At 35.7% G+C, this 60,948-nt stretch overlaps 5 protein-coding genes across 6 annotated transcripts; 2 read left to right on the top strand and 3 right to left on the bottom strand.

The window, feature by feature from the left end:
• Window positions 1–1,684: 1,684 nt before the first annotated feature.
• LOC115443729 (centromere protein I) lies at window positions 1,685–15,201 on the bottom strand. 2 transcript variants are annotated; one of them, XM_030169258.2, is made up of 13 exons: window positions 14,902–15,201; window positions 8,780–8,932; window positions 8,447–8,532; window positions 7,846–7,953; window positions 7,494–7,640; window positions 7,258–7,320; window positions 6,836–6,951; window positions 5,599–5,759; window positions 4,849–5,006; window positions 4,279–4,425; window positions 3,784–3,916; window positions 3,081–3,249; window positions 1,685–2,705 (listed from the first exon to the last, which is right to left on the bottom strand). In XM_030169258.2, exons 1-13 carry the CDS (start codon window positions 15,068–15,070, stop codon window positions 2,345–2,347), a joined length of 1,971 nt encoding a protein of 656 aa, XP_030025118.2. In that variant the 5' UTR covers window positions 15,071–15,201; the 3' UTR covers window positions 1,685–2,344. The 2 variants fall into 2 exon arrangements, with proteins under 2 accessions (XP_030025118.2, XP_037297852.1); XM_037441955.1 differs by lacking the exon at window positions 14,902–15,201 and adding an exon at window positions 9,041–9,104.
• A 1,765-nt stretch (window positions 15,202–16,966) lies between these two features.
• On the top strand, window positions 16,967–25,242 carry LOC115443690 (BRCA2-interacting transcriptional repressor EMSY). Its single transcript, XM_030169201.2, is given in 7 exon segments — window positions 16,967–17,156; window positions 17,295–17,359; window positions 17,361–17,470; window positions 18,253–18,553; window positions 18,766–18,952; window positions 19,021–20,922; window positions 21,002–25,242. Coding segments are annotated over 7 exon segments (3,099 nt in total). The 5' UTR covers window positions 16,967–17,095; the 3' UTR covers window positions 21,475–25,242.
• LOC115443693 (aspartate aminotransferase, mitochondrial) lies at window positions 24,964–37,904 on the bottom strand. The gene is made up of 9 exons (XM_030169204.2): window positions 37,715–37,904; window positions 36,865–37,021; window positions 35,682–35,825; window positions 35,022–35,228; window positions 33,521–33,616; window positions 31,234–31,384; window positions 27,297–27,471; window positions 25,916–26,066; window positions 24,964–25,530 (listed from the first exon to the last, which is right to left on the bottom strand). Exons 1-9 carry the CDS (start codon window positions 37,804–37,806, stop codon window positions 25,408–25,410), a joined length of 1,296 nt encoding a protein of 431 aa, XP_030025064.1. The 5' UTR covers window positions 37,807–37,904; the 3' UTR covers window positions 24,964–25,407.
• Window positions 37,905–40,134: 2,230 nt separating this feature from the next.
• LOC115443694 (WD repeat and FYVE domain-containing protein 2) lies at window positions 40,135–51,322 on the top strand. Its single transcript, XM_030169205.2, has 9 exons — window positions 40,135–40,375; window positions 41,284–41,464; window positions 43,735–43,901; window positions 44,887–45,000; window positions 45,537–45,662; window positions 46,159–46,355; window positions 47,200–47,341; window positions 47,743–47,851; window positions 48,304–51,322. Exons 1-9 carry the CDS (start codon window positions 40,215–40,217, stop codon window positions 48,361–48,363), a joined length of 1,257 nt encoding a protein of 418 aa, XP_030025065.1. The 5' UTR covers window positions 40,135–40,214; the 3' UTR covers window positions 48,364–51,322.
• Window positions 51,323–52,787: 1,465 nt separating this feature from the next.
• On the bottom strand, window positions 52,788–55,673 carry LOC115443691. Its single transcript, XM_030169203.2, has 3 exons — window positions 55,408–55,673; window positions 53,897–55,205; window positions 52,788–53,780 (listed from the first exon to the last, which is right to left on the bottom strand). Exons 1-3 carry the CDS (start codon window positions 55,583–55,585, stop codon window positions 53,480–53,482), a joined length of 1,788 nt encoding a protein of 595 aa, XP_030025063.2. The 5' UTR covers window positions 55,586–55,673; the 3' UTR covers window positions 52,788–53,479.
• Window positions 55,674–60,948: the final 5,275 nt, after the last annotated feature.

The following is a 60,948-nucleotide window of genomic DNA, read 5'->3' as shown; positions in this document are numbered from 1 at the left end:
AAATACGATATTACCAGAGATGTAGAATTCGTTGGTTCTATTGTACTCATTTTAAAATTGAATTCGTAGTACTGTGGGGCGACCAAGTAAATAATATCTCTGATGGATAAAACCAAAACGCAATGTACTGGTGGTAGGCCTCGCATATGTGAGAGTCCGCCTGGGTAGGTGCCACGGCGATGTCTATTTCTGCCGCCAAGCAACAGTGTGTAGTCATTGTTGTGTAATGTGGGTTGAAGGACATTATAGCCAGTGTAACTACTGGACATAATGAGACTTAACATCTCACGTCTCAGCGCAGTGGAATACCAAACAATATTTTGTATTTCCAGGTGTTGGATGGTGTTTCTTCTGTTTATGGGCGGTCGTATCGCTTACGATCAGGCGAACGGCAAGCTCGTCTCGTCATTCACAGCAAAAAAAAGATTACCAGCAATTTTATACAACCACTAGATAGTACTGTTCCTACCGTACTAGACAGGACTGACTTAGTGGCGTATTTGTATTACAAGCGCGGTTTCAAATACAAGCCAAAACAGAGATAGGTATACATTTTTTCTGCTCAACATAAACACGAATCTGGAATTTGTGCCTATTATGGCGGTAAGCTCGCCCCCATTACATCATGGCGGAAAGTAGTTACCTATCCTAGCCTCCACCTTTCGGCGATAAAGGCGTGATATGTTTTGTCGGCCTGATGTGTAGCAAACGTAAGACTGTCCATCCGTGACCACTGGACTGACGAGTTGAAGCATGAAAATGTACGTAAGGCACTGCCGGATTTATATGTTTTATGAATGTAAGTCACTTTATTTCCGCCGCCCCATGTAGGTAAAATACTTAATAATTTTTCATTTATTTGTATTATGGAAGGCACTTAAGTTAAATAAACGAATGATTAAGTAAATCGAGTGAGCGTCCTCTGAAATCTGCCGCCCCTAAGGGCCTATTTACAAATCCAGGACTGACGTAAGGAAATGTGAAGGAAAGTGCAAACTTATAAAGGTATTAAAGGTCTGCATGCTATGTTTTTCGGGCCAAGACTGGCTTATGAACTGATGACTACTAATGATTGAGGGAAAATGCAGATACCCCAGTCAAACTGTTAGCTCTAAACATTAGAAATAACACATATTTTAATATAATCTAAATATCAATTTTAACAAATGAGTCATTAAATTGCATGTTACCCTAGTTAGGAATAAATGTCGGTAGGTTCAAAACCCAAGGCACGCCTAACTTTTCCAACTTACTTGTGTATTATTAATCATATTTCGCGTTTATTAACCAGTGAAAGAAAACATCGTGGAAATCCCACATACTGAGAATTCTCCATAAAAAATGTCATAATTATTTCTATCGACCGCACGGTATAGTGCCTTCACTGTACCTGATGGTAAGTAAAGATAAGCGCAAAAATATGTCGACCAGAAAGATATTATCAACTTCAAACGGCCAGCACAGTTAACCGACCTGCGTTATTCTTATGAATGTAGGTCTGACCTATATTAGGCCAGGATGGTGGACTAGGGCTTGAACGCTCCATAGTACTATATGCTCTTTGGCCTAAACCCTATCAGTACTAGAGGAGACTCGTACACATCAGCGGGTAGAATATAATACAGGACCCATAGTTGCATATATTTTTTAACGAAACGTGATTAGGGAAAAATTAAACACCGTATTGTAAACAACTAATGTTTATTACAAAAGTTATTAAATTGTCAGCACATTTATTTACAGCGAAATTATATATTATTCAAAAATAAAACTGAAAATGATTCTTAATATAATTGTCATAATGTTTAAATTTGTACTCTGGTTTTTTTTCTGGCATAACCATTCTTCACAATTTCCAATTTGAGGTTAGAGAAAAGATAAGTACTAGATTTAAAGTTCTAAATTTATTTAAAAATGACGTGAATTATTCAGATATTTAATTAATCAAATTAGCTCTTTTAGTGTAATGAAAGAAATTAAAACACTGTTTTTAAACGCACAAGATAAAAATAAAAGCTTAGTATTACTTTAGGTGTGATTTTGGAGTCATTCTGATCACTTAAATTATACTTATTAAAGCATTAAAAATAAATGAAACGTTAAAATACAGGCGTAAACATTTCACAATCATTACATATATTTTACACAGACTGTTGCAAATGTCACACAGACTGTTGCAAATGTCACACAGACTGTTGTAAACTATAGTTTGTATATACGATAAGTATAGCACGTTATAAAGTATTTTACTTCTTTCGTCTATCCAAAAATATTGTGTCTAGCAACATGCAGCAGTTTGCTGGACACATTCCTGTTCTTATACTGAACCTTACAACGTAAACACTCAGCGCAACTCAGGAATAGCCATCTTCAAAAACCTGTCCAGATCTGGAAACTGTTGAACTACAGTGTCGTACCACACTTTGTCGTTAACGTCTCTGTCGTCTACATAGCTCACGTGTGCGTATGTGTACGGAGCGAACGCCAGATGATTCTTTATACTCAACATGTCGTCAACATTTGGTACATATTGTCGTAAATTTTTGGTTCGTTCCTCGTCTATTTCCATGGTGGAGACGACTTGGGATCTGTAAAGCCAGCTCAGCATATCCTCCGTGTATGATTGTAGAGTCTCTATATGACGACAGTAGGTCTCGTCTCTTTGCGTTAGTAACGACTTCATTCGGGTGAAGATTTTCTTGTACCTAAAAATGGATTAATTTTAGCAATTAATTAAATTAATATTGAGAAACTTAGCTTGTGTTTCTTTGAAATTAATATTAATTAATTTTATTGGCTGTAGGTATTTTTATAAAATCTTTGCCACTAGGATGTTGAAAATAAAGATTTTTTTAGATTTTATCACGGTTTTATAAACTAACTTTTTTTCCGACATGTCGTAGACTATGGCCTTCATGGTCTCGGGAAGGTCAACGTCCGGAGAAAATTATAATATGAAAACCGAGATAAAATTCGTACAGTAGTTTTATTTCAATTTGTAACTTCGAGTAAACATAAGAAATCATTGTACTAGGATGTTACTTGGAATATATACAAATGTTAGTATATAGTATAGTTACAGTATCATGAGCGCGGCCATGTAGTCGAGCAGCGCGGCGGAGGGCGCGAGCAGCGGCAGGTAGAGCGCGAGGCGCGGCGGCAGCGCGTCCGGCGCGGCCCCGCGCGCGCGCCACGCCGCCGCCTGCCGCCGCGCGCACCGCGCCGCGCTCCACACCGCGCGCATGTCCTCTACACAACATAGTAATGCCACGTTTACACCAGCTTTCGACAAATATCTATTGTTTATAGACACTGTGTACTGTGTAGGCTACACTATTAATATATTGACTACTAAAGGATGCAGAATGTTGCGTTGAACTGAACGCAAATGTCAGTGCCGTTTGACATCAAAATCACACGGTATAGTGCCACAAACTTATCTGGCCCGGTGGCCGAAAGAGGAACTAACGACATCGTTTTGAAAAGACAATCTGCCTGCCATTCGCTGACATAACAGCGACTTTCTCACCGGGCCAGATAAGTTTGTGGGACTATAGTCTCTCGTGTTATATTTCTTGTCATATGCTAACAGGGCTGGCTAAGTTATTTAACAACTATGAATATGGTCATGCAAGCGGGAATCCCACTTGGTGGGTATCGCGGCGGTGATAGGATTAATATTTCATTTTGATTATCATTGCAACATTGAAAACAAAATCCGCACGAATTTCGTTACTAGCAATATTCATAAATGTATACTTCTAGATACAAAAAGTTTATTACCTGGGTTTGTCTGTAGTTCTTTCCCGCACATGTCGCTTATTTCGGCCGCGAGTTTCGGCAGCACCAACGCATAGTTGCCGTTCGGTGAGCCGGCGCCCATGAAGTGCTGTCGTTGCCGCGTACTGCCAAATACCTACAACATATTATTTTAATTGTATATCTATGTCGTTTTTCTGCGTTAATTATATTGAATATTGATTAAGTTTTTTTTTATACACGGCAAAGTGAACCCATTGCACCTGATGGTAATTGGAGTGGAATTTCGATTGATAAGACATGATAAACCCTCGGCAGTTGATACAATTATGCCGGCCTTTTAGAGCCGGATATACACACAGGCAACACACTTACATGGGCCACTATGTTGGGTTTTAGCACCTTGTGTACGTTGGTCGCTATGCGGGCGGATATAAAATATATCTTACCACCAGCAAACCTGATGAATGTATACTACTAAAAAAAAACAACTTGATCCACTAATATTGCTTTACTTACAAGATTGGTGTACATGTTTGTGAGGCTTCTGAGTATCGCGCATTGTTCGATGGGCTGGGCTCTGTGGTACGTCTTTGTGAGAGGTCCCACAATGTACCCAATTTGGTCAGGACAGTCGATGCTAATCCACTCCACTAATTCTAATATCTGGAAATAATATTGTCTGTTACTCACTTGAACTTAAGGTGCTCCTTCCAGAAAAACTACTCGAATTTTATAATACACTGGCTTTTGCTCGCGGCTTTGCCCGCGTTAAAGAGTTTTTTGGAATAATTTTACTTTATGGAATAAAAAATGATTATTGATAAGGACACAAAAGTTTAAGAGATTTAAAATTTTGAATTTGTTCTGCTTCTTTGTGACTGACTTTTTTTTTGCTTTGCATTTCGAGACGAGCTTGACGTTCGCCTGATGGTAAGCAATACGACTATTCATAAACAGTACAAACTCCATCCAACACTTTGAATTACAAAGTATTGTTTGGTATTCCACTGCACTCGCCATCCTGAAACATGAGATGTTAAGTCTTATTATGTCCAGTAGTTACACTGACTGTAAGTTATTTCATACCTCTGAAAAATAATCCTTTTCGTTCCACAGAGGTAAGTACTGCGCCAAAAATCTCGTGATAACAGGTATCCCTTGCATCAGAGTGCGTTGTAGGAGTGCCAGGCGGTGCAACAAGTATTTCTTCTCAACATAACTGTGTGGTGAAACGTCGAGGAAACCTGTGGCATTGAAAAATTGTGTTAGCGTTTGTCAATTAATTTGATTTTAGTAAATGATATATTTATTGATTTATGTTTACGCGAATTTTAGATATTGAAATAAAACTATTTTTCATAAAATTATAATATAAAAAATAAAGATAAAATCCCAAACATTGCTTTGTTTAAATATTAGATATATTAAAAATTTTAGTGTGGTATAGATAGATAATATTGTAATTGGTATAAAGTTGCTCGTAATAAAGCATTTGTGGTATTTGGACATTTTTAATTAAAATCAACTTTATACCAATTACAATATTATCTAGTCTTCCCGCAACATGCATGGCGATATTTATTTCTAACTACTTATTAAAACCTCACGAAGCAACTTCTGGGCAATCATATTTCAACACCGATAATTTCTATGTATTAACTTAAAAAAATAAAAATATTATCACTCCAGAATCCCATAATAGTGAAAAAAATCTTAATAGAGAAATAATCGTATTTTTTTTAAATCCGTGCAAAGTCTAAATGCCGCGTGCAAAATTAAATTTTCCATAAGCATAGTACAAATACGTGACTATAAAGATTGAACTGGTATACTGACTCATGTTGAGCAGATGGTGCAGGTCGTGCGAGAGGAAGGCGTGTTCGTGCGGCGCGGCCACCGCCAGCAGCGTGAACCCCGCCGACGAGCCGAGCAGCGCCCGCAGCCGCGCCGGACGGCTCGTGCTCTGCGCCAGGCTATACTGCAGCAGCGACACTGGCCTGTACACATCACGTAGCTGTACTTATCGATATCAACTTACTATAATCAATCTAATAAAGTTGAAACACTTCACGCCTTTTTGCCTGAAAAGACAATCCTACAATCAGTGCACCCACTTCTCAGACCGGCATATACAACCAGTGCACCCACTTTTCAGACAGGCATGTACAACCAGTGCACCCACTTTTCAGACCGGCATATATACAACCAGTGCACCCACTTTTCAGACCAGCATATACAACCAGTGCACCCACTTTTCAGACAGGCATGTACAACCAGTGCACCCACTTTTCAGACAGGCATATACAACCAGTACACCCACTTTTCGCAATATGTATTCCTTCTCATGTCGTAATAGCTGATACTGAGCAGAAAAACCCAATTTCACATTGCCCGACCTGAGATTCGAACCAAACCCTTTTGAGCACGCAATAAGACTGCGCCACTGAGGCAGTCAAGTCTAACAAGGATAAGATATAAATTTTCAAAAGATATTCACAATTCTATGGCTCCACTTCTATGAACGGAGAATGCAAGCAAAGCTATCTCCTCACCCTAAATTTATTATTCCTATGTAGTGTTTTATTTATTTATGTAGAATTATTGAATCCACCTCTAAAAAATTTAAAGTTAAAAGAAACAAGAGTTTGAAATGATCACTATAATTTTTTATGACATTTTCAATAAATAAAATTATAAGGTATTAAAAATATTGTTATAATGAGTGCTTAAAAAAAAAAGCAAAAATAGGCTAGTTGATTGTGGTATGGACTCTCGAGACAAATGTCCACAGATTCAAAACCCAAGGGTACACACTTCTGACTTTTCAAAACTGTGTGTATTTTTTGTGAATAACAAGCAGTAATTTAACAGGGTTTAACTGTGACGAAAAACATTGTAAGGAAACCATCATACCTGAGGAGTTCTCTATAAGAATTATGAGAGTTTGTGAAGTCGAATTTGCACTGGGCCGGTGTGGTAGACTAAGGCCTAATCCCTCTCAGTAGTAGTGGAGGCCTGTGCCCACCAGTGGGACAGTATTTATTGCAAGGGTGATATTATATTGGCTACTTACTCAGAAAAATCTAAATAATTCTTGGGTGGTTCTTTATTTGCGTATTGTTTTGCGCCAATATTGAAAAACTCGACATTTGGTATTAAAGGATCTGCTTTCTTATTTCCTCCACATTTCTGTAATTGAAAGAATGAAATTCGTCAAAAAGGTGACAATTAAAGAATGTGTTATGCACTATTTTGCCTTTACACTTATATCACTATTATATTAGTACATAAAATAAAAGAAATAAATAAAATTCGCCTAATGAAAAAATCCTAAAACCCTTGAAGAAAAACTAGTATAAACAGGTAAGGAAATGCTTCATATACTATGTAGTAGTTCAACTGCAGGCTATTTTTCTTTTAATTAATATCAGTGAATAACAAGCTGGATATTAACATGCCCTTTATCTTATTTATTAAAAACTCAATTAAACTTACAGCATTAATTGGATTCATCCACATCAAATGTTCTTTCTCTCTGCATGTGTTATTCCTTCGCTCCTGAAAAGGTTTAACAATAACTCTTATCTTTTTAAACTAATTATAATTATTTATTAACTTATTAAAATATATCTTAAGTTTTTGCAATAGGCAATGACTCTTAGCATGCAACAACAATAAACATATCCTTACTTAGTGGACTAGATTATAACGGGAGAATATTAGTTTCTTACCTGACACTGTTTAAATTTATTTACGAGATTAGCATTTATATTCTTGAATGCAGTGTGAATTGAGAGTGCAGGCACATCTTCTGGCACACACTCTGGTTTGTAAGACTTAAAAAGGCCCAAAAGAACTTGCAGCTGTCTATACATATTCTGAAAAAACAAACACTCAATTAAATTACAAAAATAATTGCTCCTAAATGTTTGATGTTGATCCTTTACAAATGTTTAAAACTTTGTAAAGGTATGCTATGTTCAATAAACATAAATTGCTGAATAAATTTGGATGAAATTCTATGTGTGGACAAATCCCGTCATGTGTAACATATATTTTAAAGTAAAACAAAAAGCACATTACCTTTTTACCCTCTCTCATTTTTGCATATTCTAACAATTCTGTCACCCTCTTTCTTGTCACATCTGATGGCTTCGTCAAAGTATACACCAATTTCATTACATGTGGGGTCTGTAAAAAATATTCTGCATTGCATATCCATAACAAAATGATATTAAATACCGATAGAATATAGGCGGTAGGATATATTTTATATTTGCCCGGATAGTGATCACCATACACAAGGTGTTAAAACCCATACATAATGGCCCACATTAGTGTCATGTTCCGAAATGTATATCCAGTTCTAACAGGCTAGAATAAATGTAGACTGTCATGGAGTAATCATCTCTCATCAGTCGACATTCTATTGGACCCCACTTCACTTACATCAGGTGCAGTTGGGACACTTAGGACTATATAACAAAAAAATATGACTACACAAACCTCGAGTTGAAAACTTCCTTTTTGTGTATGCATTAAAAAAACAGTCATTAATGGTAATGTATCTATTTAAATGGTTGCTAAAATAACCAGATCTCATCATTATGAAAAAAGGAATTTCAATCTTAAATATTATATTATTAAGATGTATAGTCCTTAATAATTGATTTATAATATTTACCAGCGCCTCATATGTCAACATAGAGTAGAACAACTCATATCCCAGGTCTAAAGTGGTCATGTCAATGCACCCATACTCCATTGCAGCTGAAAATAAGATTTTTTAACATAAATACTCTTAAAGATTTAATATTCATAGCATAGTAAAAAAAAAATGGTTTTTATAAATTAACAGAATACAAAAATGTGCTAAACACATCAAGTTCATATTAAGTTGAAATAGTAAATGCCCATTTAAATATCAAACTTTTACTGAATAATAACCAAATTAATATAATAATTATATTATCCATAGTCATATTCATGAACAATAAAATATGGGGGTATTGCTTACCAGTAATCCAATCAAGTACAAAATTTATTTTGGAGAAATTGTTCTCATTCCCATAGTTAGCCAGAATCCATTGGAATACATAATCTATAGTACGCTCTTCTATCATGTCTTCAGGTACCAAACAAGTACCAAGACATGTCCATTTTGCAAATGCTGAAAATAAAAACAAATGTGTTATTTTCAATGTAAACTTTTCACGGTTAAAACTGTATTGTTTAAGTAAGTAATCCTTTAAAATTAAATACAAAAATAGATAAATACTCAGTCTAAGCAGACATAAAATTTCTTATCTAACATTTTTTTTTTTTTTTTTTTTTTCTATTTTAATGGCTACAAGCACTGGGTTGCTGTGCTACGCCAATGACAACAAAGTTAAGGAAACGATTTTTTATACATATACAAACGTTACAAAGAGTATAAAGAATTTAGAATACAAGTCAGTTAAGCTGAAAAAATAAAATAAATTATTGTAAAGACTCTTTGATTGTAAAGTATATAATAAATGTGAAAGTAACTACTTGATACTTGAAATGAAATTATAGTTTTATGTCATTTTCTACAATGAAAGAAGATATAGCTTTGTAAATATCAATATTAAATACGAGTAAATTAGAAATACAAGTGGGAAGAGGAATATTATGGGATATGAGACGATTTATGAATGAAGAACGATCATAACGTGGACAAGAGAAGAAAATGTGATTAAGGTCTCCGACCTCCTCACCACATTCACAAGCACTACTGCCAATAATATGAAGCCTGGCAAGGTGAGCTGGCGAGCATACATGTCCCAAGCGCATTCTTATAATACAACTAGTAGATCGCTTACCAAGCTTCAATTTGCAAAACCACGGCTTATTAGGTATGCTTAGTTGAACATTTGCATAAAATTTTCCTTTCAACTGTCTGGTTTCTTCCCAATACTTGTCCCAAGATTCTCTCAGAGAAGTTGAGGGAAGCGTAGCCAGATCGCTACAGTAATTTATGTATGGATATACATCCCCATCCATAGTCGCTTCGTTAGCTAAACGGTCAGCTTTTATATTCCCACTTATACCTGAGTGACCAGGTATCCAAGCTAAAACTACAATTAAACCTTTAGAAAGGCATTCATATAGCATTTCTCTTATAGAAATAATTATACTAGATGAAGGCTTAGTTTTGAATGGGAATTTTTCAATGGCCTGAAGGGCGCTGTACGCATCCGAAAAAATTACTGTTTTCCTAAGTTTCAGGAGAAGAATGTATTCTAATGCCTTATAAATTCCATAGCATTCTCCAGTAAATACAGAGCTTTCTGGTGGAAGTTTTATTTTCTGAATAACATTGTAACGAGGATGGTAAACCCCTACACCACAAAAATCTGAGGAAGAATGTTTGGATGCATCGGTGAATATTAGATGGAAATTAGGCCATTTTGTATCTACTATTTCGTTAAATTGAGCATTTGGATTAGGATAGTCTTTTTCAATACCCAATGAGTAACAGATTTCGGGTTTAAGTAAAAGGGATTGAAAGCCATACATATAAAGAGGAAGAGATATAGAACGATATGTTGGAGCTTGAAGGTTAGAGAATTTACGAAAACTAACAACCAAAGGAGGAGTTGACTTATTACGCCAAAAAGGAGAAGTTATAATATATTCAGAAAGAGTTTGGAGTTTTTGAAAGAGAGCATGACCAGAAAATTGAAAAGCTCTAAACAAAAATTTGTCACTTAAAAACTGTCGTCTCAACTTAAGAGGAGGCTCTACACACTCGACTTGAAGGGCATTTATTGGACTCGATTTCATTGAACCCGAAATTATTCTTAGAGCCTTATTTTGAATCGAGTCAAGTCTTTTGAAAGCTGATAAATTACCCGGCTCTAAGATAAATGTCCCATAATCCAACTGGCTTCTAATCAGTGCATTATAAATAAGTTTTAATGAATATGGGTGAGCACCCCACCATACACCCGAAAGACATCTAAGGATATTAAGATTTCGTTCACATTTAATAACTACATAATCACAATGCGAAGAACCTGTGAGTTTGGAATCCAATATGAGACCAAGAAATTTCACTTCTTTTTTTAGAGGAATGGAACAGTTATTGTATTTTATATCAACGTTAGATGTTATATTTTTCCGACTAAATAACACTGTAGAGCTTTTAGAAGGTGAAAGCTCCAGTCCATTTGAAGTCATCCAAGACTCTAAGGAGGTCATTGCCAATGACATGGTAGAGCACAAGTCAGTATGGAATTTACCAGATGTATAAAGGAGAAGATCATCAGCATATTGTAGAATTTTAACTGATCCATTTAATGATGATTCCAGATCATATGTATAAATATTGTATAATAAGGGACTTAAAACAGATCCCTGGGGTAGGCCTTTTGATACTGTTCTTAAAAATTTGGTAGCATCATCAGAATCAACAGAAATATATCTTATTGTTATTAAATTAGAAATAAAGTTAGACAGCATGTCAGGAATTTTAAGATCACACATTTTTTTCGTTAGAACCGATGGAACCACGTTATCATATGCTGACTTAATATCTAAAAATACTGCAATTAATGAGTCATTTTGAGAAAATGCCAAACGGATATCAGACACAAAAATACTGATACTGTCTAAAGTACTTTTCCCTTTACGGAATCCGTATTGGCTATCAGATAGCAAACGGTTGCTTTCGATATACCACTCCAATCGGTTTTTACAAGATGTTCAGCAAGCTTCAACAATACTGTTGATAGAGCTATAGGGCGATATGATGAGCTTTGGGAGGAATCATGCCCTGGCTTTAAAATAGGTAACACAATTTGGGATCTCCAAGAGTCAGGTATGTTACCAGTAATCATTACAGAATTAACTATATTTAAATAATAAAGAAGGACATTATCATTAAGGTTGCAAAAAAATGAATAGGGAATTCCGTCTTCACCTGGAGACGAATCTTTTACGCTGCTTAGGATTCCTTTAAGCTCTGATAGCGAAAACATGGAGTTTAAGTTATGTTTGTCATGTATTCTTGGGGTACTGTAAAGTGGAAAATTTTCTGGAACAGAAGGGGGAGCCAGTTTATCCAAAAGATTTCCGTTAAAGAAGAAGAAAGGGTAGAAAATGATCTTTCCTTAAAAGCTGATCTAAACTTTCTAATATTACTCCAAACAATTGATGGACAGGTATCAGGGGAAATAGATGTACAAAATAATTTCCAGCTTTCGATTTTCTTCTTTTGAAATAAATTTTTGTCTGTTTAGAAACTAGGACATAGTTATCAAAATTTTCAGTTGTCATATTTTTACAATAAGCCCTTTCACTTTCTTTTCTATTTTTGGCAGCTTTTGAACACTCTCGGTCCCACCATGGAGGAGAGGGGATTTTTGGAAGACCTGTTTTTTTTAATGGGAAAAACTATATCCGCAACTTCAATCATAGCTTTAGCAAGAGCCTCAGAACATATGGCTTCGTCATTACACTCAATATCCGGAAGCTGAGAAATTTTGTCATCTAATAATCGTTTATATACCACCCAGTCTGCATCCTTCAGCATGTATTTTAAGCGAGGCGATCGAGTTATATTAGGTTTATTATTTTGAGGAAACCGAATAACAATAGGAAAGTGGTCACTACCATACGAATGAGAAAGGATTTCCCAAGTAAGTGAAGTTGCTAAATTTGGTGTACTAATTGATAAATCAATGGCGCTAAGACCTTCGTTAGGATTAGTTCGACGAGTAGGAGCGCCTGAGTTTAAAACACATAAGTTATAACAATCTATAATATCCATTAGGCCTCTTCCACAATTTTTTGTAGTTGAACAGCCCCAAAACTGATGATGTGAATTAAAATCCCCCAAAATTAAAAAAGGTTTTGGTAATATAGAAATAATATTATCTACTTCTCGAAATATAGAAGGGCATGGGCGAGGAATGTAAATCGAAACGAAGCAAATATTATTAACAGAAGCAGCAACAATAGAAAAATCATTATGGTGAGAAGGTAAATTTAAGGGAGAAAAATGTTGGGAGTTTTTTATGAGTATAGCAACTCCACCATACCCATCTGATCTATCTTCTCGAATGCATGAATAACCAGGAATTCGAAAACAAAATCCCGGTCTAAGCCATGTCTCACTTAAAACTACTAAACTAGGGCTATATTTGTTTAATAAATAAATTAAATCTGATTTATTTTGAATTGCACTTCGGCAATTCCATTGTAGGATGTTGTTCAAGTGAGCCATTGTTACTGATTAATTGTGTTATCTTTTTAAATAATGGGGCAACGTAGGACGGTAAAGTGGTTTGTGACAATGATTCAATTAGAAAAATAACTAAATCAATCAAAGGCTGAGACTCTAACGAAGAAGAGTTGAGATCGTCTGCTTTGGAAGGAGAGCACATCCATTGGAATAAGAATGCGAGTTGTAGTCACTCACTAGAGCTTGATGAGCTGCGCGGTCATACCCTTTTCCTGGCTTCAGAGGAGGACGGGGCTTCTGGAAAACAGTTTTCTTATAAGATTTGTTATGTGGTGATTGAGTAAATGGATATTTAAAATCTTCAGTTCCCGCATTAAGAGAAGGTGGTTCAGACAATTTTAAAGTGTCAGCATATGATTTTACTACTGGTGGATGAATTTTAGACGCTTCAGAATATGACACACAATTTTGCGCCATGTATATTTTTATATTAGATTGTCTAGTTGCTTCAGGACAAGACTTGCTAATAGCAAAGTGCTGGCCACCACAAAGACAACAATAACTGTCATCCACCTCACAGCTACAAGATGAGCCATTATGCTCATGACCACATTTATAACACCTAGGCTTTGATCTACAACTAGTTTTAGTATGTCCATATCGACAACAATTAAAACATTGAATAGTTGGGTATATATATAAATCTACTTTAAGTGCATTATAACACATAAATATGCGCGTGGGAAGAACCTGGCCGTCAAAAGTTAACACCACTGTTTGTGAGGGTTTCCATGTCACAGTCCCATCAACAGTACTCTTATAATTAAGGCGTCGAACTTTAATAATTTCTCCACAACCTAAGGGAACTCTTATATTTTCTTTTACCTCACTTAGGGACATATCACATGGGATACCTCTTACAAGTCCCATTCTTGTGATATGAAATGTTGGGATATATGCCTCATAGCCCTTTTCGGTTAATGCAGTATGACTTAAAAATGTGTTAGCCGATGTACAATTGGAAAATGCCATGGATATTTTATTGCGTCCAATACGCTTTACACTGCCTAGGACAATATTGTCTATTTGATATTTGTGTAAAAGCGACCAAAGCATATTGGATGAAAACTAACATCTTTATTTGTGTCTTCAGAAGATTTTACAATATGAACTACAAAGGGTGCTGCATCTGAATTGGAATATTGCTTTCTTTTAACCTCACCTAAAGAGTCAGAAACGATTGGAAGCGAAGAAGGAACAACTGGGGTTGACTGCACTTGTGAATATGGAGATGGATCACCAGAGTTCTTCTCATCACTGTCCACACAACAACAACCATGTTTGCCAGATTCAATTGCCATTGGGTTATTTCGTTTTTTTGTTACAGATTTTACAAATTCTATGCAGACGTGCCCGTTTTCTTTTATTTACATTGGATGTTGAACAATCAGTATCCATACTAGAGGCAGTATCTACAGTTATGAACTGTGAAGGTTCAGGAACAACACCCCAGGGTCTGGGGGCTCCTTCATCCTGCTCATAATATATTAAATTTTATTAAAAAAAACTTACCAATAGTAGTGTTTCTATTTATACACAGTAAAAATGAAAAGAAATAAGTAAATATATATATACAATATACAACTTAACTGACTAATTTTATATACAAATATTTTTTTTTCCTTTAAGCCAAAATAAAACACCCGCCAAGTTCGAACGTTTCCCGCGCTTTTTCTCTAACATTTTGTATGAACTATGTTATAGGTGCAAGTCATTGTAAAACACAAAAAAGTCTTTATGCTAACTTAAGTTAAGCATTTGAACTGACTACTTAGTTAAGAACGAATTTTCATAGGAAATTGTTTGCATCTTGAACGAGACTAGAAAATTATGAGTGAAAAAATAAACACCAACTAAAAATTACTTACGTATAGTCAAATTCAACCATATTTTCACGAAAGTATGAAACTCTCTGTGCTCCAATCCCACGGTATCAGCGATGTGTGCTAATTCATTTATTTTACTTTGAAACAAGTCCTTGTCGAAACCTTTTTTTAACGTTTTTATGTATCCTATAATATCACTGGCATCAGCCATCGTCAGAATATTTTTATAAAACTGTTTTTAATACCTGTTTTTTTAATAACAAACCACCATGAGAATGTACACAAAACAAAAATTCAAATCGACTAAATACGTTACAAGCCAGATGAAGCTGCCATTTTGACATAAATATTACGTTAGGGATTGCAAATATAGCATAAAAAAATATTTAATCATTCGATTGAACAAATGATGAATTAATATTAATTATTTTTTTAAAAATAACATATTGAAATGAATTACGTAAAGGGATTTGGATGGATTACATCAAAATTACCTCACTAAATCAAATTTCTTATTTATTACTTGGTGCATCTCTCATAATCCCTTAAAATGAATGTAGTTATTGTATGAAGTTATTGATGATTGATTGATTGATTGATTAAGAGCAATCGAAATACCCAACTACAAGTATAATAATGTCAAATCAAATTATTTATTAATATAAAGTGGTTTTATACAACATTGTTATTATAACAACCTGATTATTTCGAACTATGTAAATATTAAATTGAATGCTCATTAATATATTTTTGAAATATATTTAAATTCATACTCTATTCACCAATTTGGAACAAAAAATTTAATAACTAATTAAATACCGAATATTTCAAATTACTAATTAAATAAATCATTCGTTAGTCGTATCTCTAAAACGTTGAACATTTCAGAAAAATATCGACGCTTAGCGTTTTATTTGCAGTAAAACCCTAAGTGGTATGCGATAGTATTTAACATAAAATCACTTATACTTGACCTAGTAAATATTAAAATTTATTTGACGCAACATAGTAACATTATTATTAAATAAAATTTCATGAAATTTGGTGCAAACAGAATTTATAAATAAAAGGAGACAAGAAAAAAATTTATAATAAAACGCATTAGGATTTTTTGAAGTTTTTAGAAAGTTATAAGTAATAAAAGATGTGATTTATTATTTCGGTATAACAGTAAAGATTTTTCTATAATTTATTTAGAATAATAAAATAAAGCAACTATCAAACCCTACTCATAATATAAAACCCATTTATCGGAATAATAATTATTCCTCTATACACGCTATCGTGTCTATGAATCAAATAAATGTATTGCCAAGAAATAGAAAATCCCTTATTGTTGTGTAAAACAACTTGCATAAAAGTAAATTCCTCATTAATAAATCATAAAAAAAATGGTTTTTACCACTAAATATCAATTAATACTTCTAAATAAATAAACCTTTAAAATATGTTATAACTGTTGTTATATAAAAATGATGACACTTTATTTATTTCATAGGTATTGAGTTACGTACTTATAACCTAACACTAATACGAGCAAAGATTAAGAGCAAAGCTTTTTAATATTATTAAATAACAATATTATACCGCTCACTCAGAATTCGTTTCGCAATTGTTTGCATAACAATTTGCAGTAGCATTTTGCCCAGAACTTTAAATATATTAATTTTATTATAAATACAAAAATGACACTAGTAACAACACTCTTGAAACTTAAACATAATAGTTCTTGCTTACGGCTGCTTCGCAGTAGAAATAGGAAATTCGGAGGTAAATACCTACATAAACTCTTCCCTACAAGTAATCTTCCATAAGAGATAATACAGTGTGCTGTATACATGAGTATTGATTAATGAAAATGTTTACTAACGTTTCCATCAGTGAGTCCAGTTTGAAAATATAGTTAATATTTGATTACTACTTCAATTTATTTGTAACAGTTTCAAATTATTTACAAATCAAAATACCACATTAACTGTATACCTTTTTTAAAATATAGCGTAGCTTTATACATCATAGAAATATATAAAGTTAAATGATGAATATGACTCTGATATCCCTAAAAACCATAGGCAAAAATTTTTATATTTTTAATTCATCTATTTGAAGTGTCAAAATGAACGAATTGTCGTTTGAAGTAAACAGTATGGATATTTGCCAATTGAGTATTTTATAAAATATGGTTTAAATCGTATAATCAGAGTTAAGTTTTGGTGTTCAATATAAACTAGTAAAAATGTGGCCCATGCTGCTTAATATGACACGCGACGAATGTCGCCTTACGCTCCGTAGACTTGGTATATATTTAGTCTTATAAATGGCTTTCATTTTCCCTCCTATGGTTTTCTTAAATTATATCTCAGACGCCGAAGCTAATTTAGCAGTTAAAGCAGTATTAACGTGAATTGTTTCATAGTAAATTCATTTGTTTGTAGAATTGGAAGCCTACTCGAATATGATAAGTGTGTTTAGAGCACAAGGGGCACTGGAAGACAACAGGAAAAAAGCTATTGGAGGAACTGCGCGCCGTTTTGCATATAAGCAACGATCGGCACAGCGCCGAGGCACGCCGCGTGTCTAATGACGAGTTATTAGCCACAATTGCTGAGAGGTAAGTTGGCTTTTAATATTTTTTTATGTAGTATACTTGATTTATTTTTAAACACTGTTGCACAAAGTCAAAGATGGCTGTGAGTGACTGAAAGTTGGAGGTGCTTGTTTATTTCGTTAATCCATTTTAGTTCCTATTGAATATTTATGTGTATTTCAATGTGATTGAAGTAATTGTTGATATTTTTGAAAAATTGGGAACCTTTTTTTTTGTTATGTAGTGTGTCTTGGTATTGTAGATGTTGGCTTTATGTGATTATGGGATCACAGTTTGATGATTTGCAAATTGTTTTGTGAACTTTTAACATGTTTTATATTGGAATGAAACTTTGTTTCAATATATCATTTTTGACAGATAACCTATTTGAGTTGAAATGTCAAATATAATAATTATTTTCTGGTGCCTAAAAAGTTTCTTCCTGACATTTTGGTGGTAATGGAAAATTTTGTAAAAAGTATTGCAGAGGTTGAGAAAGATTATTTTAGATTGTTTGTTAGCTCTTATTGTTAGACATGTAGTGTGAATCAATATGTACTATATATTATATTCATAATGTTATTAAATAATTGTCCTTTTCTCTTTGGTCACCACAAATTCAATTATATCATATTGTTTATTAATCAAAAACATTTGCAATGTATAATATAATTTCTTATTATTTATATTTTTTATATTTTTGTAATCATATAAATTGCAAACTTCAATATTCATAAAAATGAATAATCTCTTCAATAAATATTACCGTGAAATTAAAAAATATTTTTGGACAATTCAATCATCAGGTTGTCAGGTCCCAATACGGGGTTAGGATGGATCCGGGAAGGCAGGAGACGTGTGCCACTGCTCCCTCGAGGAGTTGCACAAAGCATGTACACAGAGATTGCGGATAAAGCTGCAGAACAGGCCGCAGCAGAGAACAGAGAAATACAAAAGAGGTTGGAGGCTGAGAAACTCATTGCACCCAAATCAAGTGAAGAAGAGATCACAGATGCAGAAGGGCAGACGGCCGAAGCTCTCACCTCAAATGAGAGTATGGATGAGACCATGTATCCTCCCATAGCAATGGAAGATCAAACAACTAAAGTTAGTCCTTATGGTTTTAGTTAGGAAACTATATGTTTATATAATCTTTGAAATGCAAATTGATGTTATAGTGCATTGATGTTTTGTTTGTTTAGACTTATCCCCCGCTTTTATTTATTTGCTTTATATTGTATTTAGAAAAAAATAATTAATTACATTATATTTACCCTGTCTGTGTTCTCAAATCATATACAGTATTATTTTACTTTTAGCTTTGGGAGACAGAAATTATAAATGAAAGAAAAAGGAAAATTCCAGAAGGTGGTTCAATACCAGATGACAGTACAATACCAGTTAAGAACATGAGAAACATAACAATGAACACAAATCAAAAGCATCTCAACCTATCACAAATATACTCTAAGTTATCACAACCCGCACCCACAGAGCATATTAGAGGTAATAATATTAAAAATTGACCATGATTGAGTTATAGTATACAAAACTAATTGTTTTTTCTTACCCAGGTAAACCACCAGGACAGTCAAAACATTCTTACAACCAGGTCAGCAAAGTGTCAACTAGTAAATCAAGTCAATCGCATGCCCCAAGATCAACTCCACACAAGCCAAGAGCTCACAAAGGTGCCAAGGCACAGTCTGCTACCAAGTCACAAAAGAAAACACAGGAAGTGCCTATATCACCTAACAAACAGTACAATCCCGTATCTCTTCAGCTAGAGTTCTCTGGCCCGCCTAACACTTTCCAAGCTAGTTACGCTCAGTCAATACTAGGGAATAAAAGCAAAGCTGATTACTTAGATGAGATGAAGCCCAAAGTGATGTCATCACCAAGCATGATGACAGACTCCCCCACAATGCAGCTACTGACTCAGCCGGCGACAGTGCCCCACGAGCTCGAAGTGTCAGACAACTCTCACCCTGACGACCCATCCTCACTGCAGGCGCAAAGCACGCCGGTCAAACACACTGTCTCAGGAAAACCTTGTCAACTCATAATCAAAAATCGCGGTGAGATATCAAGCGATAAGAAAGTACAAATTGGTGAACTCAAACTACTTCAAAAGCCCGCAGATAATATTAAGCTATTGTCAAATAGACAAGTATTGGTAGCTCCTAGTTCGGCGCAAAAAGCGTTGAACACCCCAGGCAAACTTGTCACTACTAAAGTCATAGGTTCTATACCAAAAGCGCGCACCAGTAATGCTCCCGTAACGAGCGATAAAATGATCGTCGTTTCAAAATCACTTGTAGATAATAAAAAACCGCCTTCTAAAGTAATATTAACGTCTAACAATACACCACACAAAGAATTCGCCCAAGTAACTGTAAATAGTGCATCTAATAAAACTGCCGAGGCCCTCACACCTAAAGGAATTCCTGCTACGGACTTAAAAGTGTCGGCCAAGGCTGTCGTATTAAACCCGAAGTCGGGACAAAAAATGGTTGTGTTACCCGCTAAGGCGCGTACGAAAACTAACGAGCAAATACCACTTTTACACTTTAAAGGAATCCCCACCGCTATGAAACTGGTGCCCGTAAGTTCTCAATCAGTACCTCAGAGCAGTAAAGCACCAACAATGACCGTAATATCTAAACCTCCAACTACCAGTTCTATACCTTCTAGTAGTAAACTAGTTGGTTTGGAGCCAATTAAGACTGCTAATTTAGCAGACATAGTTCCCGTTAAGGGCCTAGCTCCCATCACTACTCCAAAAATCACAAATCCTATCGTTCGTCCATCGAGTACAAAAGGCAGCGTAATTGTAGTCCAAAAAGGGACACCACTTGGAAAAGCACTAACCTTCGCCAAGAATGGTAACGATATGTCAAAAATTATAATGGGTAAGAATGTGAACCAATTGCTACAAGCATCAAAAACAGAAACAGAAGCTGCCAAGTGTTCTGGTAATGTTATAGTTTTAGAACTAAACAACGATCAGTCAGGACGAACTACGACAATGTCGGAGATATTGGACAGTAGAAGCAACACAGGTCGAGCAGTAGAGGAACCTAAAAAGATGACTCAGATCACACCAGACACTCCTGTTTTGTTTGATAATCAAATGACTGAAGAGACTTGTAATGCGAGTAGTTTAGATTCGACGGGAGAAAGTATAGGTGGCATAGTGCCGATGGAAGAAACAGTGCTACCTATGATTGAAAAAGAAGAGCGCAAAGCAAGCTATAGTAAAGATGAAACTGCAAAAGATTCGTCAAGCGTCACAGACTGGGAAATGGAACTCGACACCGTGTCGAGGAAAAACAAAGACGACGACGACAAACTAAACTCTCTGCATTTAGATCTGGGCATGTCGAGCGATAGCGACACAGAGTACATGGCAAGCAGTCATAAAACAAAGAGCAAGCACTCGTCCCAAGAGAGCATTCAGCGGACGACGCCCGGCGGTAAGACACCCACCTGACGCTCGTTGCTATGCTATTTTGTATATTCCCCGTTAATTTTTGTTTATTTATTTTTGTTCAGGGGAAAACAGCGAAATGTACAGCAGTACGAGTGCCATGTCGCTGGCGAATCGGACGTTACTGAGTCAACTGCAAGACGACGGCTCGTCGAGCAACGACTCTTCGTTCACGCTCAAAGCTAAGATCGATAAAGTGAAAGAAAGCGATTCCAAATTGGACAGATCCGAGACGGACGCTCTCACTAAAGCGAAAGAGAAGCTCTCGGAGAAAGTGGCCGAAGCTAAGTCTCAACAGAAAAGGATAGATATATACAGCACGGCGATCACGACGGCGGACATTAACTTGGACTCGTTCTCGTATCTGGACGAGGGCATGATGGCGGGTGACGACGTGTTCGCAGGCGAGGACAAGCCGCGCACGGCCCGGCTGCACGAACTCAGCCGCCTGCTGGCCGACGACTCCGCCAACGAGTCCGCCACTGAGACTGACGATCACACTGTAAGTCAAAACTTGCCTTTAAATAAATCCACTTAGGTTTTACCGATTTGGGTTATTTTTTGTAAATTTTAATAAAAAAATAAAACATGGACATTTAATGTGAAGTGAATGGTTGGCGCTATTCAGTAAGGCATGGACATTTGTATCGTTTGATCCGCTCGATATGTATGTTTTGAAAACATTCGTGTAATCTACATATCGCTGTTCTCCGATAGTAAAGAGGCTACATAAAATTCGGTGGGTTCGTAAATTCAAGATTTTGTTCTAATAAGTGCACTTCCACATTATGGAGTTTTTCTACCAATTCCTTCAGCAAATTTGTTGTAAAGTGTAACATATGTAACATGTTTCATCATATTAATCATACACAATTTTACCCCTGGCAGGTCTGCTATTAACGGATTAAATAGGTATTTCCTAGACAGTAATTTTAATTTAATATGTTAAGTATGAACTCATTATGTTTATTCATGTGTAAAGGATTGTGTTTGCATTGATTAGGGAATATTCAGAGTATGTGTGTACAATTGTATTGTAAAGAAAAGCAACTAGTTATAATTTTAAATTCATTCATGTTTAGTTTCTAAATAATATATTCACTGAATCAATGTTACTGGGTTGTTTTTTTTTATAGTGATTCAATAAATTATTATATTTACATGATTGTAGTATTGACCAGTGAATGACCAATATCACATACATAAATATCTATATAAAGTATACATACAATATTAAATGAAATAATATTAATACATCATCTGATTTGTATCACTATTCTCTCCCACATACATACTATTATGCTATCTGATTATAATTAACCAAAACTAAATGATTGTTAATTGAAATGAAATAAAAGTTAAGAATCTTGACATAGCATTGTGTTGGTGTTGTGCATATTGTTATTTAAAAACTTGCGTTAACGTAATTACCTATATTCCGTGTTATCTCGAACTACTCTGTAATTTATTTGAATATATCTGATATAAGTTAATTATAGTTTGTTAATAAAAATTGTTTGCATACGCACAAATATTTTGTAAAAGTTTCATATTTGTTTAGCTTACAATGTTACAATAATTATAATTTTATTATAGTGTACCGATATAAAAGCGCCATCTGTTGCTGTATTCAGAAATATTGTTTCATGGAGACTTCTTACACAAAGGATGTTTCTTTTTAAGTGATTATGTGAAACTGGATTTTCACATGACACCGTAAATTGTAAGTAAACTTACAGCCTTACTGACGCTTATCTAAGCTGGATAATAATCCAAAGCAATAATTAAGTATAATATATTACAATTGTTAAAAACAATCTTAATAGTCAAGTAGATCGGTTGGTAAGTTTAATACTTATTGTGATCACACATCCTTATTCATAAACGGTTATATACAGCATGTTTATTTCTATCACATTTATTTGGTTTGTTGCTAGTATAAAATCTAGGATAAAATATACGTATAATGTTGTTATACGCGTTTATGAATAACGTGTTTGAGTGACGTACGTTTTTAAATACACTAAATTGATTCAACGACCCTTGTCTAGGTAAACATAAATTTGAATAAACGTGAGTGTTTTCAAGAATGTTCCCTTTTGAGTGAGATGCTGACTAGTATTTATATTTAAATTAAGGGCCGAATGTGTCGCCAGATGTGGTATAATTGACTTAATATTGTTTGTTGTTCATTTGTATGTGGATAAAGTCTTTTTCATGTCAGTTATGTTGTCGACAAGTTGTATAATTCTTTTTTACAAACTTAATGCGAGTTGCAGACCATAAAGTAAGATAAATTTAACTTGCTGGCATAAATGAGATATTATTTCATACTTTTATGCAGATAAACAATATAAACTAAGGTACAATGTGTTAATTCTCTCACGCATGCGAGCTAAGCTAAATTTACTACCTAGTTTTCGGCTTGCAACCCGCGTGACGACATCTTCTATTACCAGATACTTGCTAGTGGGAAATAATTGATCTATGGTTTTGTATATCTGCATCATACTGACAATTTCTATTGTAATTTAGGCTTTTCACCATGTTGGCTCAGTGCGTATTGGCAGCCTTGACATACCTTCAAAATTCTTATAGATTACTTCTCAGGTGTACAGGTTTCCTCACGAAGTCTACAAATGCATGAACTCTAAGCAGAAAGGAATTATACGAATTGCTTATGGTATACTAACAATACTCAAACCATGATAAAATAGTTACAGAATATGGTCTTCTTATGGTGGTGTTGGTGTGATATCATGTACAAAACTTTCGACACATCGATTTTGCAACCACTGACGTCAATTAATGCTTTTTTTTAGCAGTAAATATCTGAATTCCATGGTTGTCAAAATTGTATACTACCATCTTCCTTGTAACTTTCTTGTCTTTTTTAATTACCTGTGTGGTTTTTCAATCTATAGGTATTTCAGAATAATGTCAATAAATAATAATGGCCTTCGACTAATGGTAACCTCTATGGACATTGAAGGTCCGTAGTTAGATCCCCTAATAGTCCAACACCCAGTATTTTCAAAAATTATAGTCTAACATACCATCAATGGGTTGTAAAAACTAAGCCAAAATACAAAAAGACCTGCCACCGGACCGGAGTAAAAGAATATCATGATAGCGGAAAGTTCTAAAGCTATTTTTCATTTAAACTCAAGTCGCTTCTCTCTGTCATAGTCCGATAAGAAGCCGTTCAAGTATTACGTAAAGAATACTGTAACGGCCCCTAACTCAATTGAGTCTCGCAACTCAATCATTTTTCGAATCCAAAAACACATTCTATCGCTATAACACCAATCCACCAGTTTCTTATAACAAAAGGTGCTCAGTATATGTTAATTGTTTCATACACAGTACTATAGAGCAGTCACATGTAATACTATACTTAGGTTAAGAGTATCGAAGGTTTTGGTATGAGTCCAGGAGCCTGCGGGTCGAGGCGCGAGTGGTACACGTTTGTTGAGTAATGGCAGTGCGTTGTATAATAAGTGTGCCATCGATATAATGTAGTTCGTATTATGACAAATTTGTACATAGTATTTTTATTGATATATCAATGACAACCGTCGACTTATAGAATGTATTAGTATATTTTGTATCATAATGACTGTATGTAACGGCGCATTTTGGATGTGTATGTGTGTCCTAAATTGGATTTAGTTTAGCGAAATGTTATTAGATTATATATTTCTAATGATGCAGGTGAATATGTTTAATGTTGTCACACTACGCTGTGGTCAAAATGTGTTCTGGTAAGTTTTAGGGCCCTGTAAGGGTTGTCTTTGTACAATATATTATTATATAAATGTTAATGCGATGTTAACGATTGACCTGCATCAGTTTATTTCATTTTATAAAGGGTAAGATGTTCATTTGTTTTTGTCAGCTGTAAATATTTTGCGTAGTCTTAATACGGCAGTAGAATCACCACAAACAAAATATGTTAATACAATTTCTGTGTTTTTTGCATCAAGTTTATTTTATCTACTTATTTTAACAAATAAAAGTTTAATCATAAAATATAATATGATTTTTATTTCATCCAATCAGGTAAGTAAAAAAAAATATATAAATGTATGATTTAATATCACACTAGACTGATACTCAGTTTACAACTATACATAATAACATAATCACAACTTTACATTGCTTTGCTTACACTTTATAATACACCAAAAATATTCGTGCAACTTAAAAATTATTTCGAATAAATACTGCGTTTCTAAGGCGGGTCTGCTGGGCTAGAAATAAAAACAAATGCAAGCAAAAATGTTTTACATTTTGTCTTGTAACATTCAAATAGACATGCTATGTTCGTAAGCACGGAATAATTATACCATATTGTAGTGCTTTTTCATACATTACGGCTTACAAAAAATTTGGTTGTTCAATAAAATTACTTTCGCAAAAGACCCGGCTTTCATACATGTTGGTGTAATGCAGACGGCGGTTAGTTGGTTTATGAAGTGACCTTATGGATGGCTTCGGCGATGTAGTTGACGTTCTTGGAAGAGATGCCGGCGACGGAGATGCGACCGTCCTTCGTCAAGTAAATGTGGAACTCCTTGGTGAGACGCTCCACCTGCAAATTCCATTATAATTGATATCAGCAATAGTCATCAAAAAGGTAAAGTTTGTGAATTTGTAGAGGGTAATTTCTGAGAATTCTGAACCGATTCCAAATTAATAAGCGGCCAATATTTTATTTTTGATTTTTACTATCAACCTTCTTGCCTATATTTGGTCATGCTCATGGTGCCCTAGGCCAAACATAAATTGACCTACTAAAGTGTAATTAAATTTATTTTATAAAAGTATTCACAATTAACCCATATAACTCAAGTTAACTTGGAGAAGTTTCTTTAGTTTTAGTGGAATTTGGAAAGTCAGATGGTCCATTTGAAAACGCTCTGACCACAAGTAGAGTATATCTGACTTAGACCGTCGAAAGACTTAAAAAATCTGACCTGTTCAGGCTTGAGTCCGGTGTAGCAGAACATGCCGATCTGGTCGGTGATGTGTTGCCAGGGGTGCGGGTTGCCGGCGCCCTCGATGCCGGCGCGCAGCTGGTTGCGCATGGAGATGATGCGGTCCGCCATCTGCTTCACGTCCGCCAACCTGCAATGGGATATAAGGACTTTATTGGAGAAAAAGAGCATGTTAGCGAGCGTATCGGCATGTGAAAACGCAATTTGGTTTTTAGTAATTCGGGTGATTATCAGGTGAAATTTGTTTTCTAATTAGTTACGATTTTTTTTGTACTTCTATCCGTCACTCTCTCTCACCTAGTATAAACTATACTGTTAGAGGAATCGTTAAAAAAGGCGTATTTTAGAAACATTTTCGGGACTGCAGACTTATATTAAATTTATTTTGCCAAAGAATCTTCGAATTAAAATAATTGTGTTTAATTTCCTAATTAAATGCAAACTAACTACATTAAAACCTCAGTACCTTTTTGTGCTTTGTCAACGAAACAAAAGTTCCAAATAATTCAGTATCTAGCTTAACGACTACCTATCTTTATGGCCATTAATAAAAAAATAATATTTTTATATTCTTAATTCACATAGTAACCCATTATTGTTTTGGCAAAACTTCCATGATGAACTAATAGTTGGCCGTGAACCAAATGTTTGGAAGGTCGTTCAAGTACATAGCTTTCAATAAACAAACATTTTAACTTCTACTCCATTCATATAATTAAATTGAGGAACGTATGACCTGTTTCCTGTATCAATGTTTTAGTTAGATAAAATATTTACGTAGGTACACATAAATCATACTACATCATGTCGTTATCGAAATTTTTTCCTAAAAGATTATCAAGTAATACATCAATATATTATGTAAAAGTAATCATTTTATCATCAGCCTCTTTATTTTTGTTAAACTCAAATCCCAGTTTCAGATCTTAATATTTAGCAATACCTACTTGATACCTAGATATAGGCTATAGACAAAATACTTGATAGCACTTGACTGAATTTCGACCCCGACGCTGTAGCACTGCGTTATGTAAGCTAAGAAGTATTTATAGAATTAAAAGATTGGAAATTAGGTTTTTTTCCGCAATCTACATTTTATACTGTACAGTATGTACCACACAAACTTATTCGTGTATCATGTTAAGGTCTAGTGAATGTAAAGAGCAGACCTACGCAATCTTCAGACCAAAGAAGCAAACAAAAAATTGGATCCGCATCAGACGTGGACCCATATGTATATGATTCTAAGGTGGGAGTAACTCGAATCCTGGCTAGACTTAAGTTATGGAAACCAATAGGAGTGATTAAAAAACTAAGGTACCCCTACCGGCATTAATTAATGGAGACAACAGTAACTTACCATTGCTTCCTAAGTCCAGCGTCGGTGAGGATCTCCTGGACCAGCCTGGAGCCGTACAGCGGGGGGTTGGAGTACATGGTCCGTACCATGATTTTGACTTGCGACATCACTTTAGCGGCCGACTCCGCGTCGCCGCACAAGAATGTCAGGGCACCAGCACGCTCGCCGTACAAACCTTAAATTAATTAAAGTTAAAAATTAAAATCGATAGTACATCTTTTGACTCGAATTTTAATATTTTTTTTTTAGATTATGACATGGTCCCACAAACTTGGCGGTCTATTGTGCTCTCACTAGTTTGTTTTTTTTTATTTAAGAATAACTGGCCAATAAAAATACATATTTTATGGTTCAACCAAAGTAATATTAATTTTGTATTCGACATATATAACGCAAATATTCTGACTAATCTGTGGTGGTTTCTTCTAATTATGTAGATTCCATTTTTGATGAACAAAAAACAATTTGTTTTTATTGTTCAATAACATCACACCTGGATAACTATTTTAATCGAGAAAAGATTTCTACAAATATTTTCAAAAAGAAATATTTTATTTGCATATCAGAAATATTAAGTATTTGTATCTAAAAGCATATATGACATGATAATACAATGTTAATTGTACTAAAAGATCTTGTAAACATTATGTTTCATTACATAAGCCCTATGATTAGATATCAGTCATTTTTTACATGAGTACAGATTTTTTATTCATAACAAAACTTGACAGGATTATATCTAAGACTTAAAAACATAGAGCTTATTTATCTAATAAGTTCACAAATGAATTGCAAAATGGATGAGATTGTTAGATTTTTAATAGATTAAATAAGACCAATTTTGAGTAAAGTCAATACCAAGACAATGTCTAGGAGAGAATTAAGTTATCTCGAAAAATCTCACTGTAGGCGTTAACATCACTTTCCTCCTACTATTCGTAATCCTTCCCTTTTAAGCTAACAATATATGAATAATTCTTCTGAAAGTTTCGGAGTTAAAAGACGACGGACAAACTTAATTTACCCACTTAGGTATCTTCTCATGTATGCCATATAAAATTATTTATTTAAAAACTGCCGCACACAGAGACGTTCAATTATTAATGATTATAATTAGACAGTTTTTGTAATCCGATTTTTTCCCATATAGAACGAATTAACGTATAATATTTTTATTAAATAAAGGATAATGTAATAAAAAACTGTAGTTATTGAAAGATTAATAACTCACTGATGGTTTGGAGACAAAATCAAATTTTTAAATAGCTAATGCTCCTAAAATTAAGTACGGCAAATACTTCCAAAACTTTAATCATTTACAATAACCATGGTGTTTTTAATGTCAAAGGTCTACGATAAAGCGATATTAGTAAATATTTGGAATAGCAACAGTAAGTACTGGTAAAAAGCGGTCGGCAAGATGACGTAAAACGATAACAGAGGTTAGCGGGTAAACATCTGACGACAGTGGGTAAACAACAAAATATTTTTTAAATATTTTTTCCTTTAAATATCGTATTATGACTTTATTAATCATATTTGATACGGACACAACATAGTACCCCCACTGCACCTGATGGTAAGTGGAGCGCGGTCCAATAGAATGACTGACGAGAGATGATTATCCCACAACAGTTGACACAATTATGCCAGCCTTTTGGAACCGGATGTGCACAGGCTGGTCCCGGAACGCGACACACCTACGTGGGCCTCTATGGCTGGTTTTAACACGTCGTTTACGGTGATCGCAATCGGGGCGGATATAAAATATATCCTACCATATATTTGGCCAGCAAAAAACTGCATTAAAAAAGATATTATTTTATCGATCCAATCGAAACTTTCTTCCCGACCTTTAAGTTGACTTCCCCGTCTATTTATCGTTATCTTAAGCAATATTGGCTGTTCGCAGGAAATATCCAAATATTTGCTCTTGACAACAGTATCCAATCACGCTTGAATCAACCATGTGAGTGCACGGCATTGTCATTACAATGAGAAAGCAATTCAAATACACATTGATAAGCATACTTGTTGTAATAGGGGACCGGCCTATGCTTGATTTTGTCCATTATTCTATATATAATGGTTAATAATATGAAAAAGTAGTACTCCTGCGAAAACTGCATAAAAATTGGTTAAAAAATGAGCGAGTAATTAATATTTAAAATATTGTAATGTTCAGAAGTGGGCGCGATGTGGGGATATCGCTACATCTCTTTCTTTCGCACGCGTAGTAATTCCCGATGACGTCACATGTGGATATTTCGTCTCTTTTCTGTTTCTTGTTAATTACCCCTTCCACCGAAATTCAAAGACTTATAACTTGTTGATTTTTTACCGGATTTTAAAAATTCCTTTTGTGTTATAATTTATATTATGTAAATATTTGATAAAAGTAAAGAACAAAAATGAGTCCGGTACCCTATTGTTGTTAGGTCAATTTGTATAAATGTGTTTATAGAGATAGGTATTTTTCTACGTGCACAACAAAGTGATCCCACGGCACCTGATGGTAAGTGGAAGGAGTCCAATAGAATGTCGATTAACGAGAATTGATTATCCCTCGGCAGTCGACACAATTATGTCGCCCTGTTGGAACCGGATATATACAGGCTGATCCCGGAACGCGACACACCTAAGTGGACTACTATGGCGGGTTTTATCACTTTGTGTGCGGTGGTGGCTATTCGGGCGGATGTAAAATATATCCTATCACCAGCAATTTAAATCCGCGACAGATGCCTCATTGCCGGTGTCTAAGCATACTCAAACCTATACAATAAATGTCAAGATCAGTTCTTCTTTCAAAGCAATAAAAGGTGTTTAGGGATTGATAGTATTCGTCTAATGAAGGGAAAGATTTCCAGTTAGGCTGGTAAAAGGTAGTGTAGTTTAGTGGTAGTGCCTAATCGGTCAAGGACTCTTTCACCTTCCAAGAAATCTTCGTGGACTTCTATACCATAAAACATAATGATATTCATATTTTGATTATACGACACCCAACGACGAATTACCGGTCTAATATAATTATAATAAAACATAGCAGAATCGTTATCATGTATCAAGAATTACTTTTAGATCTTAGCGAGGCAGCGGCCATGACACCAAAGTCATAGACATTATTCCAGTGAAACTGATAGCTTGTACATTTATGTATATTATTGTACATACTCTTATCGTAGTATGAGAAAGTTTTGAGATAGTTAAATGATATTTCTACGAAAGGAAAGGTTATAGACTTTGTTAATATTTATTATAAAAATCTTCAGTAAAAATCTATAGTAATAACATAAAAATATAGCAAATGTAGGGGCTAACGTATGGAACTACTGAATCATATTGTTTTGTTTTTAATTTTACAATAGAAAGCACTACACAAAATAAATTCCTGAATTCCAAGGGACAAAGCCTTTAAATACATTTTAAAAAAGCATGTACCAACTCTAAATTCACTATAGCTGTAGTATATATTTTTTTTTTATTGCATAATGATGCAATAAAAAAAAAAATACGTGAATGCACGTACTCTATATTTATTTACTCAGTTGCTAGCAAAATGCTGCTTGTAATCGTTATACAACCATCAAAAACACCTATACTGATTATGAAAATAAGACACAACTTCGAAAAAAAATGTGCTGTGATACGACCGCCCATAAACAGTAGAAACCCCATCCAACACCTTGAATTACAAAGTACTGTTTGGTATTCCACTGCGCACGCCATCCTGAGACATGAGATGTTAAGTCTCGTGTAGTCAGTCATCCAGTAGTCACACGGAATACAATAGTGACTACACACTGCTGCTTGGCGACTGAAATAGACATTGCGGTGGTACCTACCCAAGTGGTCTCTTACATATGAGAAACCTACCACCAGTAATCATACCAAAATACCAACTGTGACTATTCGAAGAAAATAATGTTCCACTCACCCATGTTCTTGGCGAAGCTCTGGGCAAGCATGACCTGGTGGCCCTCTTTGACGAAAAGACGAACAGCGAATGCGTCATTGTCGACATTGCCGGTCGCGAAACCCTGGTACGCCATGTCGAAGAACGGGAAGATTTTCCTGTCCTTGATTACCTGGTCGGGATAAATGGAACTTTAAATATAACGAAATAGTTACTAGTATTCATGGTCAATCGGCTCAAGGAAACCAGTTCGCCAAGCTGGCCTATTTGGCAAGTGGGAAGCAAAGTAATTGAATTGAATTGATGTTCCCCCTGTGACCACGAAGCCTGCAGTCTTCGAAACGTCGGGAGAAAACTAAAATGTAAAAAAACCGCGATAGAATCCGAAGAGTAGTTTAATTTTAATGTCTAACATTCGTGTAAGTAAGAAATCATTAAAGTAATTGAAGTTTTTTTGCCTTTTGCTTTGAATGACGAGACAAGCCTGCCGTTCGCCTGATGGTTAGCGATACAACCGCCCATAAACAGTAGAAACACCATCCCAAACATTTAATTACAAAGTATTGTTTGGTATTTCACTGCGCTCGCCATCCTGAGAAATGAGATGTTAAGTCTTATTATGTCCAGTAGTTACACTGTCTACAATGTCCTTGAAACCGGAACATAACAGTGATTTCACACTGTTGCTTGGCGGCAGAAAGAGACATTGCGGTGGTACATACCCAGACGGACTCACATATGAGAGACCTACCACCAGTATAACGATTATGAAACAGTTAATAAGGGCACATATATTACAGCTTTTTTTTTTTTGCTTGTTGTTTTACCGCTGCTGCACCCGATGCGGGGCACCACTCACTTACTTACTTAATTTATATAAATTGATCTCATTTTATCTAAAAAAAATTTTGTTTCCCTTTGGTTATTTCTTTTCTTTGGCAACCATGGCTGGCATGGCATTTAAATACCAATGAAAGTTATTATTATTATGTTATTATTATTATTTTTTTTTGTATCTTTCTTATTTGAAACTTCATGCATTCTTTTCATTTAAATTTCGAATTTGTATAATTACCCAAGTACCTATGTTTGCCAAGTTTGTATAGAGATACTTATTATATTTTTTTATTCTTTCTTCTTTGTTATATAAAAGAGTTTGTAGATTTTAGTTTGTTTATTATTATTATAATTTTTTTAGAATAACTGTTTTTATTTGTCTGTAATTTGCATTATCGGCTACTCATGAGTTTTTGACTCTCATTATAGGTATCCCAAGATACAGGCATAGCCTAGTTTGGGGACCCCTGACAATAATTGAAATGCTTAAACTCAGATATGCCAATTACTGTTTATGTACTTCGTAATGTTATTATTTCTGTGTTCTTTTTGTTGCAATAAAGTTAAATTATTATTATTATTATTAGCTAATAACACATGAGAAGCTATGGACACAAGCTTAGCTGGATTAATCTATGCTCATTCCAAGATGCTGAGGCAGCCTACCCACTAAAATATTTGCAATCGTAAGGATCCATTTCCTTATACTTTTTTTATCTGGCACACAGACTATAGGTACCAGAGAAACGATCTTTTTTAATCTGTTTTTTTTTTACAATCGATAATGTAATCGTATTATACATTATTAACTAACATTATTACATAATACTGTATTTTTTATGGTTTTTAAATTTATAATTGCCAAGATATAACTCAGTAGACCACATGTCATAAGATAATATAAAGCTACTACATTACATAAATAAAGATTAGGGTAATCATAATACCACGGTGTTGGATGCTGATAGATTTTATGAACTACTCACAAAAACAAAATAAGGGAGGCGCTACTCTTTAAGTTATCATCGACAAATTACTAGAGCGGATAGGAGTAGAGATTAGACTATGCGTATTGCATTTTCAGTGGAGTGGTGACATTGAAAATAAATAAAATGACAGGTTTATTGTTCGCCGTAATAGGTACATGGCGCGTCGTTTCTAGATGGTCTTGGGGTAAGTAGGAATAAAGAGGTGTATGGCAATAAAATTTATATAAAAAACAAAATATATGTTATAATTATTATATTAAGATTATTACGAGAAGGATCAACCGCTGTGATACCCAAACCCTTATCAATGCTTAAAATCGATAGGAATCTTAAAACTAATCCAATTTAAGTCCACTTATATTTTAATTTACTTTTAGTTTCATCGACTCAATTCGCCCTTATAATTATGCATATTAGTTACAGGTACATTCAAATCAATGATAAATATATTCCGTCAGTCATAAATAGGTCATTTTGCTTACCTTAGACAGCTGTTCCCAGTCACTGGGCTTGGGGTCCACACCAGTGGGATTGTGGGCACACGCGTGCAGTAAAATTATCGAGCCTTCGGGAATTTTCTGCAACAAAATAAAAGATTACTTTGCACACTGCTGTTTGAAATCAGAAATAGACAATAAATTCGCTAGTATTAAAATATATTTCGATAGTTGAAAGGCTAATTACTTAAGCGACAGTTTTTTTCGAAAAAATTTAAACTAGGTTAAAAAAACATAGCAAAAAGTGGATGATTTTAAATATGTATGAAACTTAATGTCGCAAAAAAAAATCGCTTAAGTCAATTAGCCTTTTAATCGTCGATTTGTATATTTTTCTAATATTGATAAGAAGTTTTTTTTTTCAGATTTAACTGAAATCCTACCCTTAACTATTTATATCTACTGTGAATGAAGAAAATCGATCTTCGTAAGTCGATAAGTGCTTATAAAAAAATCCGAAAATGTTCGATTGTTTGACCGCACTAATTTTTTGAACTGTAAAAGTACAAAATAACCGGCCCATCTCTATTAATGAATTGAAGAACATTCAACGTTTAGGGGGTCACAAAATAATATTGCATATCGATAAATAGATTATATTTATTACGTTTACGTAGCATGAATGTTATCTTTATGACAACTTATTGCGTTTACACGCATGGGGATCGTGATCACGTATCTCTTATCAATGAAATACACAAAAAATATCCACGTTTAAAAACCAACTTTATCTGGTTATGATAATATATAATATGCAACATATTGTTTGATAGGAATTGAAAGATATAATTGATAGTTTTCTCAATAATTGCTTACGTATGATGAGTCAGCTAGGTTCAATTTCCATGCCTTGAACTTGACCACGAAACTCAAGGGCTCTTTAGGGCGGTTGAATTTTTATATCCGAAGTAATATAATTTATTTAGGTTTCGTATTTCTTATATAAATAGCAGTGGTGTAACTAGGAAGGCCAGAGGGGCAAAATACTTCATGTTCAGGGCTGCGGGAAGCTCTAAAGATTAAATTCTACAAGTTTTGTAAAAAAGGGCGCCGGTATAAATGTACACAGATTTCTCATGTTAGGATTTAATTAATTTGCTACAGGCCCTATACAATGTAGTTACAACATGGATAAAGAGTGTCTTGGTCCTTCTTTCACAGCATCGGTGGTGATTGACGCGATATTTTTATATTGAGATAATTTTTTGGCTAATAACTTACTCTTTGTTACGATAACTTACGATTTATACTACTTTATATCAGAAAAGATGTGTGTTTTGTAAAATTTTATCATTTTTCGGTTAAAGAATGTACGTCGGAGCAGCTGCGAGTAAAGGCTACTTCTATAAATGTTACTAAGGGCCTAGCTTGCGAAAGCCTAAGGCGCTCACCCAAAAGTCTGGCATGTTTGTATAAGCCGGCAATTACCAACAAATGTTAATCAGGTGAAAAAAAAAAACTGTCCCTTAATTCAAACATTACTCACCGAGATATCTTCAAGCGCGCCCTGGAGATCAAAGCCGTTGGTCTTGGGGTCGAAGTAGCGGTACTTCTTGTGTGGCAGGTTCAGCATGTTGCAGATCTGTGGGTGGTTGCCCCACGTGGGGGTCGGCATCCATATCTCCTTGGTTTTGCCGTAGTGCTTGGTGATAAACTCCAAGCCGAGACGTAACGCGCCAGTGCCAGACAGTGTCTGTTGATGATAGATAATTTTAAATCATTGTATAACATCGCATTAGTATTCTGTTATGGTGTTATATTATATGCATAAATAATAATAAAAAAATCCCTTTTTAATCGATTTCAAGAAAGGAGGTTTAGTATGACATGTAAATTGATTTTGGATGGGGTTTTCGTTATTTAAATGTATATTTTAAAAGGTTTTTTTTTTATACAAATAAATTATGAAGACGCAAGCAGCTTGCCCAATAAAAAAAACCGATCGCCCGTTAGCGGTCCTCCAAACCAAAACATAACATTACTTCACAATGTTGCTTGGCTACAAAAATAGACAAAGCAGTGGTACATACCCTACCAAACACTCGCAAACGAGTCCTACCACATATATAGACAAGCAAAATACAGCATACTGCTGAGAGAAAATATTTGTTTTTAAAGGTAAAAAAAAACATAAATGTTTACAAACCTGTACAGTGCAGTTGCTTTTGTTCTTGATGACGGGGCTGTCTTCGCCAAAGGCTAGTTTAGCCACGGCATCGGTGTATGCAGCTTCACCACCGATCGGGGCGTATTCATGGTTCAGGGCTTTCTTGTGAAGGATTTCTTCAGCCTGTCGAAAAGATAAAGAAATAATTCTATAGTTAGTATCTGAAATTTGGAATACATTGCATTCACTAGTAGGTCCAAAGTAATAAAATATTCATCCATTTATTAACATTAACAGATGATATTTATTGAATGAACAAGAACTGTGTATAAGTATAAATAGTATATGTATACTTATACACAGTTTAAATTGGGCGATTCGCACTCCCGAGACGTCACGTTTCCAATCCGTGGATGTTAGCGTGCTTTGAGCACAAATGCTGGGACCCTGAAGATGGTGAACTATGTTTGGTCAGGATAAACACAGGGGAAACCCTGATGGAGGACCGTAGCGATTCTGACGTGCAATTTGATCGTAGGAATTGGGTATTAGGTGATGATAGACTAATCGAACCATCTAGTAGTTGGTTATGTCTGAAGTTTCCCTCAGTATAGCTGATGTTGATAATTGTGACAGTCTTATTCGGTAAAGCATAATATGATTAGGAATTAGGGCTGAAACAATCTCAAACTATTCTCAAACTTTAAAAGGGTGAGAACTCTGGCTAACTCAAACAACAAAGACAGATATCTGCTAGTTGTCAAGTTGGCCAATTTTGGTAAGTAGAACTAGTTCTGACGTGGCATGAACCAAACATAGTATTCAGCGTATCATGTAAATGCAATATATCAACTGAACTATAATATTCACATGACAAAACTACATGAATTCTCTGTTACTTAAAAATAATATACTCTTCAATAAATTAAGGTATTATGTTACCCACATAAAATGGTTGTAAAATACAACTATAAATGTTAATACTCTACATATAAATTGCTAAATATGTTGATAAAAGAAACAATAGAAACTTAGAACTTAGTCCAACTGATTGTTATATCAAATTTAATTTCATGGCAGTAGATTACCTTTATGTAGTTTCAATAATTGTTCTTAAAGAAGGGATATTAGGTATAAGGCATGTGATTCACACTTAGTGTGTCCATGGCACAAGTCTATTTATAAAATTGCTAAAATATTTTTCTATAAATTACATACACACCTTTCTGACAGAAGGCAGTACAAATGGTTTTCCTTCATCATCTCTATAGGCACCTACACCAAGATTGACCTTCTTGGCGTCTGTGTCTCTCTTGTATGCCTCAGTAATGCCAAGAATGACATCAGGTGGTCCCATCTGTACATTGCTCCACCATGTGCTACAAAAATTAATTATTTTATAAACTGTTTATTTTTATTGAATGCAAATTATGCATATCTTTATCGCACATTAAAACCTCTTTAATTTATAAAACTAAATTCCTGGCCAATTTAAAATTTAAATGTAACTAAAAAAACTATGAGATAACTTGCAATTTAAAGTCAGTTCTAAATTTGAATTTATAATTACAGGTATTTAATTAACACTAATTTGAAGCAAAATACCTTTTATATAGCAGACTTACAGGATTGTTTCGCAAACTTCAGCAATAAAAATTGCAAAGAAGAAAAAGAATAAATAAAGGGCATTCAAATCCATGGATGGATGTTTCCATGAAAATGGTGTACATAATATTATATTATGTATAATAAGATGTTTGAGCTTGCAAGGATTATTATTTAATATATTGTTACTAATAAATGTGCAACCAAAAAATAACAATAAAAAAAATAATGTAGACTATGATATTTATTTCATACGAATCTTATCTATATGCGCCGGAATAAAATTCCTCATAACCACAAGCAAAACAAAATCTCGATCGTTATGAATATTTTCAATAAAATGAGGAAAAAAAATCCTCATTTCTTAACGTGGCAAGGGTTAAACATCAGATTTAACATTCTATATTTTATAAATGGATATATCTCTGGACACATTACGTAAAATGTGAGTGCAATCCGTACTTTACCTGCTAGCCCTGAGCGCTGAACAGCCGATTATTGTCTCCACATTGTTGTTTTTGAGAACTTGTGTGGTCAATTTCTTCAGTGCTTGAGCCATGATCACTGTACAGTCCGACACTGGCGACTAATTAATTACTTTTACAGCGGTCTATGCGGCACCCGGCGGCTCTTATCTCCTTGATAGATCGGCAATTTTTAGGGATGTCAACGTTAACTTTAAATTTACCAAATATTTAATTCAAAACAATTTTTTACCCACTATTGATATCCTGACGATCCTATTACCTCAACAAAATATCTAGGTATTAATATTATACATTATTGTATAGTGAAAAATAATATAGAGTTTAAAAGAAAAAAAATGTTAACATAATATGTGACAAAAACAATATTCAACACAAATATGTAGTTGTTATATATTTCTTCAGATATTGTTACTATAGCACAGTGCGTATGATAATTATTTAAATACACGAAATTTACCCTTGTACTTTTTTTACTAATCTTGTTATTTTTCTAATAACTAGGGAATTTTTTATTGACTGGTAACGTTTACACATTTGTGTAATATTACGTCAATTGACATTTTTTGCCAATGTCAGAGAAGGTCATAGACCCGCAACTCGCGATACTGTTACCTATAATATAATCAAATATTACTTTCTACTGAATTTCTTTCTTTTTATTTTATTAATTTCACAGATAAGTACGATATTTATTTACTATTTTGAGTTTCTTGTGTTTTTGCAATTGGGTGTCGGAGAGGGGCGAAGTTCCACTATTTGACATTTAACTCGCCCCCTCTACTGGAAATATTAAATCCTGTATAAATCTAATAAAATATACTTTTATGTTTTTTGCTGGACATTGATATTGGTTTATTTTCTTCTAAGTGATAGGTAACTTATATAAATCAAGCAATTGTCATATAGTCGAATCTATTCAAAGAAAGGTCCTGAGTTCTATGTCTAGTTCACTGTTCAAGTATTTATTAATCAACATGATAAATTCGAGGTTATATCATGCCGCATTCAAAATACCCATAAAGTAAATGTAAATAATAACCTAATATTCTATATACTCGTGGCTAATGTTATACTAATAAGCAGTGCTTCCGTTATACAAACCCGCTCACGAATTTCGTCACTACTCAGTACTCTATCAGCAAATAAAGTAACGAGTCATGAGTTTAGTGAGATGCATTAAACTGTCTAGTAGCTAATGGATAGAAGATTATATTAATAATTATTAAAGTAGGTAGATACCTATTTTACTTATACTTATATTACCTATTTTTTCTGCGTGAATAGGTATATTATAATAGTGGTATTTTTCGATCGGGAGGGAACCCATCCGAACACGTTATTCCGTAAAAAAACGTTTTACAGACCTTTCGACCGCTAAATCGAGACGGCCGCGTTCAGTTCTAATCCATCCAGATCCAGAGGACGATATTACTTTGGCTATTTGCCATTAAACCGAGTATATGAAACTCTGACACTGCGCAAGACCGCAGTTCCGTCCTCGTCGCGTTCTCCGTTCTCCCGATCGTATGGTTCCGGTCCGTGTGCAGACGAATAACGTTAACGGATAGTGGTTAGTACGCTCATGCCATTATTGTGATGTCTCCATCCTCTTGCAGTGGCCGTCCTAAGCCGAGGTTCGTAACCCGTTAGTGGGGTGCCTTCAGCATGGTCACCTAATTTCAAAGGGTTGCGAATGCCTAAAGCGCTCGAAAGTCCGGTGTGTTTGTAAAAGCCGACTCTTGTCAGGCTCACAAACGTAGGCTACGTTAAAAAACACGGGCCTCCCGTGGTGCGGGCCCTTCTTTGAAATCGGCGTTTTTTTGCTCTCGTCAGCTAATCCCCCTAAGGAAAATCTCTAACATGAATAGCGGAGCATCCGTCTTTGCTTCATATCAATCACCTGTCTTTATTAGTCACTTACCACTCAATTTGGGAAATCCCTAATAATGTTTTATTGTAACGTGTCCTCTAAGATTCCTTTTTGGTTTAAAATCATTCCGTGATCCTTTAAAAAGTCATTAATGTCTAGATGGAGTAGCGCTGAAACTAGTAGGCCAAGTACTATAAACTAGTGTGCGTGATAGCTGCGTCATACGCTGCCTCGACGTATTTCTTCTTAGCCTTGTATGCGTGCATAATGATACCAATTATTGCACGGTTTCGATTAACTAAAATTAACATTTCACTTTTATGTAAAATGGGACTACATAAATAGCTGTGGTTAGGTACAATTAATTTAAAATAAATTACAATCGAGGAACGAAATGGGCTTAGCTTTAAACTAATTGCAACTTAGTTTATTATAATTTTTTAGACAAAAATCATTGCAATTAATTTATGTGATAAGAACTGACAGATAAATTTTCCTATGGTATCCCGAACGTTTAATGTCAAAATTATTATGACGTTTCGTTTTTCGCTGAACGTAGTGTCGGAGTACCGTGTTTATTTGCTGAAAACGTCGTGAAAACTTGTTAATATGGCTGCTGAAATAAAACCTGCACCTCGGACGCCAAACGATAGATTTTCTACAACGAAGAAACCGGCCCTTCTAAGCAAATTGGAGGGCTGCACTGACGATGTGAATGCTGCAGTGGTGATACCTGGAGAGGATGGTGTAATTAGCGTTTGCGATGATAAGTAAGAATTCTGATTCACAATTAGCTTATTGTTTGATAACGGACAGCGAACATCACCTATTTTCGACAAAAAATATGTATCGGATTAGTGTGTCAGGATGCCCTTACGTGGGTGTTTTCAGCGCTTTATGTTCGTTACATTCCTGTTTTTTTGGCATTATAATTAAAGTACTTAAATATTATAATTAAAGTATTATAGTAAATTAAGTATTATAATTAAAGTACTTAAATTTTGTGGTACAAGTCTTTTAAATAAAAATTAAACTGTAGAGAGAGAGAATTAAAAAAGTTTCTGTAAAACTATAGGTCACCTTTTATTACTTTTATCCAGAATATTTTAACAGTTTAGATAATTTTTTAAGGTATTTAGTATATCTGATATATGTCGTAGCTGGAACAGAATATTGATGAAGTAGTTTTATTGTTGTTCACATGCTACATTAATAATTGTTAATATTCTAAACATGTGTTGTAAAATTCCAACACTCAGAATTCAGCATACTTTATATGTTAAAGGATATCAGAAGAAAAACTTAAAAATATATCTAAATAATGTTTCTGTGTTTGTCTGAAATTACTTGAAACATTGTAATGAAACAACAAAGTATTTGTATCAAAACAAAAAACATTCATATTCTTTTATCTGGGAGACTGATCTTTGTAAAGTCAATATAAGATAAAAGAACATTCATTTTACAATAGGTTTTATTATGATAATATAAAACTGTAAACCAAATACTAGATTTTATTATTAATGCAACCAAAATTTTAAAATTCACTCTCCATCCCTTTACATGAAATTTTATCATAAAATACATGATTGACTGTTTATTGTTTTAACACTAAAAACAAATATTTGATACACAATCTATAATAAACCGGCAACACTAATCAAAATATTTTTTTCAGGACAGTCCGAGTATGGCTAAAGCGTGATTCTGGACAGTACTGGCCCAGCATCTGCCAGTACATGCCGTCTGGCTGCACATCAATGTTCTACACACCGGAGACGAGACAGTTGTTTATAGGGCAAGAGAATGGCACCGTATCAGAGTTCACTCTTGCTACAGACTGTAATAGGATAAACCCTGTGAGTGTTTGTTTTTACATTGTTTATGGTTGGGATAAAGATTGTCTTAAGCAGCATAATTACACAGCCTAAGAGTAACCATATCGGTCTATGGTACAAATTGCTGTTTCAGAGTGCATTGAAAATTTCCATAACTTCTTGTGTTGTGCCATATGGCATAAAGCTATAAAGCTTTATTGATAGTGTTGGTCATGTATTTAATTCCCAATAGATGGAACCGTTTTGGGTGTTTTCTATAAATATGATTTAATATGAATTGGATTTCGCTTTAGTCTTCATATTATGAATTCGTTGGTTAATATTATGTTTTATATGACTAATACTAATATTAAGACAATTGTGTTTTTGTTATGAAATATGAATTATTTTTGGACTCAATTAGTTACATTGTTATATGACTAATATGTTTTATGCATTGTAAATAAATATATTAATATGTAAATAAATTAAATTCATTTAAAATTATTTTAAAGTGATCTTTCTGCTGCTTTTTTGGGTGTTTTCAATTCAGATGAGCAATTTAGGCGTGGTTTGTAAGTAGTGATGTAATTCATTACCATCATACATGTATACATGAACATTGTTTACCATACAAGTATGGATATGTTATTTAGTCGCTTACCATGTTATGCTTATATTTGTGATGATAATGTTATTTTTTACCTGTTTCATGCCCAAAGTTAATGCTATGTGAAGGCTTTATGAATTTCCTCAATTTAATTGAATAAAAAATTTGTTGTAAATGGCAATAATAATGCAAGATAAAACAAAATATTTTTATAATTATACCATAAAAGAGAAGAATTCTGTTATATGTTTTTCCACTCAAAATCCTGTTTTATGAAGCAAAAAGAAATATTATATGAATTGAAATTACGTTTCTTATAATAGTAGAGAGCACAGGGGCCTTCCTGCCTTTGACAAAGAAAACTTAACATGGGTGTGTTAAGCTAGGTTTGTGAAATTGGCGTTGAATGGTATTCTGTATGCCGATTTAAAATTTTATAAACATGATAAGAACAAACCCGCCCGACCTGACTACGGCCCGACTACAGGCTAAGTGCGGAAAAGGGAGCTCCTCAACATAAGATATGTTGTATTTATGAACTGTTAAAATAATATGTGACAGGGAATCGGGGTCTAATAGTAACTGCAATATTTATTTTGGTTATAAATTATAACCAAAATGTTAAATTTAACCTTGAATATGAAAATTAATTTTGAAAGTTGTTCATCACAAACAAATGAGGTTATGGTTAATTTACATAATTAATGTTGTCAATGGTATGTAATGTATGCATATTATTATATGTATTTATTGATATCTTATTTAGTGCTGTTGAAAAAAAGGTTATGTACACATATGTTTCAGCAGTCTGCTTCACAACCAACTAGACTATTGTGCGCAGGTTCAAAGACCTAGGTCACACATGTCTGACTTTTCTAAAATCATGTGTGTAGTCTTTGTGAATTATTGCTTGCTTTAACGGTGAAGGAAACCAGCATACCTGAGAAATTCTCTATAGAAATTTTGTGGGTGTGTCCAGTGTACCAATCCGGACTAGACCAGTGTGATGGATTAAGGCATAATCAGTGTGCAGCAGTGGGACAGTATATAGTACAGGGCCGATTTTATAATTATTCATAAACTGAACTGAATAATTCTCAGGTGTTAAATATAATCAAATAAAGTATGTGCGGACATAAGTTTGGATGGATCTCACCTTATTTCAATGGTCCTAAACATATAGACTTTTGCATACTTTAATTTTTTTAATACTTGTAAAATAACTGCCAATTTAAATAAACTATACCAAACGCTTTTTGTAATCCATCGCGAAAATGGATCAATCTAAATAAAGTTATTTTAACTTGCTTACAAATGTCTAATTTTTATTGGTTTATTGATTGGATCAAAGTCTAAGATTGGAATTATTTATTGAAATTAACAAATAATACATTAGTAAGTGTTCATCCTGCATGTCGCAATTTGTGAGATCATTGCGGTCCAGTATTGAATAATGATTGATGACGTAATTTATGTGTTTATCCACCCATGGAAAAGAAAATGATATAATGACATGAATTATATTTCTTAGTGTTGACTTAAAACAGATGTAAAAGTGTACGTCTGTTTTTGTGTATTGAATATTTTTTGAGTTAATCATAAAAGCCTTCTATTGCGAGAAATACATTTCATATGAGCATAGCATCAAAAAACAGCTAGTTATTAATATGCCCGGAGTTGATATAATATTTATTGTTCGCAGACGCGTGAATACCTGGCGCACACCGCGCGGGTGACGGCGGTGGTGTTCTCCCTGAGCTGTGAGTGGGTGCTGTCCGTCAGTAGGGACAAACTGTTCGCGTACCACTGCAGCGAGACGGGACGCAGGATCGGCGACTACTCGTTCGAAGCGTGGTGCACCGCTTTACAGTATCCTTTTTAAATAAATATAATACTGGTGGTAGGTCCTTCATATGCGAGGGCCCGTCTACCGCCGTGCCGCAGTGTTTCTGAACGAGGTTAATAAGTGCAGTGGAGTGCTACGTTTAGGATGACTTTACTTCTGTTTATGGGCGGTTGTATCGCTTACTATCAGGCGTCATTTACTAGCCATAAAAAAGCTTCATTCAATTTTGCCAGTCCGTATCAGAAAGGTATGGTGGACTGACTTTAACACTCTTGGCAGTAAGGGATAGCTCCCAGCTGTGGGGTAGTATGTTATAATACAGCGTTGGTTATAATTATACCTTAAATGATAGTAAAAAAAACTATGTCAGTTTGAATTTAAAGTTTTGCATCAATTTAATTAGATTGGTATTAGATAGAAATTAGGTCATTACCTAGGTAACTCAATGGAAAGTGATAGCCATCAATAGGGATCCAGGCCTATGTTTGATTTTGTTCATTATTCTATATGTAATGGTTAATAATACGAAAAAGAAACACTCCTGCGAAAACTGCATAAAAGTTGGTTAAAAAATGAACTAGTAATTCATATTTCAAATATTGTAACGTGCAGAAGAGGGCGGGTGTGGGGATATCGCTCCATCTCTTTCTTTCGCACGCATCGTAATTCCCGATGACGTCAAATGTGGGTATTTTGTCTCTTTTCTGTTTCTTGTTAATTACCCCTTCCACCGACATTCAAAGACTTATAACTTGTTGATTTTTACCGGATTTTTATAATTCCTTTTATGTTATAATTTATATAACGTAAATATTTGATAATAGCAAAGAACAAAAATGAGTCCGGTACCCTATTGCAATTATTATAATAAGTGTGCGGCAACATATAAATATACACAGTAATAAAGCAATGCTAACTGACGCATTTTTCATCACTTGTCACATACACACGCCGGATAATGCGATAGGAAATGATTCCCGAGTGTTTCCTGAACTAACCGTCCATCAGATATGATTCTCAGTCGAAATACGCGTTCGTTGGCGATTACAGCGGGCAGATAACGATGCTCAAGCTGGATAACAACGGCGCGACGCTAGTCACCACGCTCAAAGGGCACACCGGGTAAATGAACAATTTTTTTTTAAATACACTGCCACAATGACGTTGTAATACGGTACGATTGTTGTGCTGAAGGCTCGGGTTCGATTCCCGGATCATGTAAAGTTTTTTTGGGTTTTTCTATTCAGTATCAGCCTAGAGTTTGGATTTTGTGTTTGATATAAACGGAACACACACGGTGGAAAGTGGATGTAGAAGTTTCGCCTCTGCCTACGTCTTCGGGGATAAAAGGCATGGGGTGTATGTGTGGTATCTAGTACATCGTATCAAAAACAAAATGTTTGTGGACAAGCGATAAAAACGATGTCTAAAGATAGTTTAGAAGGGCTGAGTAATAATTGTCCTATTTTGGAATATAAGAAGCAAATTCTGAGGAGTTCTGGTGTTCGTTAATACGTTTTTATAAACATCCGTTAGTCTATCATTGTCTATGACAATAAAACCACCGATAATTAGGCTATACAATATGAATAAAAATATTCTACATACTGCATTTGGGATAAGGATTAAAATAAAATTTATTTTTGTTAATATTTCAGATCTGTCAGAGTGTTGAACTGGGCCCCGCTGCCGCAGTTATTATTCAGCGGGTCGTTTGATCAGACGATAATCGTGTGGGACATTGGAGGTCAAAAGGGGACCGCATACGAATTACAGGGTCACAGGTAAACACAAATAATATGAATGAGTGTTTAATAAAATACAGTATCTATAATTTTTTTTTATATATATATATTTTTTATATTATACTGTAAGAAATATGGATTTATTTATAGTTTTTATGATTGATTTTGGGAGTTAATTTTAGAATTTGACAAAAATAGATTATTGACATAATTTTCATACTAATTTCATCATTGTTAAAATACGATATACGCATATAAAATACGATATTAGTGTAATATATATGTATATATGTTTAATGATTTACTAAGTTTAAGCGAATGTTTGACATTGAAATAAAATTACCTAAAGTTTTTTTTTATACGGTCATTTGCAAAAAAAAATTACCGCCGTTTCTAAGGCTTTGCATCTTTTATGGTCATGCGGCAGTCTGCTTCGTTATTTTTTTTAAATTTTTTTTTTTTTTTTTTTTTTTTTTATTATCTGCACACGTCGACGTTAAAAATGTTAACTGGTGTGTTTGTTTCCCCCGGTCAGTAACAAGGTGACGGGGCTGTGGTACGTGGGCAGCTGCGAGCGGCTGCTGTCGGCGGGCGAGGACGGCGCGCTGGGCGTGTGGGAGATGGGCGTGCGGCGCCGCGAGACGCCCGCGTGGAAGGAGGCCGACCTGTGCCAGCTCTGCCGCGCGCCCTTCATCTGGAACGTGCGCGCCATGATGGAGAAGAAACAGCTCGGTGCGTGTTGTGTGCGAGAGGAGACACACACGTGTATATTTTTTTCGAAAAAAAAATCGTAAAAATTAGGTGAAGAGGCTATTTAAAAAAAAGTTGTAAAGATCCTTCGAACAAATTTTATATATTTTTTTTGTATGTTGGAAACTACGTAATTTCCATTAATAAATATTATTAGATAACTTAGCAAGAAGAAAAAATGTGGTAGAGACGGCAAATTTTTACTGAAAAAAAAAACTAAAAACAAATTTTTGTATGACTAAAAAATCACTTAGCATAGGTGACCCACGTGCTTGTTTGTCTAAATTATGATACAAAAATGTCAATCAAGTAATGAGCATAAAAACCATCTTCATAAAAACGTTAATGGTATGCGATTTATAATTCCACTTCGAGTCAATTATATCAAGTTAGTCTAAAATTAAATCATGTATAAGAACGCTATAACATTAGGGATCTGTTTGGAAGCGGGACCATTAACGCATGCGTCGCGTGCGCATCTGCTCTGTAAACGTAACGAGTTCATAGTGCGGAAAATTCAACGCTAGCTGTGAGCTCGTTGCAAGCACAATCTGCTCGTGTGAAACACACTCATATTTAGTTAGTTCGAAGGTCCTACGAATTTATATAAAAAAAAAAATGCAATGCAAGTTTAGATAACCAAGTTCTGGCAGCAATATATTGCGCAAGAAAATCTATATGCGTTTCACACTAGCAGCAATATTTCAACAATGCAAGCAAGCTGCAAGCTTTAAGATTTGTTGAAGTCAGCTGTCCGTGATTGTTTACGCGGTAAAGTTGTGTGGGAATGTATGGAGTTTTGACGTGTGCGTGTGCGCGTGCGCAGGCCTGCGCCAGCACCACTGCCGCTGGTGCGGCGCGGCGGTGTGCGCGGGCTGCTCGCCGCACCGCCTGCCGCTGCCCGTCATGGGCTTCGAGTTCCCGCAGCGCGTCTGCACCGGCTGCTACGACACGCTCAGGCACGAGCCGTACGTATACACCACTATTAATATACTATATTTTGTATACATATTTTATATAGTATATAAAATATGTATACGAAATATGTCCACCCTCTTTTTAATAATTCCTTTTTATAGCTAGCGTCGATTAAGCTCGCCGTAGACAAACGGCGGCGAATTACAAAACGCAGTGGCAAGCCAAGCTAAATCACTGCGTATACAAATTAAATGCTATTTAATACGGCGCGCTTCATCTTGCTCTAAAGCGCACCAGTTGCTCTGTCAATTAGAGCTTTTGCGATTCAAAACAAATTTTGTATTTGACTCGTCCATTCTCTGGGTAAAATTTTTCCGACTTCCACTGTCTTCTACACGATAGACCCCAGGTTGTAACCATGCTCTAAAATGTTCGTGTTCTGTGCCATCAGGCGCGAGTCGCTGGCATCATTCCATGACATGAAGCACGCGGTCGCGTCTCTGTACATGGACGAGGCGACGGGCCGCATGTGCACGGCGGGCAAGGACCGCGTCATCAAGGTATTTATTTATTTAGCCTTCATACAAGATATATAGGGATTTCTTACCATACGCATTATCTCCCTGATCTTATCTGATTGCTATGGAGGGAAATGGACAATTAATGTTTCTAACTCCCTATCTATTTATTTGAATAATTTCGTTGCGGGATAATGATATATTAGTTTTCCCTAAAACTCGCCGAGCTTCACTGTTCGGTGTCATAAAATGCGTGCCACTGCTGATCCTGGCTTACAGGAGTTGTAGTAGTGGATGTGAGGGCGGGAAAGTGATCTGATCTAATGTCAAAAGCAAAAGTTCACAGGTGTATTTTGTATGAGAACTGACATAATACGTTAACCTGGTAATGGCCAAGACTCCTGTGGAACATTCCAGACGTGTTATGTCGCAAATGTGACTGCTTACTAAAAGAATTATAAAAAAATAGTTGTTAATATTTTAATTGAATCTAGGTATGGGACGTGTCGGTGCTGCTGGCCCCCACGCCGCGGGCACACACCAGCGACCAGTAGCGACTTCACCAAGCCTTGTGATATCACGCGAACAGTATAAGAACAATCGGAGGTTCATGTTCTAAAATGTTCCAAAATGTCTATGTATATAAATTAAAAGTATTTGTTTTCTAAATGCGCTATAAATCTTTGTTTGGTATTGTATAAATGTTCTATTATAAAAAGTCTAAACTTTATTTCAATATTAATACATGAACTAACGATTTATTGGAACATTATGATTGGTATCACAAACGAGATCTATGTACGGAAAACTTTATAATCATTGAGAGCGTTATTATAATGTTGTTTCTAAATAATTTGTTATTAAAGGTCCAACGAATGTTTTTTTTGCGATTTGTCAGTTTGTCGTTAACTAAGACTGAATGTCCTTGCAAAAAAAAGAAATAACCTATAAATGTATTATCAAGTAGGTGAACTGTATAAACCATAAAAAATATAAAAAATAAATACTTAATTATGTATGTAGAACGAGATCTCTAATTAGGATCTTAATATGCTGATGTAAAAATAAAATAGTAAAGAGATTGTGTAGTAAACATAATATTGTATCGAGTGGCTTCGGTCAAAATGCTACTTATAATGCCAATAGTATACATTTTTGTCTTTATTAAATCACTCTTGTTTTGTTAAGAATTAAGGCTTTGTTTAGCTCTGAACTGCGGATGACACTTTGTGACGACGTTGACAGCCATCTGTCACTTTTGACAACAAACTGTCAAAGTGACTCATCGTTTCAAATACTTAATATAGTACTTCATTCGCAGCAATAGGCTGTATAAAGGTTTGGACATACAGCTGTGTAGAGTAAAGGCGGTTATGACAAGGGCTGTCAGGTTATACTTCCCTTTGTTTTTTTTAACAGTGACTGGCATTTCACAGTCCAAAACTGGAGCCCTGGTGGCGACTGACTCACATTTTATGTGATCGCTTTCATTTTTGTTATGCGTATACAATATTTTTTACTTGACGGCGCTCGTTGCTACTATAAGCTCTGCATATCTGTGTGACTAAAACTCAAACGCATGTCTACCCAATCTCTTTAATAGTTATAAAAAAAAATATGGAATTAAATATGCTGAAACGCTATGCATACTGCAGGTCTCACGACTGATTCGTATAGGTTTAACTGTGTTCGCATGATTTGTGTATAATGGCTGCCGTGTCAAATATATGGGGATGTGCCTTCAATAGATATTCGTTGGCAACGCACCCTTAGAATTACGATGATGTAAATGCACCTACCATCAGACTGGTGGTAGAACAAAAGCTAAGGAAAGTTACCTTAGCTCGCATAGCTGAGGTATTTACGAGTGAGTATTACGTATTCATATTTGTATGCAGGCTGGTGGTAGGATATATTTTATATACGCCCAGATAGCGACGACCGTACGCAAGATGATAAAACCCGCCAAAGTAGCCTACGTAGGTGTGTCGCGTTCCGGGATCAGCCTGTGTATATCCGGCTTCAAGAGGCATAATTGTGTCGACTGCCGAGAGATAATCATCTCTCACAGACGATATTCTATTGGATCCCACTCCACTTACCATCAGGTGCAGGGAGATCACTTTCCCGCGCCGGTATGAAAAAATACCACAGTGTAAATTAGTTATGTACCATGTTTGTTTTATATTTTTCTGAGATAGGCAAACTAAGTTAAACAAATGTAGCTTAGCTTTTGGTCTGCAATCGGCAGTAATTTGATAGAAATGCATGAAATATTTTTTGTATTTTTTTTTAATTTTCGCTATATAATTTTCAGATTTTTTGCATTTACGACATTGTAATTCTAAAGGTGTGATCTATTTTGTTATTGTTTTACGTATTATGCGTTGACTATCACCGTGGCATTAATATTATTGAATCGATTAGATAATGTATTCAAATTACGTAACTTATACTATGTATTTAAACATATTTATGAATGTTTATGCAACAAAATATGGTACCTATTGCTGTCAAATAGGGTTGATGTTTGAAATATTATTTAAAAAAATATTATAACATTTGATATAAATCAAATAAATTATTTTAAGACGGTTATTTCGTTTTTTAAAATATTGCACTTAAAATTTTTAAGTTGGTCTTCAAAATTCCGTTGTAAACACATTTTACTATTTTACAGCTTTTGGTGTTTACTGGCTTCTGAATTGGTATACGTATTGCAAGTATTTATAATTGCTTATTACATTTGTATAGATAAACGCACATATGAGCGGTCGGCAAAAGTGGAGAAGTTTTCTAGACCCAAAAATAATTGCTTGGATTAATTTCATGTCTTGGAGTAGCGTCAGAATAATAAACCAGCCGTGAAAATACTATTTTCACGATTTTCTAATAATTAAGGGCCGTGTCAATAAATTCATCTCAAATTTGAGTAGGATCTTAAATAGACATTGAAGGTGTTAGAGTGACACTTAAGCTGTCATTTAAGCACCTGTCAGTCGGCGCAGTTTAATAAATAAAACTCAGCTGCCAAATGATGTTGAGATGTTGTTGATATCTGTTTATTAAATACCGACGATACTAAGATGATGACTGTAACTTGACGTTACGGCTGATATCCCACTTCAGAGCGATACTGAGTAGCATCTATATTGCCCTAAGTTTAGTATAATATTAAATAGTCCGGTATTTGTTTTTAATTTGTCCCCATCCTTAAATGTCTGCTCCCTTTTCAAGACAAATTCTAAATCTTAATTTTGTATATTCAACGCATTTTTTAGATACGTGCCGATACCTAAACTCCATGGCTAAGATGAAATTAAGCTAACTTAGAACACGAAAGACCGTCTCATTAATTCTGTTACGAATTGTCGTAAGCCAAAATTATCTCCATCGGTGAGAGTCCAATGTTATATTCGAGCCATTATATGAGTCATTATGTTACGCGTATATTAACATAGTTTATTGATAAATAAATAAATAATTTAAAGTAAGTTCTTAATGTTCATTTAAGGTTATATTTTATTTATTGAAGCTTAACATTTCAGCTGCGTTGGGTCCCCAATGTTGCTTCTAAGCGCGTGCTCACATAAGTCGGACCGACTTTTATCGGACCGATAAATGTCATATGGTCGTTACATGTGTTTTAATACTGTTCAAATTAGAGCGATTTCACAAAAGTGCCGGTGACATTTACAGGACGTTGAACGATTAAATTTTTTGTCAATATAATGTGAATAGCAACAGCTTGCAGCCAACAAAAACTGTCAGTCCGACTCAGTAAGTCGGAGTAAAAATAGAGACCACACTGAGTACCTAATGAAAACAAGATCTTTTTCGTCGCACTCTATAAAGATGAGCTTGCTGTCTAATTGAATTGAAGCGAGAGAGACGAACGTTGCAATAAAGGTTAATTGGGTTCAAATTCGTTTTTTTAAACAGTGTGGACTCCACTTCGTGGTCCGACTTATTGTGAACACGCTGTATATACGCCGTTTCAACATCGAGCATCTGTCAAACATTTTGCCACTACTTTTTATGACAATAAATTAGTAATGATGGTAGCCGTCTGCTAAGGTGTAGCTTGTCTTTGATTAGTGCTGATTTAAGGTAGGGTTCTGTCCAGTGACATTTCAAAGCTCTGCGGTGCTGCATGCCTTGGGCACATGGATTTCTATACTTTCATACACTTGAGTGTACTCGGTCGCGCCCTGATTCTCGATTTTGGTATTTAGCTTCGTCGAGAGACATGATACAACGGCGTGGACCAATGAATTTATTGTAATTATATGTAAAATTGTAGTAAGAGTGCAGAATATTGATATATAGATGGTACAAGTCGGACTGGTCGATGACTAATGTATTCATTTAGTGATCATTTCGTTAACATTATTATTTTTTTGTGTTCCAAATTAGTGTCATATCAGGGTAATTAATTGATGGTTTTTAACGGGTTAATCCAATATTAGTATTAGAGTTGATGATTATAATTTTCGAGGACTTAGAGTATTTGTTTACGCCATCGAGAATTCTAGAACTTCCTGGTCCTTACTCATTAGTCTCAAAGATTAGTTTTGGTTCACAGAGGCGACATAATTAGTTCATTTAGAGTATAATTCTGAAAAATATTTTATTGCATGTAAAGATTTATAATCGTAAATATTGCCTATAAAGTATCTAAATCTTTATGTTACTAACTTTGATAACATATAAGGCGTGTATGTCACCCGCGTACGGGCTTATACGAGTGGCAAATGCGTCCATAATCATAGTAAGATAAATTCCAATTCTTGCACAATCGACAGTCCACTTGTATCTAATAGATGAAGGATCTTGATATGTAAAAATAAAATGTATAAACTTTTGTAGAGTTAAACGAAATATATATGAAATTAATGTTTATTAAATACGTAATTGAATAAATTATTATTTATTTAGATATCGTATCATGCTTCTTTCTATTAAATAATTGCCAAAATTTGCATTGTTACATGTCTTTAACTTCCTTATTGTATTTTGCACTTGATTTAATAGTACACTGCGCTTTCGTACTCACAAGGTTATTTATAAATTATCTCCAGTTTGGGCATGTTATGATTACGAGTGAAACGTGCATATGTCGAAACGATTGCTTCACAAACACATTAGAGATGTTATTATAATAACCTTGTTTGACATATTATGTGTTTAAAATTTTAATCTTACGTACTTTATCTTCGAATCGTTACAAATGTAATTTACCCTCATTTATTTTTGTTACAGTAAGGTTGGGTTTAAACTATATAAATAAATTAACTATTCTTTTATATCATTAAAAGAGATTTTATTTTTCTATTCACGGAGCTTACACTTTATTTGCGAAGAGATTTGTAAGATATTCATTGTGTAATTCCTGATAGAAATATATGACACATAGGTCGCTTAAAGTTTCTATGCAAATAAATAAAGTGAGAATAATTCGTGTATTATTACAATACGAGCTCATATAATTTGGGGTGGTGAGTGATCGAAAGATAATGCTCATACGCAATTAATCCCACCGGAATTAAATAAACATTCACAGCCGTATAATATAGTATCAGGTACGTCCCCCCCGCGGAGGGCGGCCCCGGGCCCGGCCGCGGCAGGCGCGGCGGCGCGTGTGTGACGTCAGCGCTCCCGCGCGCGCGCTCAGCCCGGGCACGAGTACTGCGCCGCCGGCACGCACACCTGCCCGCTGAACACCTGGCCCGGCGGACACGACAGGTACGTGCGCGAGCCCGTCACGCAGAAGTAGTACCTCTTGCACGACGTGCCCTGCTGCAGGAAGAACCCGTCGCGCTCGCACTGCCTCCCGCCGTACTCGATCGAGTTCTTCGGCGGCGCGCCGCACTCGTGGTGCGAGGGGTGCACACACGTGTGCCCGTCGAAAATCTTGCCGCCCAAGCACGAGAGTGTCGCTAGCCGATCTCCACCCTCGCAATAGAAGTATCTGAAAAAGAGGCAGATAAAACATTTAGTGAAAACAGGTAGAAATCTCTCGTTCGTGTGTTCGTTTTGAATTACCTAAATTCAAGGTATGTAATGAGAATTGATAATCATACTGACCTGTGGCAACTGGATTCCAACTCAGGATGGTATCCATCGGCGAGTCCTTCGCAAGAATAATCTTCGCGCAGACACAGGCCGGGTCGCGCCGGCACGCAAGCTTCGCCGTCGAATACACGTCCTGCTGCACACGCGTAAACTGCTTTTTCTCCACCAAAACAAACGTAGTACCCGCGGCATCCGGCATTCACAGCGCGATAACGGCCGTCTGGCCGACCGTAACAAGAGTCCTGCTCTAAACTTGGGCATAGATAACGTTCAATAGGAGAGCAGCGAGCTCCGTCAAATGCTAGCCCCGGCCCGCACGCGAGCTTGGTCCGGAGCGAGCCTTCACAGTGAAAGTATTGCGTGCAGTTTGAATCCAAATCCTGGTAAGTTCCACTGGGTAATCCTTCGCACTCACGTGACGGTTCTGGACCACGGCAATAAAACTGAGATGTTGGTACACATCGGGCGCCATCGAATACTAGTCCGGGCGAACAAGAATCTCGTGAAACCACACGTTCTCGTCGGCAGTCGTACCAAGCTGAACACGAATTCCAGTCTCTATATACACCGTCTGGTCGGTTAAAACATGGACTCAGCGCTGGCGGTGGGCAGGTGACTCTCGCGGCCGACTCACACCCGCCGTTCACAAACAACATGCCTGGTTCACAGACACCACGTCGAATAACGCGATGAGCTTCGCACACAAAGTATTCACGACATCCTGCGGTGCGGTCGGGGTAGGCACCGTCAGGTTGGTTTTGACACAGCGAGGAGCAAGCTTCATCAGAACAGAAGTCAGCGTCTCCGGCAGGCAAGGGCACTGCCGCCGATCGCGGCGGTGGACAGGGATTTGCACAAGTTCCTTTAGTACAAGACGCGACGGCGCGGAGATCACTTCCCGAGCAGCGAAGTACGCGGCGGCATTCATGTGAGGGATCGGGGTATTCGCCGTCCGGCAGTCCTGCACACACTGGTTCGTAGCAGGTGCCGGCGCCGCGAGCACACGCTTGGCGGTCGAGGTCGAACCAGGAGCCGGAGGGGCACGTGCGGTCGACGGCAGTTCCGTTCTCACAGCGGTAGTAATGTCTGCAGGCGGTGCCGGGCGTCGCGTACGCGAAAGTGTCTGTGAGTGCGCACTCGCGGCGCACGCAGGGCTGGCGGCGCCGCGGCACACACGCGCCGGCCACCTCGCTGAACGTGCGTCCGGGTGCGCAGGTGTAGCGGCCCGTCACCGCGCCGGCGCTGCATCGCACGTACTCCTTGCACTCCTGCTCGTAATCTGCGTACAGCCCATCTCTGACACACTTGATGTTCTCACACTCTGAAAAACGTTGATCGTTTATATTGCGGCGTGTTGTCAGTTATAATTATGAGATACCTATATTTTAATACTGTAATTTATCTAGATTTATGTACGCATTAGAAAATAAAAAATACAAGGTTTGTAATTAAAAGGGTCAGGCATAATGAATATTGTGTCAGCAGAGTTTAAGATTAACATAAGTTGATGCGATGTTACTCACTGGCGAGTTGCGCGGCGAGTACGAGCAGTACGGCGACAGCGGCGGTGTCGGCGGCTCTGCAGGCGAGCACGCGCGCAGACATGTCGGCTGCGACTGACAGTAGCGGCGCGACGAGCGTGACGCGGCCGCCGCCGCGCCGAGCCGCGCGGAGCGGTGCCGAGCCGGGGTTCCTTGACATTCGCACGCCCGCGTCGTAACTCGATCCCTGCGGTGGCCCGGATGCAGCCTCCGAGTTAGGAATCTAGACGCGCCTTGTTTGTCGAGAGCCCGCTGCTCGAGTGAAAATGACCGACGATCAAGCTGACGGCCGTGAACTTTGTATTCTTGCGTAACGACAATGAGAAAATATATTCGATGAATCAAATGAAAATTTACTGCAAAATTAATATACAGGTATTAATACAGTCTCCGTGACTGGACTGGTTTTTAGAGATTGTTTCTCTATAATTAACACCAAATATTTTTCTTGCTGTTCCTGAATTACGTTCCATTAACAAGTTGTACTTAGTTGTAGCGCCCGATTAATGTTGTAAACATCACGATGCATTCGGTCGAAGCTCATTACGTGCATGGAGCCGGGCGTCTGCTGCGCCATCGCGATACCCGTGGGAAATATTTGTAAAAAGTAAATAGAACCATTATATCGAAACGTAATAAATTCTCAGTACTGAGCCGGAATCTCCAAGAATCCGCGTAGGCATACGAATGAGGTCCTACTGAGATGCAATAACTAAAACTTATTTACGTAAGGTAAGGTAATCGCACACAGCGGTATTTGACATTGAGGCTGCTCTTCACGTATAAACCGTAGCGATATTTTACCATTTTAATATTTTTTTATACATTTCGGTTGTAATACTATTTTGTTACGAAGTTTGTTTTGATGAGGTCGCGTTGTGTTGACCTCTTGACGACATCCGCGTTTTATCAATACGTGGCCATCAGAGGAACTTGTGTCGACATTAAACAGCTTGAAACATCGGCTGAGACAATAGGTGTGACTAGTACGAGGAGAATGTGAGTTATGTGTATGATTGGTGCTAATAGATCGTCCGCAGTGGGAGGCAATAATCAGGATTCTCTGTAAGGATCCGAGCACACTGGCCAATCGAATAACATCGGCTTAAAACTTTAATATTGCATAAAAAAAGCAATAAAACTAGCAATAAGTCTTTCATCAATAAATAACGACGTAAATACATAAATAGTGCAGCTAAATCTGACATTTTGTTTTGGTCCTTGGAGCAGGATATGCGTCAAAGTTTTATTGACCCACTAAGTGCCAGTTGTTATAACTACAAAATTTAACGTTACACAATTTAGTGTCACGCACGTTTCGTTATAATTTGCGAGGCATGCATGAACAATGGCAAAATTCCCATTAATCGTCGAGATCTCGTGGTCAGAAACCGCATTTACGTTAGGAATGTTAGAGATGTCGGCAAACTTTTGTGGATATTTCCCGTTACCTGTTTTTATTCATAAAATAGTACGGTAATTTGTATAAAAATGCAGGCCTTCGTGAAATAAAACAGTTATGAATAGTTATGATGAATTGCTTGTAGAAAATATTTTTTGCAAATATGTAAGTCGATTCGTCACGATACAAGATGTCTAATACAAGAACAAGTTAACTAAAATTAGCAATAATTTGTATATTTTGTATGTGTAAAACACTTACTAAGACTATTTACACGACTATTTCTTACGTACTTATGCTTGAATTAATCTAAAGCTAAAAATCTAAACCAAAACCATAATTTTAATCGATGTATACTACTAGAATTGATAAGATTCTCTCAAGTACTGAGGGGACTATCTAATGTACTGTTTAAGTAAGCTTTTGTTGCATGGACCGCTAAAAATACTTTTAGCTGACTGTATAACCTTCGATGGCTGTATAGGTAAAGAAGAAAAAACATCCCCACGGCTCTCAAAGTTGTCCTTCGATTAGAACCCTAGTAATTGCAGAAAGAATTCGCCATTGTGGACGCAATATTAAAAATGACTGACACCGCCAACGATATTTCAAAATTTTGAGGTTTTTGTTAAGTGGTTCGCCGTCCATTCAATTTTACTATTGCTCTAAACCTAACCTAACCTTTTAAATATTGTTACCCTGTGAACTATGTGGAAAACTAATTTTACCCCGCCTTCAAAATGTTATCAATACAAACAATACTAGCAAACATCTTTATTAATCGTAAATTGCACAACAGCATTAGAATTTTAACGTCAGCTCTGTTGCTTTTTTTATTTTACGATCCTATAATTAGGTTCTTTGTTACCCCAAAAATAGTTGATTCAACCCGCGGGGGTAATTACCCCTAGGTCAGGAACCAAGGCTATAGACCCATACCTACAGCGTCCCTCTTCTAATTTTAATCCAAGTCATGCCTATGTAACTACTGCTTAATTAACTTATAAATGATAGACAAATGTGCACACTCCCTGAGTTAATCGATTGCCTTTCGATCATTATCTCGTGTAAGCCTCGATTACAATAAACGTAGCCTCGAGCCGATTTCCGCGTCCAATCTTCGGAGCTTGGCTGACCGTTTATTCTAAGCAGTAATGCAATTGTCAATGTAATCTGACAGCTGTTATCTTTCCTTTTATTCTACGTCAGAAATAACGATTTCTATATCAGTATCTATATAACTCTAATAGCTACGTAGCTTAGGTATACATAAAATACATAAAGAATGGGATACCCTTACAACTGTGTAGAAGGAGACAAAACGATTGTGCGGCCAATAACTTTTACTCTTTTTCGTAATTAATATATTTTTTTCTAAATTTCTATTTTTATGTATTTACGTTTATATATCCCCAACCTGAACTGACCAATAATATTATTTTGAGAACTTAAGTCTTTACTACTTTTGTGACTATCTCCAGTGGAGACAAGTCTATTTGTGCCAAGCATGATAATTATAATTGTAATAAATCAATAAAATCTGGCAAAGAATGTTTCTGATTGCCCCTCACGAGCTAAAAGTTGGTTCCGCCCATATGATTGCAGTTTGTGGGTGCACTAATGGGATAGAGTCGTGAACAACATCAAGCCTTTATTCCTGAAGAGGTAGGCAGAGGTGCAACCAGGGACCCATATTTCGCCTTTGTGTCTGGTCCGATAATATGATAGGCCTAGCCTTTCGCCATATTAGGTATAAATTCCACACTCGGGACTGATATTGAGTAGAAAAAGCCAATATAATTTTGCTTGACCTGGCATTCGAACCCAGGACCTCATAGCGATGTCGTACCGCGCACGCTCTACAACTATGCCACCGAGGTAGTCGGAGGCGTGTGAATTGTGAACCCATAACTAAGAGTGATCAAATTGACCACGCGTTTATAACTATAATTATGGAGAGGTTATTACAGTGCATTCACCAGCCAGTTCCAAAAATATTAACTTACCTTAGATATTTTTTTTATTGTCTTCAATTAAACAATTCTTGTAGCATGCATACATAATTATGGTTATCATGGATTATAATCTCTGTTATTACCACACTATTTATAATCAAAATATTAAAGTTAATAATATGTATTCGATGAGAAAAGAATCCGAACCCGTTTAAAATATTTTAACTGCCTATGAAAATTCCTTCATAAAATCGACAAGTTTTACCACCTGTTAGATTTATTCCGTTTAGATTTATAATCTTGAATATTATGTGTTAAATAATATAGAAAACAATTTACTAATTGATCTATCATTTAAAAATTTTGAATAAAAAATCAATAATATAAATATTTTATGTAAAGTTTAGGCTAATTTAGTCTGCCGTGTGAAATTATTAATTTTTATGATAAGTATCTCAACATTCCTTATATTTTTAAAACGGATATTGAAACCCGAGACTTTTATTTAATGTACACAAAAATTCACGATATTCGTGTATCTCTTGAAATGATGCCTAGTTTACAATTTGGTATGATTTCTGTGCATCCAGATACCTCTAACAATAACCATACGGTGGGAATCTGCGTCCTTCGTTGCATAGACAACTGTAAAATCTAAACCAAATACAGTTACTCCAGCTTTGCAATGAATCACAGAAACCGTGAAATAGTGAGTCTTTTTTCCTCATGTGTGCAAACGTGTGAAAATTCTGGTACGAAGAATTGAAGTAATAAGTTAAATATGAGCTGTATTTCTTCGAAAATATATTAAGCAGTAAATAAAGTCAAGGCTAGTTTTGTTTTGTCCTCATGTATCTACCATAAAATGTGCCTAAATTATTTTTCAGCGTTAAAATAAAATTATGCGGGACGACTTAATTACTTATAGGTAGACGCGGTGATAATTTGTCTTTCCAAGAATCACCATCTACGTTTTGTCTTAATTAGTTATTGTATTTATAATTAATAGTATTAAACTGAATCATGTAGCAAGTTAAAGCTCTCAGCACGATTCGACTTTTTAATGATGATCACTTTCAAGATTTGAAAAAGGCCTTACATAAGTTGAAATTTTACATTCGTCTGAAAAACTAACATTATGCGTAAAATTTGGCAGCTAAGTTACCTACTTAAAGTTTGTTGGCAATTTCAAATAAACTATTAGGAGGCTATTGGGACTTTCTAGAAGCAAACGGTAACCAAAAGGCAAATAATAATTACCTAGGAATCAGTTTACATTATATGTAAGTCATCAGCGTACATTGAGTTTTGTGACGTTGGTATATAAAGTGATGGATAAATCCGTTTTAAGCTTTAAAAGGCTGCGGTTTGTTTCTAAAGAAACGCGGAATCTTCCCTCCGTACTACGTAGCGTTTTTGTTGTTCATGTTGCAAATTGACAAGTCATCACACATGACGGGGATGACCGAGCAATACGTAGGTGATATTTCGTCAGGGTCAATAATATAGGAGACCTATCACACTGGCGGATTGCGAGCGGTGCGGAACGCAGCGAATTTACAGCGGACGCAAAATGAACAATTTTGGACAGTTAGTAACAGAATAGATTCCGAAGAAAAAACATTGTTGTTAGCTTTGTTAATCCAAAGACGCAGAAGGTGAACGCGAAAGCAAATATAGGGACTAATTTTGTAAAATAATTTTATCGAATTGACTGGATAAGACATACGAATGTTACACCTACATTTTACGAGTAAAATACTTAACGTCGTAAAGACACGCTTATGATAATCAATTTCGATTACTGAAAAGGGTTGCACTAGATTTTACAAAATTATTTTGGTGAGGCGATGACGTTGCACATCCGCGGCTTATTCGCTCCGCCTCCGCTCGCAATTTTCCGGTGTGATAAAAGCTTGTGGAGAAGAATACTATAGTTAGATTTAGCGTACACTAGGTTTACTGAGGCAAAACTAATCAAGTCGCTTTAATTCGCCTGCTATACATTTACTATGAAACTGAGTTCATGAAGAAGTCACCGAGCACCCAACTTAGTTACCGCGCATACAAAATAAATGCTGTTCATTTCGAAACGTTTCGATTCTGCTCTAGTCGCCGCCAGCCTTTACATTATTGCGCAAAAAGTGTTTATTTTTTTACGGTGGG

This window comes from Manduca sexta, chromosome 23 (genome assembly GCF_014839805.1).
Source record: "Manduca sexta isolate Smith_Timp_Sample1 chromosome 23, JHU_Msex_v1.0, whole genome shotgun sequence".
NCBI classification, from domain to species: domain Eukaryota; kingdom Metazoa; phylum Arthropoda; class Insecta; order Lepidoptera; family Sphingidae; genus Manduca; species Manduca sexta.
Note: the sequence above shows the minus strand (reverse complement) of the source record. Positions and strands in the feature narration are given on the sequence as shown.

Coding starts and splice junctions, on each gene's coding strand:
- LOC115443729 (XM_030169258.2), bottom strand. CDS start 15,070: ATGGCTGATGCCAGTGATATTATAGGATACATAAAAACGTTAAAAAAA. Junction 5,007..5,598: donor GCACCATCTGCTCAACATGA/GTCAGTATACCA, acceptor TCAATGCCACAG/GTTTCCTCGACGTTTCACCA. Junction 3,250..3,783: donor AGAACTACAGACAAACCCAG/GTAATAAACTTT, acceptor TATGTTGTGTAG/AGGACATGCGCGCGGTGTGG.
- LOC115443693 (XM_030169204.2), bottom strand. CDS start 37,806: ATGGCTCAAGCACTGAAGAAATTGACCACACAAGTTCTCAAAAACAAC. Junction 31,385..33,520: donor ACTGGGAACAGCTGTCTAAG/GTAAGCAAAATG, acceptor TATCCCGACCAG/GTAATCAAGGACAGGAAAAT. Junction 26,067..27,296: donor GCTGGACTTAGGAAGCAATG/GTAAGTTACTGT, acceptor ATCCCATTGCAG/GTTGGCGGACGTGAAGCAGA.
- LOC115443694 (XM_030169205.2), top strand. CDS start 40,215: ATGGCTGCTGAAATAAAACCTGCACCTCGGACGCCAAACGATAGATTT. Junction 45,001..45,536: donor ACGCTCAAAGGGCACACCGG/GTAAATGAACAA, acceptor TTAATATTTCAG/ATCTGTCAGAGTGTTGAACT. Junction 47,852..48,303: donor GCAAGGACCGCGTCATCAAG/GTATTTATTTAT, acceptor AATTGAATCTAG/GTATGGGACGTGTCGGTGCT.
- LOC115443691 (XM_030169203.2), bottom strand. CDS start 55,585: ATGTCAAGGAACCCCGGCTCGGCACCGCTCCGCGCGGCTCGGCGCGGC. Junction 55,206..55,407: donor ACTCGCCGCGCAACTCGCCA/GTGAGTAACATC, acceptor AACGTTTTTCAG/AGTGTGAGAACATCAAGTGT. Junction 53,781..53,896: donor TTGGAATCCAGTTGCCACAG/GTCAGTATGATT, acceptor CCTCTTTTTCAG/ATACTTCTATTGCGAGGGTG.